Genomic DNA, 60,948 nt, shown 5'->3' on the forward strand with positions numbered 1-60,948 from the left:
CCCCCCCAGCTTTTTATTTTGGAAGTGGGGAAGGGAGTGATGGACTTAAATTAGTAACAAGGATTCTCAGATTGTTCTCGTCAAAGCTCATTGTTCTATGTCCACACATACCAATGTTCTATTTCCACACATAGCCACTGTACAGTATTCACTTCACTACCACTGCTTTGGTTTTCATGAGCCAAAAAAAAAGTGTGTCTTTAGCTCTAAGTTAATTTCAAAACATAATTCTTAGTGGAGAATATCTTAATGAGAGGAGAAAGGATTATCAATGTACGATAGCATAGAGCCTTCAGATTGAGAGTTTATAACTTTCGAACTGCAAGCATTCTATACGGAGTTCGAGTCGGTGCTTCCCAAACTTTTTCTTTATCGAAACACTTCTCACATTCTGAGTATTTAGCGGAACACTTCGCACATTCGGAGTATTTAGCGGAACACTTTGCTTATTTATTTTAGAGACATTAATTTACATGATGGCCTACTAGTTGATTATTCCAGTAGTTCGTGGAACACCTATTCAGGCCTCGCGGAACACTTGAGTTCCGGGGAACACAGTTTGGGAACTGCTCTAGATATATAAACACGTCTTCTTCTCAAGCACTATTAGTTTATGACATAGACTGACATAATAGACTGACATAATAGACTGACATAATAGACTGACATAATAGACTGAGATAGACTGACATAATAGACTGACATAATAGACTGACATAATAGACTGACATAGACTGACATAGTAGACTGACATAATAGACTGACATAATAGACTGACATAATAGACTGGCATAGACTGACATAATAGACTGACATAATAGACTGACATAATAGACTGACATAATAGACTGACATAGACTGACATCATAGATGACATAGACGGACATACTAGACTGACATAGACTGACACAATAGACTGACACAGACTGACATAGACTGTATTGCATTGTATAGTCAATGGTTTATGAGTACAAAGTGAAGACGCAAACACAGAAAGGACAATGTTCTAGAAAAAGTTATAAATAGCAGTGATGGAAAATTCTTGAGCTATTCTAGTAGATCGGTGACGTCACTTGTAATAGTAATACTCATTTAAATTGTCCACTGTGAACAAAATATTAATGTTTCCAAGTATTTGGGTCACTCCCCTGCTCATTGAATTTAATCTACTGCCTTTATCGTCTTCTGCTTAAAAAAAAAGGGGGGGGGGAGAGCTTGTTACATTGAAGAAATACAGTGGACCCTGAACTAAAACGAATATAAAAATGTCCCTAAAATCTTCTGTACCCCCATCTCATTTGTTAAGTGCTGATACGCCGTGTGAGTGGTACGGTGGTAAGCCGACCAGTTTTAGAATCCCTGCTCGCATCAACAATCAACCGAAGTAGCTTCCCTTTGTTGCTTTGTGGAGACTTGCCAATAAAGGATATTGTTGGACTAGCAAACAGGAGCTCAGGCAGGGATTTCGGCTTTGCACCGGATTGAGCCGACACGTGAAATCAAACTGCCGAGATGACTAGTGAGATCATGTGTTCACTTCCGGTCACTCGTTTTCCCCTCAGTCTTTTCTGATGCGACAATATGGTGTTGGTACTTGACTAAGGCTTTATTTAGAATATGATTGTTAAAGATGCTATTTATGTGACATCTCTACATTTTATAACATATAGAGTTAGGACATCTGTATATTTTGTTGCATATTGAATAGCGACATTTGTCAATACTTGCGACATTTGAATTCGTAACTGGGGTATACCATATGTAAGCTGTAATAACATAACCTGCAACATAAAAGAAAAACAAAATTACGATCTATAGGGCAGATGATGTTAAGGTTATCTGTTTCTATAGCCAACGGTTAACGAGCAGGGTGTCATGTGGCCAGCACAACGACCAACCGCCTTTACTTTTCCCAACTATAGTTGGGTAGACTCAGTGACGCCCTAAGAATCCCGAAATTCAAAATCTCAGCCTTCAACGAGATTCGAACCCAGTACTTCAGGTTCAGAAGCAGAGTGCTTAACCACTCAGCCACCGCGCCCACTGCAACATACTTTGGTAGAGACATTCTACCGTTTACAATACGTGGCTCTGGCAGGTACAAAGTGTAAAGTAGTACCATCTTACGAGGCCAGCAACTACACCGTGAGTACTAGTACTATCAATGTTTCCTACAGCCCTCTGCTTATTTCCTATAGTCCAATTACAATCAAGACACAGTCTCACTAGAGGAGAAGCTCAAGGCGTTTGTCCCCGGGGTTGGGGGGGGGGGGGGAGGCACGCGATGCCAACTTCAACTCAAGATATAATCCACCTAAAAAAAAAAGTTACAAAAACACCCGAGAATGTTAAGTATTAGTACAGTCCTGGGGTATGTCTGGTAGCCACGTGGGGGGATTCGCGAGGTGCTTAAGTAGAATGACCTTGAAATTTAACTGATGGTTTGTTTCGTTTCTCCTGGAGGTATTTCAAATTAGAGTTCAAGTTTTGTAGTAGCTCGCTAGCTCCGTTTAGTTGAAACGACTTAAAGTACTTAGCAGTTCAATGCACTGCTTTCTAGCCTCTCTGGCACAAAAGGCTACTTAAAGATTAAGGGGCGGTCGGTTAGAGCACCAGTCACTAATAGTTGGGCAAGACACTATAAACATCGCTAATAGTTGGGTAAAGGAACTATAAACACCGACTCGACAAAAAAAGAAACACAAATGTATATAATTGAGCTGAACGGAACATAAAACTTTATCCTGAAGTCTTATCTTGTCATTTTTATCACTCTACGTTACTGAACTTCAGACCATTGGTTCGGTTTCCGAAAAGCTCTGCTTGGGAAGATCATACCATTTTATATTAGATATATATTCCGATATATAAATATTAATTATTATTAATGGTACACATTCTTTTCTCTTTCTGCTTGTTTCCATGATGGGCTTTTCAGTGCATTGCAAATTAGCCAAAGAACGAATTGAGCCTCGTTGTTACGAAACATATTGATTAACCATTATTGTATTCTTATCTTGTAAATATAACAAGCACAATAAGAAAGACAATCACACAATATAATAATCAATGTTTTTCCATTACTCCACCCTTTCCTTTCACATCGGGAAAAAGAGCAGAGTTTAGAGATTTATACATGAGATCCGCTTATAGCAATATAAACTGGAGAGAATTATTTCTTTTTTATTTTCTCCTTTTTAAAATCTTAAATGACATGATCAATAAAACTATAAACAATTACGACTGACCGAAGTTAGTGAACCCATATCTAGAGCAGCGGCTCTCAGTCTAGGATAAATAGTACCCAAAACCCACCCCCCTTTTTCCATAAGTGAAGCATTGACACCTCCGTTGCCCATGTTGAAAGGGTAACAGCTGAAGAAACGGACTGAGATCCACGGGTGATACTTGAAAGTTATCTGGGCAATTAAATACAACAATCAATTGACCTGGTGAGGAAAAAGGAGTCGATGGACGGTGGTCTAATGAAGACATTACATTGAAACGAAATTTATGACATTTAGGGCGCAACTGCGACCACATCCAAGATCTGAAGGACAATGAATGAATCAGACTCAATGAGTAGGACTTAGAAAGAGGGGGAGGAGGCTACAGACACACCCTGCACCTTCCTCTAACGCTTATACCATTATTGTGTTCTTATACTGTAATATTAGTAGACAGTATAAACGTTCACGAAGGCGAAGAGGAGGCAAGCAAAACGGGAGAGAAATTCAAATATTTCGACACAATCTACCAGCATCTCTTAAGGGGAAGTCAGAGGAGATCTGTAAAGCTGTTTACTTCCCCCTGAATAAGTTCACCAGACTCTCAATAAATTCACCAGACTCTTAATAAGTTCACCAGACTCTCAATCAGTTCACCAGACTCTCAATCAGTTCACCAGACTCTCAAGAAGTTCATCAGACTCTCAATCAGTTCATCAGACTCTCAATCAGTTCATCAGACTAAATATCTGAAGTTGGTTTTCCCATTATTTCATTTCTTTCTCATGGACATTTCCAGTCAGGCACCACGTCAGTGTCTAGAGACTTGAAGACCGGAAGTATCAGAAGAAGAGAGGGTCAAGTTCGTTAACAAAACGGCTAAAGCTTATGTCGACATAGGTGACCAATGAGTGGACATCAGAACTGGGGACCAGAAGCAAGCGGATATTACAAAAGCTTCTAGCACCTGAAGGAATGATCCAGTCTTAAATGGCTTACTAGATTTGAACACGTGCGGGAATGGAATAAACCACTTGGCTACCCGGTGGGGTTTGAGTTCCAATCCCAACGTAGACTATAAATTTTTAATTTTGAGATTTGACTCGAGGCTAGTTGTGTGTGCTGAGCGCCCAAAGGCAGCACTGGAACAAACCAGATACACACACACACACATACACACACACACACAAGAGATTTCACCAAAGCGCCCTCAGCATGCTAAAGAAACATGGAAGACGCGATATACAGAATCAACAATAATAATAATAGAATTGCTGAGAGCTATTACAGATAAATGATAACTTTACCCCTTGATACAGAGTTATGGCAGTTTCCCAATAGATCAGCCTGTGTTAGACTGATATACTAGAAGAATTTAACTAGAAATTTACATTACGAATGAGATTAATATGAAGAAACTGTAGCAATAAAAAATCAAGAAAGTTAGTCAACAAGATGGTAAAGTCCATTAAGTTTGACTGTGACCTATTGATTACTTTTTTTAAAAAAAAGATTCGCTGGGTTTAAAAAAAAGTAAAAGCTTCCTACGGGGAATAAAACCAGACAAAAATGAAAGAAGACTGGTAAATATACTCAAAAATAGAGGACAGGTCTCTGACCTGGTTTATGCCTTGAGCACGGGCGAATAACAAAGAGGAAGGGAGGGAACTGGCCAATGTCACGCTTCATTGATATCTGAGGCTTGATAGGTATAGAGAGACGATCTTTTCCCTCTGTAGATGGGGGCGACTTCTTTGCTGGGAGAAATTCATCTCATCCATCCCAGTGGCGCTACAGTCCATGGAGGGCTCTGGCCTGCTTCAACACATCCCTCAATTCAGATCTCTCCTGGGCCTTTCGTCTCCACGCCCTAACCCCAAAATGTCGCAGATCTGCTTCCACATCATCAATCCATCGCATTCGGGGTCTGCCTTTGGGTCGCCTGCCTTTTTGTTTTTACCTGTATACAATTTTCGCTCCTGCTGGGAGAAAGCCTGGACTATAAATTTACAAGTGTTGGGCTAACAATTCGTCAGAACTCGCATCTCTTCCATGCTGATCGAATTCAAAGGGATGGAGAAACATCGCATTTTGGGGACTGTGGCTAAGCAGTGTCCGTCTTTCTCAGTAATCTAGCAAGGAAAGTGACTCGATGAGAAGCATATTTAATAATAATTTAATTTACATAGTGAAGATACTAAAGATAATCTAGGCTTCGTGCGCTTTAAAAAAAATAAAAGCAGACAGAAAGCAGCTAAAAATACAAACTAATCTTATATACATTTTAAACAGTTAGGTCTTGATGTTCTGCATGAATGTAGTGAAGCATGCGGCCCAAACAGGAGCGAGTTCCAAACCTTTAGTTTTAATCAGAAGTAGGTGATCTAATGGACTTAACAAAAAAAAAAATGCACAATAAAAATATATACATTTAAAACATATTCATAATTTAGTCAAACTGTTTTACAAAATAAATTTTAAAAAATCCTTCGATTCTTTTCCCCCAGACCTCAGCCCGACAGATTAATTCAGACAAGTATTTTTTTTTATGTTATTTATTTGTGTTTAATTGAATCCATACAACATAAAGCCCAGGTTTAATTCACTTCAAGCTAATGTCGTTGAAATAAAAAAGGAAGTGGATTTTTTTTTCTTTGGCTGTAAAGATGACATTTCTGATAAATAATGCCATTTTATTGTCTCCATCGATGTTCGAGTTGAACTCAAAACGAGGGCTGACAAAGCCATCAAGGGATGAAGTTGATCCTTGAGCCCGGGGGGCGAATGAAATGTTCAATCACCTGAGACACACACACACATACACACAAAGCTGCGCGCGCACACACGTGACAGGAGCACTTGGTGCATTCATCTACTTTAAGTTAGTAACACGTGATCTGCCATGTGATCGTTGTAGTGAACTTAACCTGTGAACCTTGATGTCAGCTAGTGGAGGATCTTTTGCTATACACGTTTGTAATCCACGTCACTAACCCTAGCAAAGTCTGGGCTGTGTACGTCCCGGCATCCTTTGCGAAGTTAGGGTGAAGCCACAAGAGATTCCTGTACAAAGCCTTACCCGCTCCAGGTGCATGGATGCAAGCCACCCCCCCCCTCTTAAAGATTCCTAGAAAGTGCTTTAAGGTCTCTGTACAGAGCCAGAGACGGCCTTAAGGAATAAGCAAAATAGGCAGCGGGGCAGGGCGTCCTATTGGTGATAATAAATTGCGATCAAATGTCAAACATAGCAAAACTCTGTGACTCTGTGTCTACTAACTTAGCTCTAGGTTTCTACTAGGACAAAATTTATTCACTAATGTTTAGAATTATTTGCTAGATTTTGGATTTTGTCAACAAATTACAAATATGCTAATTTGCGAGAGGAAGTCATGCACGAAGCTACAAGTTCAAGCACTGCAGACGAAATCCAGCATATTGGCTTCGGTTAGAAAGATTATTGTCATCTTCAACTAGAACTAACAAGAAAGAACGTGTTGACTTGGTTAAAAAAAAAACAAGTTTCGTGATTCTGGAACAAAGTTTCCGCAAGAAGTTCTGAGAACCAGTTTTTTTCTCTGTGGGATTTTTTTGAGAAAGATATGAAGTGCTGAATGCGCTAATTGCGTAATTTTGCGTTCACTTTTGCCAATGGCCTCCAATAACCTGAGTCATGATAAATACAATTAAGTTGCATCCTAGTCAGCATCCGACACGGATAAGTAACTGTGAAGAGTCGAAAGTGACAAAATAGTGAAGAAGCAACTAAATGACCGCTACAGGAAAAAAATTACAAATTTCGTCAAAAAAAACATATTTCTTAGATGACATTACAGCTTCCGGAAGTCCTGTATTGTAGCAGATTTGTGTTTTGGAAGGAAACAGTCCAATTGTGTTCACTACTTGGGTATTTTATCACATTTCTGGGTTCTTTTGCAAATAAAGATTTGAGTCACTCAAGCTCTCACAGGTAGTTTGAAGACGATGTGGTCTGCATGTCTTGGTTATGTTGGTATTGCCGGCTTACAAAATGAAATATAAATATTATAATAGTTTAAAAAGAAACAAAAAAGAGACATTTATTTTGTTATAGCAGTGTTTAATTTTGTGTTTAATTTTGTGATGCTTGCTAAAGAATATTATAAACAATAACTTAGCTGTTGAAATATTTATTTAAAATTTTGAGTAGCCATTTTTTTTCACTGTAATTCATTGTTTTATTGATCAGAAGTATTCATTACAATCGAGGCGTTTAAAAACGACTTATCGCTGGATATTTATTTTTAGCTACAGAAATTCATTCTACTGCACATTTTTATTTTTAACAAAAAGTTATGAAGGTTACTTCATGTTAAAATCTTGATCAAAGCCAACACAAAAAAAAAAAATCTGGGAAGATGATGATTCATAGCCGCCCCGCCCCACTCAAATATTCTTCTTCAATAATTTCAAATAAATCAAGTCATTTTGAGACCTAGTTGAGTATACGTAAAGGGTTTAAACACTTTCAATACTTTGGCTACTTTTCCTCGTGTAAATAAAGGATAAGTTAGTGCCGAGCTTTACAAACGGCACCGCCTGGGTGACAGGTGGAGAGAATCACCCGTCACTTACACACTGTTTGCACACGGTCACTGAACCGACCTTTTTTTTTTTTTTTTCGCGTGCCAAGTTTTGGGATTTGACCTCAGCTAACATTTGAGGTGTACCAGGTCGCTTAGTGGCGCGTGGCTACCTCAAGAGATCAAAATTAATGAAGGGGGGAGGGAGGGTTCTTGAAAACCGGGATCGGGAACAAGAAACGGAGCATGGTCATAACTGCCCCTCAACGAGTCTTCATTGTTTATATCTCATAAAATGTCTACTCCTTTTAATAAAGCGAAAGTAGAGGAAATTAAATGTGAACAAATAAAGTATGGGGGGGGGGGGAGGAAACAAAAGTATGACTCGAACTTTTTAATCCGAAGTATTATGCAATAGTTCGTTCTTGAGACGAGCGAATACAACATGGCGCCCAGCCTTCGTCTCGCCACGTAATTGATCGTAAAATAACACACGTTTCTTGGTACGATTAGAAAAGTGATTTCCTGTCACCTTTGCCTCGTTTCGGTTCCCGGTGTCCATCAGACTATCTTACAAAATATTCTCCGAATAATCCAACCATAGGTCGTCAGCTTTGTCAGACCAGTAACAATATCGTTCACGTCTGCCATTTAATGTCTTGTCTTGTTACATTCTTAGAACAGACAAAATGGTGGCCGCAAATCCCCTCGTTTAAAAACAGACTCGCTGTAATGTCTCGTAATGAAGTTCTTCTGTTGTTTCTATGCACTGGTGTACAGTGAATGCACTTTTACATTCTAAATAATAACAAAACAAGCAAAAAAAGGTTTTACGGTAATTGCTTTCAATAAACTTTCGAATGAGTTTTGTTGTCCTCACGCTCTTGGATAGTGAACTCCCCATGCTGTGATACTTTCACCACATCTCTAGTGAACTACCCCATGCTGTGATGCTTTCGCCACATCTCTAGTGAACTACCCCATGCTGTGATACTTTCACCACATCTCTAGTGAACTACCCCATGCTGTGATGCTTTCGCCACATCTCTAGTGAACGACCCCATGCTGTGATACTTTCACCACATCTCTAGTGAACTACCCCATGCTGTGATACTTTCACCACATCTCTAGTGAACGACCCCATGCTGTGATACTTTCACCACATCTCTAGTGAACTCCCCATGCTGTGATACTTTCACCACATCTCTAGTGAACTACCCCATGCTGTGATGCTTTCACCACATCTCTAGTGAACTCCCCATGCTGTGATACTTTCACCACATCTCTAGTGAACTACCCCATGCTGTGATACTTTCACCACATCTCTAGTGAACGACCCCATGCTGTGATACTTTCACCACATCTCTAGTGAACTACCCCATGCTGTGATACTTTCACCACATCTCTAGTGAACGACCCCATGCTGTGATACTTTCACCACATCTCTAGTGAACTACCCCATGCTGTGATACTTGCACTACATCGCCCCGCTTCACTGGCCCGTGCTACTCGGATCCCAAAGTAGGCCTACACCCATGTAGCCTGTTAACATCATTTGGAGGACAGACAAAGTACATCCATGTATTCAAATAAATATTAATGACGTCCTTCTCAATATGCCTCTATGAGTCACGTCTCGACATGGGCAATACAAACTTGGGAAAAGGGGGTGGGGGGTGATGATCTAGGGAATCTCAAAATGGTGGCCTGCGGGGCCACTTTCTGTCTAGGTTCAACGGTCACTGGTAAGCAACGTTTTTATGTGTCCACTAAAATTGTACGTAGAGACTTTGAATCAGAAGGCTTTTAAAAAATATAGTCGACTGATAATAGAATCTATTGCAGGTTTTATTACAAAATCTCTTCAAGCGATATCACTCAATTAACATCCACAATAAATTAGCTGTCTAATAAAAACATTACAAAAACCAAAGGAGTACTATGAATAAAAACAATTGTTATCATTCCATATAACTTTGAATAGAACATCTATCTACTTGTTATTCTATACTTTCATATGACACTTTTCGTTGTTAAGTCTGAATTAAAATAAATAAATATAAAAAACTAGTTATCGTGATAATCCTTGATTTAAAACAGGTTTTGTCATATAGATCTGGGCCAACGTCTGTCGGACATCTGAAAATTGGAAATCTGAAAATGAGACGATGGGCTCCCGGGTTTCTAATCCAGTGTCCGGATCTGTTAGGTTCTTGTCTCTGTTAGCGTCACTCCCACTTCTCGGCTGCTGTCACACAAACTCGACAAATATGGCACCAGACAGAGACAATAGTGACAGGGGCGTGTCGTAACTAGTCAAGTTGGTGGGACTAGATAATTGAGACCAAGCGCTACGTTAATATGGAGGATTTGTCTCTCTTTTCTTTCATATTTTTTTTTTCAAATTAAATCCTAACAGAAAGAATGGAAACACGTGTCAATATCCGGGAGGGGGGGGGCGGGTCACGAACTGGGAGACTAGAAAACAACGTCAGGGCCGGCTTTAGATGATTAGAGGCCCTAGGAGAAGTGAATTAGGTGTCCCAAAATGAAACAGAAACATAAAAAATAAACATGGATAAAATAGAATGAAACAATTTATTAAAACGTGTGTATTTACACAGTAACATTGTGCACACATTTCGCTATTTCTTCTCTAAAAATTGTTTTAAATCCTGATCGTGGCCCCCACCAATCAGAGGCCCTTGGCGGCTTAGTTTGCCTATGTCTAAGACGGGCCCTGACCACGTGGTCTTCGGGAGAAGGTAATGTTAATGAAGCTCCTATTAGGCTTACGTGGAAATGTATTATAGATTACTGTTACATTACGTAGTTGAGTGTCAGACCCACATGAACATGTTATCTTTCCTAAGTTCGTCGCATTTAATTGCCATTGTGTTTTCATAGTTCCCTGTCAGGTGAAAGAAACGTCCTGGTTTCAAAGAGTGAAGGTCATTGCTTCATTCTAATACTTTTTGAGTTCAAGAGCCAACTTCGAATATCTGCATGTATTGATCGTAATTGTCCGTCTAACTGGTCTCTTGTTTTATAGAGCCGGTCATTGAAAGTAGGTCACATCTTTTATTAAATCTTTTTTTGTTTCTGGTGTAGATCTTGTCAACACAGAGGCACAGACATCACCGAGTAACAGACATCCCTGAGTTGCAGACATCACCGAGTAACAGACATCACTCAGTTACAGACATCACAGAGTAACAGACATCACTCAGTTACAGACATTACTGAGTTTAAGTTATCACTCAGTTACAGGCATCACAGAGTTACAGTTATCACTCAGTTACAGACATCACAGAATTACAGTTATCACAAAGTTACAGACATCACAGAGTTACAGTTTTCACAAAGTTACAGACATCACAAAGTTTCAGAAAGGGCCAGCCTTAGCCGAATGCAACCTACGCGGCCACAGTGGACCCAGCACTTTCATAGGCTCCGCGCTAATTCTAAGTGTAAATTGTTAATAAAACCATTGTAACTTTAAACAGAGTTTCCGCGGCCTCATGATACTCTAGGAACTAATGGAAATCTCATGAAATTATTAAAATCTGAAAAATAGAGGGAAAAAAATCTTATTGGGCTGTCATTCAATTACTTGAGGTCAAGAATTCACGATGATAGATTGAACAATTTGGCAATTCTTGCTATTGAGCGTGATCTATGATGGAAACAGAATTTTGATGATATACTGTATGACTTCACTACACTCAATGCTCGTAAAGTTAATTTGATCGTGATTTTGTCCTTAGTTAAGAATAAATAAAATGCAAGACGAGCTTATTTTCAAATATAAAATCCTTATTTTCACTTATTATCCTTATCCTTAACCAGACTGCGCTCCGCGCATTCCATTTCGCATAGGGCCCCGCAATGGTTAAGGCCCGCCCTGGTTAGAAATCTTCCAGATTTACTACTAAATGGAAGCACAAAAATATTACACTTTTGCAAACAATTGAAGCTGACTAGAGATATGCCGAGAGGATCATGGAAGGCCAGATGATGAATGTAGCGTCTACAAAACGATATAACCAGGGCTGTGTTTTGGATTTCTTGGGACACTTAGACATAGTACTTTCAACTGCCACAGCCAACTTATACATTTTAGGTTCTTCTAAGGGAAAGCTAACTAACTAACACCGCAGACACGTCAGAAGCAGCAGCATGCACACGTGTGGAGTGGCACATGAGGTTGCTCATCACGTCTTTCAAACATGTATATTTTATCGAGAAGCTGGCTCGTGACACTAACCCATGATATCCCCCATCAAAGACAATCTCCCCCCTCAAAGACAATCTCCCCCCTCAAAGACAATCCCCCCCTCAAAGACAATCTCTGTAAAGAACTCTCTAAACTGAAAACTACTGCGTAATTGATCTCAGCTAGGAAACTAGTTATATGAACCGTCCTTTCAACAGATGACAACGAAGATAATGAAATTTTTCAGTGTAGAAAATCGGTCCACGGGTTATTTCTGCTAGAAGACTGCAAAGGGGATCACGAACAAACACAATTTTAATTACTTCAAAAAATAATCAGGTCATCTTTGAGCTAGATCACGTGTTCAATCGATTCTTTTATCTCGTGAATCGAATGATTTGACTTGGCTGTGTTTTATTGTACGTGACATATCGATAGAAATTTGGCCAAATGACAATTTTACCTGCATTAACCGACTAACATATACTATGTATTATAAGAAAACACATTTCTAATGCTTTATTTGTATGATTCGAAATTTCATATCATTATATATATAAATATATATAATTATTATTTTATTTATATATATAATTGATTTTCTATATTGATTTTTAAGACTAAGTAACCAAATTAAACCAACATAAACAAATCAACTAATTTAGCATACGCCAGGTCGCCAAGTGATCTACACAGTACTTTGAAGCAGCAATATCTACCATAATTGTGTATAAATAACCTTTGTATATGAATGTATTTTTTTTATTAAACTTTTAAAGTATAGTTGTAAGACTAACTTGCCACATTTTGCTATAAATGTTTTATCTAAACTTTTATTATTTATAAAGGCCTCTGTGATTTAACAAACACTCTCCACATTTTCAATGTTTTAAATGCACTAAAAAGGAACGAAGACACCAGGAGATTTAAATCTAAATAATAACGATAATGCAGATCCAGATCCTACTCAGTTTGGGAAACCTCTAGTCTACAACCTACGCATGGCAAATTCCGTAGTATTTTAATAGGTCACAGTTTGTGTCAAGGGGCCATGTGTGACGAAGGCTTTGTTAGTCCTACATGGAAATTGACGCGTTGCAGTATGGGTAAGGCAGACGTCATAAGTGAAATGTCTTATGGCGGAAGGTGAAGGTTGTTTATTATGTCGGGGTAGAGGTGGGAATCTTAAAGGTTTGTTGTTGAACTCGGAGTGGAGGTAACACACAAAGATATGATCTTGATTGCCATGCTTAAAACTTTGTTATGAGGGGGGAAGATTAACATTTATTGGTTCATGAGTGGCCTTTAATTTGCATATTAATTGGGGAAGCCTTTGAGTTGCTAGCTAGGCAGGTGTAGACAAAAAGTTGCTTGTTTCGTGTTTTGTTTTCTATATGTTGCTTCTTGCGTGGGTGGTCCTTAGACTGTTTCTTGAAAGATAAACATTCTAATTTTTAATTTTTCAATGGATTGCCTAAAGATAATTTGTTGGCTTGGGGGGTACCCATTACTATGATAGTTCCTTTAGCCCCAGGGGTCCTTTAAATTTTCTTGCGTGGGTGGTCTTTAGACTGTTTATTGAAAGATAAACATTCTAATTTTTATTTTTCAATGGATTGCCTAAAGATAATTTGTTGGCTTGGGGGGTACTCATTACTATGATAGTTACTTTAACCCCTGGGTCCTTTAAATTTTCATTTTGTCATATACAAAAGCTAATGGTTTATAACGAGAACAGTATATGTAATCCTGTTTTTCTCAACATTCTAAGCGCGCCAAGCCATAATACACACAATTCGGTCTTAAAGAACTGTCTTTCATTATCCACACCACCTTCTATTCGCCCTAACTAGGACATATATATATATATATAATTATATATATATATACTCCAGATCTACGCATTGGGTTTCAAAGGTTTGTTGTAAATGATGAGGTGAACACGGTCCTATTTATAAACTCACTTGTTAAAGAAGATGCATACATGTATTTATATTGATAACGTCATTTACTGCAGTCATGTTCTGACCTGTCCTGGACAGGGCTACTTGTGTCAGCAATAGAAATAGCGCGAGCTTCCTGAGTCATATATTTTTAGACTGTTCTCTTTCCAATACAAAAATCTGTACCGGTATTTAAACGAAAAGAAATTATTGTAAGTCTACGAGATTTTGACTCGTGGTTCACGAAAAGGACACACACACACACACACACACACAAAAAGGGAAGCGGGTAGCAGAACATGTGGGCTTCATAGATGTGGGATTAACAGATATGGGGCTTGTCATGTTTGGGATGGATAGATCTGGGCTTGACAGACGTGGGATTGTCATGTGAAGGTTGGTCATTTGTAGGCTTGCTAATGTGAGATTGACAGATATGGGCTTGTGTTAGATTGATAGATGTGGGTTTGTCATGTGTGGGATTGACAGTTGTGGGCTTTTCATGCGTGGGCTTGTCACATGAGGGCCTACGTATTAAAGACAGAGCCGCTTTTTTTTTTTACAGTATAAGATTTAGTGCGACTCAAGGATAGAATAGACACATAGTATGATGTTGGGCCAGGGACGAGTCCTTGTCTGTCGTTTTTGGGTTTTGGATTGGAATTGACAGAACCACATTTTAGTCCCTCGACATCCACTACTCCAAGCATTGAATAGATAGTTAACAAAGACTGGGGAGAAAAAAACTTAAATGCTGGGTTGTTTTTGTTTCTGTCGAAACCTTCAGCAATCTGTCATTTCCAAAATCATGTCTTGGAACTACGTACAGCGACTTTGTGGGTGAGCTTCAGCTTCTAGTGCACAGTCAACTATTCAATGGAAAACTGTTGTCTTGTATCAGTTAATTAGTTTATCTCCACGCAACCCCGGATAGCAACGCCCAGGATACAAACTCAGAGCATTCAGACTTATAGATGAGCGTCTAACGGTCTTTACGGTGTATTATGTTCCGCGTGTTCGTTATTTATTTAGAAATGATTTAACACAGAAAATGAGGTATAAAAAAAGCTTCTACAATTTTAGTTATTTACTTAGAAGTAATTAAACGAGCAATGTTTCCATTGTGAACACCTTTATATTTTGTTTGAGGTTGTCAACAGTGTGGGGAGGGATACGTATTACAGACAGGCGTTAAAGATAAGCATGGAATAAAGATAAGTCTGGACATAAAAATAAGCCTGGATTGTGTAAATAAAGTTTAGACATAAAGATAAGCCTGGATTGTATAAATAAAGTTAACATAAAGATAAGCCTGGACATAAGGATAAGTTTCGTCGTAAAGATACATTTGGTCGTAAAGATAAGTCTGGACATAAAGATAATCTTGGGGTCACGATACGCCTTGGTGTGAAGAGCTTGTATTTAATTTTTTTAAAGAAAATTTTAATATTAAACAGCGCAATTAAATGATATGAATATTTAGGCAGATCAATTTAATTGGCAGGACTTCCGCGTCGCCTAACGAGATCAAATACTGATTAGGTATTCTTCATATATTAAGATTTTATAGTTCTCTCTCTCTTTCTCTCTCTCACTCACACACACATAGAGAGGCAGTGAGAAAGAGAAAGACAAAATGAGCGTGTTGGATACCTGTATTCTCGAGGACAAGATTATCGCGTCTATCTGTGCTCCTAATTGACCTTATCTGACTCCGGGCCCTTTGCCTTGATGTTAGGCCAGACCAGAGGCAGACGTTGTGTGACGTCATAGCGCGAGCTGTCGGCGATAACAGGTTCGTCCCTGGTCAAAACCAGCCTGTGAACGCAGACCCAGACCTCGTATTCGAGGTAAAAGGAGGGTACTCGCTTGATTAGGGTGTAAAGGCTGGAGGAAAAAACAAGGCTAAGGTCAAGGCCATATAATGAAGATTGGTTACATTTGGAGGGTTTGTAACCGGATGATGACATTCTTTCGATCGCCATCATTACCACGCTTCACGTCTCTGTAAAGAGGGACATATAGATACCTACTTTAACGTTATTACTAAGACGGCACAAAGGTAGAGCTTCCGGGGAGGAAGAGGGAGGATGGAGAAAAAAAAGTCACAAGGTCAAGTTTGAATTGTTTTGAAGGAAACATTGTTTCGTTTTATTTCATTGTAATATCGAATCCTGCTATTTGGCAGGCAGTGCTTGCACATCAACTAACACGGATCGCTTTGGAGTTTATGCGAAAACATGATCTCCCTTTGTTGACGTCATGTTGTTGTTTTCTTTTAGCACGAGTGAAACAAAACTTTTGAATTTAATGCGGCCAAATGGAATTTAAAACACAGATATAATGGGGGAAATCCTAGCAGTTGAAACCCTGAGCATAAAAGGTGTCACATTGCGCCGACCATCACACATCAATGTTTCAATTCCTTGACCTCAATGAGAAGACATTCTAATGCGATTCTGAAGTTAAAAAAGTTAAAAGGGCGATAACTCTGTTGGTGACTAATCTACTTTACATCGACAGGGGACACACAAAGAAGTTCGTTTGAAAAAAAAAAAAAAAGATTTGACGCCAGGCGCCTACTGCAAAAGGGGCTGGGGGGGGGGGCACTCGTTTTGTAGTTCGGAGTGTACAGTCTAAGGTGACGCCCAGGTGGGAATGTATCTGTGCATGTTCTGTGGAGGAGCGAGTTTGTGTCTACGTAAACGATTGTGAGATCCACTTTGAGAAATGGAGGTCAGTATCGTGCCCGAGGAAGTAGAAACAATCGTCTGTAGGAGCTTACAAATCTGTAACTCTACGCCCAGGTGCACAACTCAACTCAGAAAACTTAACACCACTGACACCACAGATATACCTCAATGCAGTCGGAACTTAGGCTTTTAACTAGGACACCTAGCAGCTGAACTTTACAATTAACGTGAAATCTTTTAAAAAGATCTGAGATGTGGCTTAACAGTAGGGGCCATTGTAAACACATCTAGACAAAATAATGTAAACATCCTGAAAAAAAAAAAAAAAAAAAAAAAAAAAGGCTTATATAAGGGAAAGAACTGCACATTTAAAGCCACCAATCTCAATACGGAACAATATATTTTCCTTTCTCTAGGTTAAACAAAATTAATTAATTACTACTAATTAATTTATTAATTTGTTAGTTGTTTTTTGTAAATTTTTTAAATCTATTCATGTTTTGTTATGGACAGACGTAGTTGATAGAAGCTTTGTAAAAAAAAACAAAAAAAACATAGAAGTTAATCTTGAATTTAGTAGTTAGTCAGCTATGTCACTGACCTAGATACTCGTGTGAATTTAGTAGTTAGTCAGCTATGTCACTGACCTAGATACTCGTGTGCTATTATCCTTGACACTACTAGATGCACATGATTGGTGGACAAACCAATCATTAACTTTTATTCCTTTCTTTGCCAAACAAACAAACGATTGGTGCCAACAGGGACGATGAAAGTTTTTCATCAGAGAACTTAATGAATGATTTCCCCCCTCTCCCCCCCCCCCCCCCATGTGATGTGCAGCGATTTATTATTGACTAATTCATTTCTCTCTGTGAAGAGGACTTTGACATTGACCACTTTTCAAACGAAATCCCAGATTTATTCTTCAGAATGGCACATTGGCTTTTTTTTTTTTTCTTCACTTAGCCTATGTGTATGTGAGGAGGGCATTGGTGTCCCCTGATGATAGGAACATTGATCTAGACTAGATATTCAACTTGATGTGAGCACTAAAAAGTGGCACAATTTTTTAATGGAAAATTTTTAATTTTTAAATTCCATTTGTCAATTGTCATTGACATCTGCAAAGAGATTTTAACGCCCCCCCCCCCCCGAAAGGGGAATATCGCTATTAGCTCTATGTGGTCTGTCTGTCAGTTAAGATCGCAAAAAAATATAAATGACATTGAAAATACGACATCAGGATATTTTACATCTTGCAAGGTTCTGGTGCAACGGTGCCGGAGGATTTCCAGCTAACCGTCGCCTCAGCGTGGCGCCTCCGGTGGAAACGTGTAGTAGTGGAACTAGATAGGCTAAGTACGAGTAGCGAACCAGGCCCGGCCGGGCTTACCTGGGTGAGCTTTTTTTTTTTTCTCTCACTCGGGGTTGGGATGGAAAGAACGTCCGGAACCCAGTCCAAAATGTTCGCCACGCCGTTCCACTAAGGGGATCGTCATCAGAACCAGGAGCCTGGAGTGGCGACCCTCGCAAGGAATAGTGGCGGTAACAGTATAGGAATATGAGACAAGCTCCCCGCAGTTAGCACTGTTCTCGGCCACTTATAGCGAGTGGGTCTAAGGAACGGGGACGGTGCGCTGTGTACGCGGCACGGCCCGGTTGTGCCCATTCAACCAATATGACTGTCTACCGCTGGGAGTCCTCAGACAGGACTCGGGAGGACCCCCTTTTATTGGTTTCCAAATGTAAACTAGCTTGAATAGAAAAAAATTCCATTTTTAATTAGCTCCCTTACATTCTCCGATCTTTATTACGCAACATAAATGTTTGTCACACCAATCATGGTATAAGTAAACTTCCTGTTTACACATCTCTTGACGCGTGCATCTATTGGCTACATCTTCTAAAATATATTCGAATTAACTTTTTACCTTCTTAATCAGACCTGTTCAAATTTAGGGGGAGCGACGGCCCCATTTTGCACTTTTTCCCGTCTACGCTGGTGAGTCATAAGCATTTTCAGAGTTGTAAGCTGGTTAGATGAACGATTGTGTAGACAGTGGCGTAGCTAGGGTGGAAGAGAGAGAGGGGGGGGGGTCCAAATCTAAAAAAAAAAAACATTAAATATTACGCCATTATCTCATGTCATGATGTCGATTGTCAAAATGCAGGTGCCCCTAAAGAGGTCAAGCCCCCAAGGCCCCGAAAACCCTTAGGTACGCCACTGTGTGTAGATCTTATATAATGTTAAGATGGAGATGGCACTGGGTGAGACCAAATACAAATGATTGAGTTCCCATTCCTTCATTGAGTCAATATATTTACAAGCTGTTAAAATGTCAGATGAAAGGCACGTGTCACACATTGCGTGCCGCATGTCTCAACTGCTTTATTATCGCAATTAAAAGAGTCCAGCGCCTGGTAACGATCCAACAGCCTAACACACACACACACAATTTTGTTATCAATCGACTGATACACACAATCAGATACGATGTCTCCTTTGTTTTGAAATACCGAACTTGTCCATTTGGAAAGCGGGGAACAGCGGGCATTTATTAGTAAAATTATTTTTTTTTTCAATTCAGATGTGTTAATTTCACATTGTTTAAGGAATCCCGTCAATTTTATTTTTATTTACTTTTATTATCCTGTCCATCTTTTTAAATGTCTGACTTCCTGGTCACGTGTCTTTCAATTCTAGTTTCAGCAGACATTGGGTCCATCCCACCTTAGTTCTCAAAGTATCATGTTGGTGGTAGTGGGAAATGGATTTTGTTCTATAGCAAAAAGATACTAAAAGTTTGATCAGCGGTTCTAGAGTTCCCACTAAATGCATCCTAAGAAAATTTGAGGAAGATTTGGATGGTGAATAAAGTGCAAGATATTGCATTGACAATTTGGATGTTGAATAAAGTGCAAGATAGTGAATTGACAATTTGGATGGTGAATAAAGTGCAAGATATTGCATTGACAATTTGGATGTTGAATAAAGTGCAAGATAGTGCATTGACAATTTGGATGTTGAATAAAGTGCAAGATAGTGAATTGACAATTGGGATGGTGAATAAGGTGCAAGATAGTGCATTGACAATTGGGATGGTGAATAAGGTGCAAGATAGTGCATTGACAATTTGGATGTTGAATAAAGTGCAAGATAGTGCATTGACAATTTGGATGTTGAATAAAGTGCAAGATAGTGCATTGACAATTTGGATGTTGAATAAAGTGCAAGATAGTGCATTGACAATTGGGATGGTGAATAAGGTGCAAGATTGACAATTGGGATGGTGAATATGGTGCAAGATAGTGCATTGAAAATTAGGATGGTGAATAAGGTGCAAGATAGTGCATTGACAATTGGGATGGTGAATAAAGTGCAAGACAGTGCATTGACAATTGGGATGGTGAATAAAGTGCAAGACAGTGCATTGACAATTGGGATGGTGAATAAAGTGCAAGACAGTGCATTGACAATTGGGATGATGAATAAAGTGCAAGACAAGGCCTTGGGATAGCGTCACGTTTCGTTCATATTATTTGTAACGAAGACAAAATGACTGTTCAAAGATTCGTCCATCATACTAGGCCCAGGAATCGCTGGGTTTAAAATCAATTTGAGTTTTTAAATTTGTGCCTCAATGCACCTTTATGTTTGTCTGTCTGTGCAGGTGTGTGCAGGTGTGTGTGTGTGAATTAGGTTTGTCTCTACCTGCTATAGCTGACGGTGTGTATGGCTATATCTGTGGCTGACGGTATGTGTGGTTATATCTGTGGCTGACGGTATGTGTGGTTACTGTATATATCTTTCTGACGGTGAGTGTAAATATATAAGTAGATATTTATTGGGTTCTGTCTGAAGGTGACAATTGCGACCTTGGGCATGCGCAAACTGTGCAACTGCAGAGGACCGCCAAGTCTGTGAGCAGAGACAACCAACGAATTCTCGTGTGTCAGCAGTCTTCCCTCTCGCTCCCTCTCTCTTTCTCATTTTACCTCTTCTGTTACTACCTATCTCTTTCTCTCTCTCTTGACTCATTCTCTTTATCTCTCTTCTTCTTCTCTTTATCCTCTACTGAAATTCTCCGCCGTGGACGACAGCGGCTCTACGTGGCCCACGATAAAAAGTCCGCATGTGAAATTATTTTTATAAGGGAATCTAGCTCCGGTAAATTGATGTAGAGCTCACTACTAAATATGGAATATGTTGTTGTTTTTGTAGAGTAGTCGAGATAGATCAACAGGTGCTAGAAGTTTCATTTTGACATTCACTGCCATTGTGACATTGTCAGTAAGCTCATATGTCATTGAAGGTGTTCAACAGATGGCCATGTCATTAATTTGAAATTAAAAAAAATATGCCACTGACACTGCAAGTGAATAGAACAACACTCGCGTTATAGTCCAAAGTGCACTTAAAGTAGACTTTTTATGTCAAGGACGTTAGGCGTGTCGTCATATCCGGTCATACCACCAGCCTCTCAACACACTAACACTGTACCAGGTCTGCCAACTCTAGAACTAAAAACAAGAAACTTAAAACAAAAAAAAAGAACAAAGCTTATCTAAGAAGAAGAACATCACACTTACAACTATATCTCTGAAGAATTTAGAAGTTATGTTAGGGTTATTAAACAAAATAATGAATTACCAATAATTAATTCACTAATTGGTACATTTTTTATTGATTCATGTCTTGTCTATGCCAATGAATAATTGTGCAAAGTTTCAGCTAAATCCGAGATAGGGTGTGGGAGAAATAACCTGGGGGGCCTACAAACGTTTCACGACATTGACAAGAGGGATTTCAAATACGTTTTGTAAAAATGGTACATGTGACATTAAGTTGCCAGGTAGAATTACAGACCAAACGTGTTGCAGTATTAAATATTTGAGTTGTTGTTTGTATGACAGTCTGTCTATATTTAAGGAAACATCAAGAAAAACTGTCAAATAATTTTACTTAATTAGTAATTATCAATCAGGTGATAGTTCCATGAGGCTCCGTCACGAATGAAGATAATAAGTTATGTCCTCACCCAAACATACAGGACAACAGAAGAGGACAGCTAGGTTATGTCCTCACCCAAACATACAGGACAACAGAAGAGGACAGCTAGGTTATGTCCTCACCCAAACATACAGGACAGAAGACGGCTAGGTTATGTCCTCACCCAAACATACAGGACAGAGGACGGCTAGGTTATGTCCTCACCCAAACATACAGGACAACAGTTCGAGGCGTAGGCCAATATCACTCAGTCAGTCAAACGTAATAAACTCCAAAGTTTTGTAGAAATTAGTTTAGAATGAAATCAGCTCTAGGAGCTAAGCCAGTGGTTAACCTGAGCAGCAGCAGAAAAAACATTTTGCGTTTTTTTCTTTTTTTTTTAATGCCATTATTTCTAAACTACTTTCTTTTCTCGAGAAGCCAAAAAAATTGGAAATCTAAAATGTTTTAGTGGCGTTGATTGTATTTGTATACTAGACCATACAATACATGGGTAGTATAGCTTGTTTCTTTACCTAACCCAATAGTGCTCTTTCATAAAAGAAGCTTATCAGATTGGGACACTTATTAATAAAATGGCTTCTAGGGGCTGGGTAGGTTACTTCCCTTGCGACCAGCAGTGTCGTTACCAATAAGTAGTTCCAGGAAGGTAATTAAACGACTCGGTCTTTCTTTTGTTCCGCAGTTGTCATCCAGCTACATTCTTGCAGCACACAATTGGGTTGAATCGTTGTGGACCTAACTATCAGTTGAATACCCGTTGACAGACCTAACTATCAGTTGAATACCCGAGGACAGACCTAACTATCAGTTGAATACCCGAGGACAGACCTAACTATCAGTTGAATACCCGAGGACAGACCTAACTATCAGTTGAATACCCGTTGACAGACCTAACTATCAGTTGAATACCCGAGGACAGACCTAACTATCAGTTGAATACCCGTTGACAGACCTAACTATCAGTTGAATACCCGAGGACAGACCTAACTATCAGTTGAATACCCGAGGACAGACCTAACTATCAGTTGAATACCCGTTGACAGACCTAACTATCAGTTGAATACCCGTTGACAGACCTAACTATCAGTTGAATACCCGAGGACAGACCTAACTATCAGTTGAATACCCGTTGACAGACCTAACTATCAGTTGAATACCCGTTGACAGACCTAACTATCAGTTGAATACCCGTTGACAGACCTAACTATCAGTTGAATACCCGTTGACAGACCTAACTATCAGTTGAATACCCGAGGACAGACCTAACTATCAGTTGAATACCCGAGGACAGACCTAACTATCAGTTGAATACCCGAGGACAGACCTAACTATCAGTTGAATACCCGAGGACAGACCTAACTATCAGTTGAATACCCGAGGACAGACCTAACTATCAGTTGAATACCCGAGGACAGACCTAACTATCAGTTGAATACCCGAGGACAGACCTAACTATCAGTTGAATACCCGTTGACAGACCTAACTATCAGTTGAATACCCGTTGACAGAACTATATGGTCGTGTGATATGGCTCTGAACTGTCATCTGGATGGTCCCGAATTCGAACCTCCCTCTCCTTTCATCCCCGCCGTCACGTAAGAGGTTTGGGCGAGAATGTTGTAACATTCAATTCTGAAGAAATATTCCGAACATGTAAAAAAAAAACAAAAAGGTTGAAATGTAGAGATGAACCGTTCTCCGTAGTAGCGTATAGGCTATTGTGTTTTCAGAAATGTAGCCTTGTTATAATGTCTGCTGTTCTGTGTGTGAGAGTCTGTGTAGTTGTGTGCTTGAGATATAGTGTGTGTGACGTGTACGAGCGTGTGTGTTGTAGTGATATCAGCTATTGAAACTGGGGCCTGGGATTGAATTATGTCAAAGGTCAGTGTAATCTTCTAGGCTATATTTAACGTCGACGTCAAGCTAGGACCCTGGTGTGTTATCGATGTGTGCCAGGAGAGATCACCGCGTTCGATCTCGGGCTTTATAGTGAACGTGTCTAATCGATACTTTGCGTAGTCAGAGCATTCCAATAAATGGAAAGATACCAAAAACCTGAGACTGACTTGAGTTTCAATCGCACTGAACTCTATAAAAAGGTGACAACAAAACAAGCAACACTTTTGAAAAGAAAGATCTTATATTGGTTGCGTTCGTTGAATTGATAGAGTTGCAGAATAAATTAATAACCAGCTACAGCTTTGATTGAGACGCTGCTCTTCAGTGTCCTTTTTTCACTGTCTCATTGCCAAGAGATGTCCATGAATGAGCACGATACCTACACTCTTAACGACTCGGTTTTTTTCGATTCCGAAATATCCTGTTTAGTAACTTCTTGCACTATACGGTTACTTAGCCGTTTACATCAACCTCAGGTTAAGTCTTAGCTATTTTGATTGCACTAATGTTTACAATTATGAAAAGGCGGTTAGTAGCTCAATTATAAATACGGCCAGATATGACTTAAAACGAGAACTCAACTCGAAGCATTCCAACTTACACAAACAGAAAAAAAAAATTCATTTAGAAAAATGGATACAGATGGATAAATAGTCTAGAAACTAGATCTATAATTAAATACATTGTTTTTAATGTCTTCTAAAAGCTTGAATGGTTTCGTACAGAAACCTTAAAATGGCTATGTCAGCGGCCAGCCAGATAAGAGTTGCCAACTAAAATCATCCAATATTAAACACCTGGGAGCAGAAGCGTAGTTAGGTTCCCCCCCCCCCTTCCCTCTTTTGCAAATAAATTAGTAGAAGGCAAAGTAAATAAATCCATTTGTTCTAAATCTGCCCATGTTTGCTACCAACATTTTTGCATTTCCAAAAATGAAACTTTCGTTTAAAAGTCATCTGATTTAGGTCATGTGGTGCCAACAACAGCCAGAAAGGAGGAAGTGGAAACGCCCTGACCCATGGACCCTCCATTATCCACCTTTGCCACTGCTTGCACGCGTTCGTCTTGGCTTGGCTCAGTAATGTCTAGAATGTCAGAGGTTTGTTTTAAAAGGTGGAAAAGAACGAGGGGGAAAAAAGATGCAGAGTTGGCATGAAATTGGAGACCACGAGATGGCGTTAGGTGTCATGTCCAAGTGACCTCATTAACTGTTGTGATTTTCTTTCCCCGCTGTCATAAGAATTCCACTTCATTGAAAATATCACTGTGTTGTCAACGTAAAATGCTGATTAATGCATATTAGCTGATTGATGGTTGATGACATGGACGGAAACCCGTAGCAGAGGGAGACACAGGGAGAAACTTACATTTACCACAGTGGCGTGGCGAAAGGAGGGCGGGTAGGGCGTTGCCTCGGACGCCAGAGCGTCAGGGGCGGCTACGTGGGTATGAAAACACTACAGAAGTATTAATTTCCTGTCACTGTGTTCGTTAGCGTCGTTCGCCTTCTACCGATATGTAAGTTTGGTATTGTTAACTGGTGATTGATCTTATGTCATGTTATCTGACACTGTCGGGAGATGTAGGGGGTGCCTTGCTTCACCAGGCTCCTGGCACCCTCGGTACGCGATTAACTAAATTATATGCAAGCCTAAGCCCAGTTTTCGTTTTAGATGGTTCAATGTGGCCAATGAAGTTACTTTTAAGAGACGATTTACATCGAAACGATTACATACACGTAAGAAGCATGACTCTGGCGACGGAAAACAACACGCACTACACGACGGACTTCTCACAATCGCAATAGCGTCACTGAATGGCGATTCATAGTGTCATACGCGCTGGACTGTCGCTCGGTCATCTCGATTGTCCAGGGTTCATACCCTGCCCGCTACCATCCCCCGTCGCCCAGCGGGAGGTTTGGGCTAGGATGTAGATTATCATTAACTCTGAAAGAACGTCTAAAAGAAGGAACATCCGAAACAGGTTTTAGAATTTTACAAACGTTTAAACCTTGTTCAAGGCAGTTTCTATCATCAGGCCAAACAGTGCTGAATGTGCTGACTATCTTGTGCATTTTTCTAGACGGGATAAAGATAAAATGTTTTAGAGCTAACGGAGTTCTGCGCAAGTCTGGAAGTTGGCAAGTAATGGAACTTCGAACATTCTGCGTGTTTGTCTAATCATCCTTTCATAATCATTTTCTAGTTAAACATATACCGCCATTTTGTGTAGGTACTTTACACCAATACATCAAACATTTAACCATCGCCTACAAAAAAAAAGACATTTTTATTCTATATGCTAGGACGATTTCGTTTAAGTTATTTCTTCTCTAGTGCTATTAGAGCATGGAACGGTTTGCCTGAATGATTAGGAAATCCAATGACTTGGCAGGGTTTAACCTCATAATTAACTTGCACAACTGGATTCACAACACATGATGGTTCAATGAGATGTTCAATAGACGATATTGCTTTATTTTGGGGATCTAAACTTTACAGGCTACCGGACAAATAGAAGAAGCAGATCAAAAAGCGCCTCATCACAACATGGACGCTAATAAAAAAAAATAATAATACAGCGGTTTATCGCAACTAACATTTTGATTGACCTTACAGAGGTCATAGTTGAATGCAGCCATCACCCCCCCCCCTTTTTTTAACCCCTGCATATAGTTCTACGAAGGGGAGAGAATAGTCGCTGACGCCCAGCTTACCGCTAAGCTCCCTTTGTAAAGTCGGTCATTTACACCCTCGCGTGCCATTCATTTCGTTGCCGTATCGGGCTGACCAGCGTCCACACAGATCCCGTTATTTTGATACGCTGTCTTTTGGCCGTAGACAGGTCAGTGACCGAGTGACTGTTATGCACTCCCCCCCCCCCCCGTATTGCACGGCCAGTGATCAGGTGCCTGGGGGGGGGGGGGGGGGCAACAAAGAAAAAAGGATGGGGGGGGGGTGAAGAGGAGAACGTGGAAGGTAAAATGGAAGTCGGTCAGTGGCTGGTCGTCTTGCATTCCCCCTGAGGTCAACATTTGCGTCATGTGACTCGCGAGATATTGACCCGATTTTAATAAATGAACTGTCAGCAATAAAGTTTTTGACAACAACAAAAAAAAGTGAGGTGGGGAGGGGGGTGTAGGGAGTGGTGTTCATTGTCGTGATCAAAACTTGGACTTAGCTGACTTTACAAAACTGTATATTTAGTAACCCCCAGCGCAAATATAAAATGATAGAGCTCCATTTTATTTTAGACAAAGTCTAGCCACTCTGCTATCTGATGGTTTTAACTTTTGTTACGGCATTAAAAGAGCTCCTCCATCAGCTATGTGTGTACATAAACTCTTATTGCAGCTAACTTGTGTTCCATTGTCAAGCTAAGTAGGTCCACTTCCTACAGGGAGTTCTATTCCTCATTGATGAAATATCCAAATTATAAGAAATTATAAGTCCTGGTGCAACATGAACATTGCCCCTCCTCCCTCCACGAATGGAGAGATAGTGAGATCTATGCATTGGTGGCCATGGTGGCTGGCTGGTACAGCGCTTTGCTTCCGAAACGAGTGTCATTTATTAATATATATATATATATATATATATATATATATATATATATATATATATATAGAGAGAGAGAGAGAGAGAGAGAGAGAGAGAGAGAGAGTCGTACCTAGACAAATATATTTTTTAGAAGTATAACATTTGCTTAGTCTGCGAAATCAATGCTCCAAATTTTCATTTGTACAAATTAAGCTTTGTCGTCGACAAAATAATTATACTCAATTATCAGTTCATTAGTTACACGTTTTGTTGATCAACAGTTTCATTAAGGGGGATGCACAATGAAATTTCAATTTTTGTAATTTACAGATAAATAGAAAAGCTTTATGCATGACTTGATAGAACATATAGAGACATGAGTAACCATACACATTTTATGAGTGTAGCCTTTTGGGTTGCTATGGAAATGGCGGCCATCTTGAAAATAAACAATGTTTACAAAATTCTTAAAATATTCTAAAGTACTCAAAATTTTTTTAATTTTTTGATTGCACCTGATAGATATTTGAATCCCATAGGTAACTGGCTAATTTTGTTTTGAAAATTATTACTGGTTTAATTTTTATGAATTTTTAAAATTTTTATTTTTTTCCGACCCCATTTTTCATCTGAGGTCACATCATTATTTTTATTTTTTTATGAAATTTATTATACATATTGAAAATTTTTGCAGCCTATTACCTATGATATACTATCAATAAACTACATGTGAAAAATTATTAGTCTAACTTATACAGAACTAAAGATTTTGAGATTCTTGTGGACAACATGCACCTAAAAATACATTTTGAGAAAAACGCATTTAAAGTTTTTAAAATGATATAAAATATTTATTGTAACCATAAAAATGAAAAAAAAGGGAATATTTACATAAAACAACATAATAGATAATAAAAAAAACAAAAAACTATTCATTAAAATGGCCTGATTGATAGGTTGGACCTTCTAGAACCTCTGCCCGGTGCTCATGCTCAATTCTTCGTTTTTTCAAGTTTTTTCTCCTGGACACTAATGCGATTGATTTTCTTTTTCTAACAAGCTGTAGTTTGACATTTTGCTTTTTCTCACTAGAAGAAATGTTCTTTAGTGTCCAGGGAATGCCTAATATGTCAAAAACTGATCTGATGCCAACAGGTCCATTATTGAAGGCTAAAACAGCAAGGTATGTCGCAGCCCTTACCGTTTTTAATGTTGCGAATTCTGTTTTGGGGCATCTTTGCCAAATGAGGGAATGAAAAGATTCATTGGCGTTTTGTGTTCCCATTCTAGAACATCTTTTTAACAGATCTGTGTCTGTTAGTCTTTTCATTATAGGAAATAACAGTTTACCTATTTCTGATGTGATGGTCTGGTTGTGTTTTTTATATGGCTGTTTTAGTGCCTCTGATCTCTTAAAGTGACACCAAGATGTAGCGCCATCAGGACACAACCTGTGGTTATGATCTAGGTCTGAGCTCATCATATGAAAAAATGAGCCCATAACAGCCAGCTTCATTTTTTGAATGTCGGGAGCATTTTGGCGCAGAGCTTTGGAATAGTAATTTGTAATTTTTTCAATTTTTGGCTTTGTAAGCCTATAATTTAGTTCTTTTTTGTTAGACATTTTTAAATTGTTCAAAGCATTAAACATTCTTTTTGAGATGTGGTTAATGCAGTCCTCTTTTAAGATTTCTACATCATATCCTGAGTTGGTAATGGCAGATGAATGCGATTTACTATCGCCATCACACAGCATCGTGCCATAAACAAGTTTTCTGGATGCCACAGAGCGCGAAAAGATTTTGGATGCTGCTGCGGCCTCCATTGCATTTGCTGAGCCACTGAAGTTTTTTTGACACATATGCTTAGAGGCATCAAAGTTTAGTTCTGCAGAGTTTGAATCACAAACATGGCAATAATTTGATAGGACTTCGGTGTCGATGACGAGTCCAGTATCAAAATCAATAACTGTGCCAATTCCTGAATGAGATGAGTGGCCCCTTTTATGCCAAGTCCCATCGAAAGAAACTGTAATAACAGGACAGCCTGTTAAACTTATTCTTTCATCTGTAGTTAGAGGTTGTGAAATGTTTCTTCCATGCACAACAGCAGATGCCCTAATCATACATTCTTCACCAGCTTCAATTATAGCGGTATTGACTATGTTAGCTAGATTGTTATAAGTATTTCTGTGCATGCAGGGCATACTCATAAGTCCACAAAACCTATCAAATTTAGAATGCGAGATTCCAGATTCTTTTAATGCAGCGACAGCGCGGACATTAATATCCAGATGAACATCATTACTTTTTTTTGAGGTCCAGTCGGACCACAAATATGTTTCACAATTTAGGCATTTGATTTTAATCAAATGAGCCATGCCTTTTGATTGTGTGATGCACATAGTTAATTTGTTGTCAAAGCAATGTGGACAGCACAACAAGGAGACCATTGTGGTCAATTGCATTGAATTCATCATGACGTATATGAAATCTTCAGGCAGCCTCTTATTGGTGTTATCAGCGTTAGTAACTGCAGTTAGGGATATTTTTCGCTCAGCTGCACTTGCAGGCTGTGTTGTTGCTGCTTCAGATCCAGCTGTATCCAAAACAGAGCTGCAAACAAATAAAAAATAAATTAGAGGGTCTTTAAAAAAAAATTCAATAGTATGAAAGTATACGTCACATCTATCACAACATGAAGATTATTTTAAATTTTATAATGCATTTTAGAAATCATATATTGTATTAATCATAAAAAGTAAAGAATGTATAGAGACATGTTACATGTAATATAGATCTATATATGACAATATGTACTAGATCTAAAAAAAAACAACTAAGACCAAGACTTGAGTTGAAGTTGAAGTCCTACAATACTGTTCAATACATCATCATACACGATAATCAGATAATCTAATCTCTAGAGATTATCTAGTTCTAATGTGATCTATGCTCCTAATATAGACTAGATCTATAAAAGGATAGATCTCTATGTTTGCAATCATTTTCATGATATTTATTTAATGTCTATAGAATCTAGATTCTAGATCTAGATCTAGATGTGATTCATTGGATAAACACGTTGTCGAACTCAAAGAGCCAAGGTTTCATAGTCATTATTTTATGTGTCAGCACACGCTTGTCTAGTAAATTAAAAAAAAAGCAAACTCTAGATCTAGACTTACCTTTGTAATTGTGCATTTGTCTTTGAAGCATGTCGTCCTCTGGGCTTACAGTAACGTTTTTTCTTTCCAAACATATAACCTTTTGTTGGCATTTCTGAGTTTCAATAATGAATCGATTGTTGATGTGATGGAAGTTTACAGAAGAAGGACCGGTTCACGTCATGTGCGCATGCGTGCATACTTTGTAGTTACGGAAGCTTTTTCAGTGCGCATGCGTGTAATTACAGTAACTATAGAAGCTTTGATGGTGCGCATGCGTAAATATGGCTTTGTGGGTGTGTATATGAGGATATAGGGGAAAAAAAGAGGTAGTGACGTATTTTGAAAGTTCATTGCAGTACTATTTATTTATAGAATGAGAAACCATGCACATAATCGGAACTAGAAAAGTAGACCTTTGTATCGATACCATCTGTTAGGGATGAGAGCGTACATTAGCTTATCAACTATAGCTTACAAAATGTTGATTTTTCACCAAAACATCAAAATTTTGCTTATATATCTACATTTAAAATACAAAATTGATGTATAAAACGTATTTTTTTTAGTATTCTGATAGGGAATTCGTATTCTAGACATTTTAAACTATTAAAATCAATTAATTTTAAAATATCGATATTTTTGACCTAAATCTATGTTTTCTCACTGTGCATCCCCCTTAATTAGCAAATGATAACAAATACATTCCTTCGTCATAGCCCAGTACTTAATAAGCTCATCAAAAAGAAAATCCTTCCACGGGATTACTTTTTTGTCCACATTCTTCCTGACTTTCTTATTCACAATCTTCTGCTGATGATATAAGTCTATCTATAAAGTTCCCACTTTCAGACCTTCAGATCTATAGGGCAGATAATGTAAAGGTCTTCTGTTTCTATGGACCTCGGTAAGCGACGGTGTCGTAAGGCCAGAACAACGGCAAACCGCCTTTACTTTTCCCCAACTAATGTCGGGTGCCGATTAGAGCTGGGTGTACTAATGGGCGCCCAAAGAGCTCCCCGTACCTTTTTGTTCTCAATGGATTGTTGGTGGATTTATTATTTTTTCAAAATTAAATTTAAGCTAATTGTTGAGTTTTTCCCTGTGTGTGTGTGTGTGTGCTAAATATAAGGAAATAAACTGGTGTACAAAAATTCAATAAATATAAAAATAGATCAACACTAGAAATATTCGATTACTGAATAGTCCTCTCTTAGCACTTCATGAACAAGTTATCTTTTCCTAACATTTCCTCCTTGCCAGGGTTGTCTTCCCATAGAGCCTTTTTTTTTTCTCTCTCTCTCTCTCTCCCATTTGGTCCTGTTCAAGATTTGGCCTAGAGAAAAGCATCTCGCAAATTGAAAGACGTTAATTATAAATCACGATTGCCGAACCCTGCTAGCATCCAAAAAAATAAGGAGGGGGGGGGGGGTAACAAGACACATTTTAAGAATATGCTTTAGAATATACTTTGGAATTAGTTTCAGTGTACGTATTTGAAAGAAAATAAAAGGGGGGGGGAAGCTGCTTGAGATGTAAGTCATACACCGATTAAGGTTAGCAGTGAATAATTTCATTCCCAATAAATGTATAGGCCTACAGTGGCTATTGTTTCCCGTACCAGTCACTGACCTAGGTAAGTAGTCCGATTAATTTATTGTGACATTCCAAAATACAAGAACATTGCTGAATGTGCCTGTGGTGAAGTCCCCATCCCCTTCCATACCTTCCTTTATTATAATATTTTGCCCTTTATATCCAAACCTGGAGATTAATTTATCTCTAATCTGTGCCCTTTGTATCGAGATCTGGAGCTTTCTTTTTAGTGCTCTATTTTTTTTTTCCATATCTGGAGCTTCTTTTATTCATAGTGTTCCCTTTATATCCAGGATCTGTGATTTCTTTTATTTATGATGTCCTTTATACCGGTAGGCCTATATTCATCTATGGAGCTTCCATTATTTAGGCCTATAATGTTTCATTTATATCCAGATCAGGAGATTACTTTATTCACATAATCACCCTTCATTTCAATCCAACCGTTTTTGTTGTTTTTTTTAAATTTAAATAGCAGTCTACATTCAGAAAGAATGTGCATTAATGAGCCTTGTCGTGGACATATCCATTGTTTTCCATTACTATGTATAATATATTAAGTAGCATTAATCAGTTAAAATAAATAATTATACAATACGAACGATAAGAGGTAACATACATAATACATGAAGTAACTTAGTAAGCCCATACATCACTGTACTCGCATAGGTAAATTAACAGATTTTCAGACTTCAGAGAGTAGCTTGGCCATAGGGTGGCGTTATAGGATAGGCATCCTCATAAATTAATAGTATTGTAAAGGAGTCTTTATAAAGAGTTTTGCAAAGGCGTTGTTATAGAGAGATAGTATTGCATGGGCTTTGTCATAGAGTGGTAGAATTGCCTAAGCGTTGACTTGAGAGTGACAATATTGCATATATAAGCTTCGTAAATGTCATGTAGCGGGTATACAAATGAGTGTTACAGTACAATAATTTGACAAACCCTAGATCTTCTGTTCGCACTAGTGTTACTTTCGCTATTCACTGGCCAATGAACTTACAGGTCGTCGGCAGTTCAGAGGCGAATCTTTCTTTTTTTCTCTACAGGTATTGGGGCGTGACGCAGGTGCAGAATATCTGTCCTGCGGCTGCTCTTTGTGTGGATATTCCTTCGCAGTGGCGGCCCGTCTAAGATTAGAGGCGTGGCGAGGGAAGGGTTAAGGCTGGTGATTAGCACATCTATTTTTTGTTACCTTGAATCTAACATAGACAGGTATGAACACTTCGACAGCTACCACTCATGTAGATAACACGCAGGCTTATCAATTATAAGCTCTTTAAAGAAAAACTATGTTTATAAAAAGTTAAATCCACTACAGCGGTTCTCAACCTTTTATGCTCGGCGACCCCTTTTTACAATCCACCACTCTGCCGCGATCCCCCCCCCCGCCACACACACACATACAGCAATAGATGCACAAACAATAACAATCCATTTTTTCGATGGTCTTTGGCGACCACTGGCAAATCGTCAATCGACCCACCAAGGGGGTCGCGACCCACAGGTTGAGAACCCCTGAGTCTACCGGGTGCAATGAAGGGCTGAAACTAGATTCTAGCTTTCATGTACTAGCGAATGCTAAACAATAAAACCTTTTTTTTTTTTTAATCCCCATTCTTTACTTTAATCCATAAGTGTACATGTAAGTGAGTAGTCTCTATTACGATCTAGAGCCGGCACTTTTTAATGTTGGCACATAATGAGACTATTATTAGATGAATATGTAGATCTACAAACTAACATGTTAATATCAACAAATGAAAACGCCTTCCAAAACACAAATTTGTCAGCTTGCAAAAGTTAAAAGTGCATGTGACCTATTTATAACTGAATCGGTGATCGGGGGAAAAGGTAGCTTCAGTTTTATCTCCCAACAAGGTTCTGTAGGTTATAAATCGTCATGTAATTCGTTACTTCTCTCGTATTTTTATTTGGCGATAATGGATGCATGCTGGTGAATGTTTACCGTGACGTCATGTCATTAACATAAATAGCGCCCAGTGATTAATTGTAATGGGCGTAAAATAACACACCAGCACCGGTCGATCGACAAATGTTCACAAGCTATTTTGCGAACTGAGGAAGTGTAAGTGCCTTGTGTCACAGCACGGGAAGAGTGTGTAGCGAACGGTGTGTAAGCCAATCACGCGCATGCACTTTAACGTATGAACACGCTCTTATGTAATCATGGGAATGGATTTCAAAATAACAACTCAATTTACACTTGTCATGTAAAGTTTACACTGCAGTCATTATTTACAAGAAAAGTTATTTGATCTAAACAAAATCGTAATTACTTATATTAGTTAAAATAAATCTTGAGTAACACGTGATTACGGATTAGAAGGAAGGACAAGTGTTTTGATACCGTATTTCACAACCCCCCCTCTCTCTCTCATGCGTCACACCCAACCCCACGTTAATAGCTGGGTTTATCAGTCCACTGGTGTTCAAACACATTCAGGGGACTATGTGGCCAACCCAATGCCTTTTCACCATCAACGGATGCTGAGCTCTCATGAATCAAGTTATAACATCATAATTATTTTACAAAGAGGGTTCGATCCTGGAGACGTTTCATTCACCAATCAAGCTCTACCTCACTCAACCATCACTTTATATAAGACGTTGAAAGTGTTAACGACAGGAAAAGGACTAGTTTGAATTTTGTTTCTATCTGAATTAACAAATGCTGGTGTGTTTTGAATTAGAGAGAAAAAGAAGTTTTAAAAATACTATTAATCCAGGCCCAATGTTGAAAAATTAGCTGAACTGTTAAATTTTAGATTTGTAAAAATACTGTATTCCTAAAGTTAATTCTGATTTTTTACTTAAGTTAAATCATCCTATAGAATTTTATATTTTCACTTTAATATACAACTTCATTACGTTATAATGATTATTATTTTTCTCGAGTTATGTATAGCTGTGTTGATGGCTTTGAAGTTCAGTTAGGTTCTAGATAACCATATCAATGGGTGTGAATAGTGTGATCTGAGAGTTGCGATGTCGTTGTTTATTATTATATACAAAATAATACGATACTATACAACACAATATAATACAATACAATAATTACATTACAATAGGCCTACATCATAATGAGATTATAAGTTTGCATATGTATTGATCGGAATGGAACACGCGTTGTACAATGAATGCACCCGTCAAACATGTTCACATTAGTTGAAGTGAATGTAGGCTATTCATAGAAGCAATGAAAATATTGACAATGAAAGCACTGCCACAGAAGAGGACAATTATAACAAAAGCATGAAAGGCACACTAGCGGAAGAAGTAGCTTCTAATGGTTTTATTTAGAACAACAGGTAAAAGTTCTATTTTTAGACCCCCCACTTGTCTCCGTGTAGTCAGCCATATGACACAACACACACAATAGACATTCAACTAACTAGAAACCTTTCGAGGATTTGCTTTTGAGCTCATATATCATGTATGCATTTCAACGCCTTTTCCCATATCAAAGTTAAGATTACACGTATATAAATATATATATATATATATATATATATATATATATATATATATATATATATACACACACACAAGGGAAAAAATTGACTCAGGTTGTAGAATCTATATCCTGACAAGGAATCACTAGATTAAAATAAGAATCAATTAAAGCTACTTTTAGGAAACTGTTTTCCTTTGTTTGAAACTATAAACCCTAGAAGCAATCGAAAATATTAATCGAACTCTCTTTATTGATCCCATAGGGCCTCACTCATTGTTCCTATTGAATCAAGGCTGAGAGTCGTGAAAGCGAAAGGCAAACGCCTGTATCGAATTCCCGATAGATTCGATCCATATCGCGAAAAAGATCATCAGCTGGTGTTTTTTACGAGCTTCGCGAGTACAAAAATAGAGATCTATTCGTTCTTCTTATAACATCTTTACTGTCTTGACATGCGTGTTGGAACAGGATTGTTCATTTTTAAGAGAGAAATTAACGGCATGCTTCATTGATTAACTTTTTAAATTATTTTTTTTTAAATAAATACGTATTATTGATTATTGCAGTGTTCATCTCCAAACACAAACTCCTTAGCGCCCCATTCCGCTAGATACTATAAGGTGGTTTCAGGCATGGACCAAAATAAAAATCACTATGTCAATCGATATTGGACTTGTCAGCAAATTTGGAAGAGAGAGGAAGAAATGAGAGGGAGAGAGAGAGAGAGAAAGATAGCGAAAAAAAAAAGAGAGAGAGAGGCGGTATCAGATGCAGATTAAGCAGAGAGGGGGACAAAATCGCTAGAGACATCTCTCAGCCATGGCCTCTTCGGTGTGTTGTGAGTCCAGATGTTTGTAAACAAACCAACGTGGAAATATCGCTGAAAGGAAATCTCCACCTAAATCCTCGGAATAAACTGCTAGTAGAGAGAGAAAAAAAAAACAATATATAATCCAAGCATGCGGTGTATCATAAATAATAAATGCTTTATCAAAGACTTCTTTACAGACACTACGTATTGGAAAAGTTTGCCTATATCCCATTCCGAATTCCCGATGTTTGGCGAGCGACCACAAACGTGGCTACGCCATCATCCAGGCCGCATTTTCTCGTAGTCCACAGCCCCAAAATAAAAACCTCTCCCTTCGCTGGTTGAAACGAGCTCGCCGATTGGCTGCGAGGCACCAATGAACTGCGAGCCCAGCTTGTAAACAATTCAGCTAGCTAGTTTCCTTCTCAGTTGGCCTCGTATCGTGAGTTGGCTTCGGATCAGACGACGGTAAAGGACGAGCTTGGATTTCGTTTATATCTGAAAAAAAAAAACATTAAAAAACTTGTTCATTTGTTATAAAACTATTTTTTTTTAGGATTTTACAATTATAATTTGTTTTAAGTATACAATGCACAGTATAGAACAACTTCTTCAGGCAGCTGATTTCATTGAAAGACGAGATCGAGGTAAAATGTTTGCGTGTGTCCTTATTGTTTACATTTCAAAATGACAACATTGAAAACTAGTTACGAGATCTTTTTTTCCAGCGTGTAGCCTAGTATTTGAGATTTGCAATAATTCTGCATAATAGAAACTAGATCTAGTTGTTTGTTTTTTTTAATGAACGATTAGATAAAACACAATGAAAATAAAATACCTTATTTTGCAATAAAATCTACATCTAGACATGAGATTTACTGGATCAGTGGATCTACAATCTATCTAGTTAGATCTATATAAATCTAGTATTCTAGTCTCAATTTTATCATTAAAAGTCAAGATATTCATGTAGATTAAATTGTAAAAATTCTCCTATGAGTTATAATATCAATTATTTTTATTTTGTGACAGAAGCCGAGCATGGCTATGCATCTACGTTACCTATGCCTGATGAATATAATTACAATTCACCCAAAAGGAGGTCGAAATCCAAAAAGTCTCAAAGTAACAGGTAGGATAGCCCTCGATGTACTGCTCAGTGTGTTAGAGACGTTAACACGTTCCCAATTGTTCAACTCGTGTGTTGATCTCCTTTATACATTATTGTAAACACTGACTTCAACTTTAGATGATGTCATAACCTGTTAGGATCATTTAGATCAAGATTATGTATTGGATAGTAAGACTAAAACACTGACTAAATGTAGATACAGATTTTTAGTTTTTTTGTTGTTGTTTTTAAATCATAAAAATGAGTCTTTGAAATACAGATCTTAAAAAAAAATCATTTATACTCTTGTGTCTAGTTATAGTGCTTTAGCTTTTAAAAACAATTAATACCAAATATATGCACGTCAGTGCTGTAAGCAACAAACATATAAACTTATACCTTCGCCTAAGCTTTATCGTATATTTTCTTGATAATAGACATGAGAGAGTGTAAACAGGTAGTTTCAGCCTACGAAATGTAATATTTTACTTGTTTTTATAGGCCCCTAGATCTAGAGTCTAGTTGCTGTGTAGCCTAAGTGTATTCTATTATACCACATTTAAACCGAGTTTTTTGTTGTGTTGCAGGTCTACACACAACGAGCTTGAAAAGAACAGGTACGTTATTTGTGTTTTTAAAATCGATTTCCTAAATTGTGACCTGTGATTCTTTCTGGATATATTCACAAGTACAAAGTTTTTTTCTTGGGATTAATAATTTCGCTTTATAGTGTTCTTAAAAAAAAGAAGTTCGGAATACAAATTGTGTTTTCAAGATTGTCTGGATACGTTCTGTTGTTGTGTTTTTCTCTAGCTGAAAGGAATTATGGGAAGAAGGCGGTAACCATTTAAACACATCAAATACTATGCTAGTTTTTTTTTCCCCTTTAACTGAGTCACCGAGCTAGCGGTTAAACAGGTCTGGAGGACAAAGCGAGAGCCGCGCGCCTTATGCCTAGCGTAGTTGCCCTCGTCTCTCAGGACAAACAAACCCCGCTTTGAAACAGATAATAGTTACGGCATAGCCTGACCTCAACTTTCCCCCCTTTTTTTGCCTCCTAGCGGGACGGGAAAGGAGGGAATGGGCTGACCTCAAAGGTAAACAGTTTTCAGCTAATGAAAATTTAGCCAGGCCCCACTAACTTAGCAGTCTACAAGAGACCTAGCTTGTGGCAGATTTAGCAAACCGATTGCACGCGGAACGGCCTATCTATTTATAACGCTGACTTGTAGTTTATAATATTTGCAGAGGGCTGATAGGGCTAAGTCTCCAGTAGGCCTACATTAAATACGAACTGAAACCGCCTAGAGCGAAGTGCTTACATTTAGAGTAACATATCAGACTGGGATTTTAGTTTTTATTTTATAGCTAGAATCGGATCAATAAGACGTAACCAGCCATATTAGGGTTAGTTAATATAATCACCACCACTATGCCAGTTTCAATGTAAATTCATTTTAGTGCAAGTTTTTAAAAACAAAACAAAACACGTACCTCTATAAATAACATAGGGTTTCAATCTATTTAGATCTACGTTTTACGAATACAAATAATAACAGAACACGGCCCTGTGTTGAATGAAAATATAGGAAATTCTAATTAAGATTTTAAAAAATTATTTTATAATTACCCTTCCCTTCTTTTATTTAAATTTTCTACCTATACAAATTGAACTGTTATTTTTTTTATTATTATTTATTTTTTTTGGCTCGTCATATCCCTGGACTCGTGAGCAATTAGTGACTTTTTTTTTCTACACAAAACAATCCTGTACGTTTGATGTAACAGAGAGTTAGATGTAAATCAAGTTTAGAATTTAAACAAAAATATTGGCTGTCCTACTTGAAAAACAGATCGCAAGCTTTGAGTCTTTGTTGGAAAGGTCAGGACACACAGTCTAAAGGACAACAATTAGCTTATTATGCAAAAAACTATTAATAGCTTTATCCTAACATAAAATGAGACATGCGTGATTTCATTTTGAAGAGATAGTGTTTGCTTTCGGGGAGGACGGAGAGGGGGGCGTGTTTTTAATGCTAAATTTAGGACTATTTGATTTGAGTCATGTGACGTATACAAGAAAAAACGTTGACGTCGTCGGGCTCGCGGGCCGGGGGGGGGGGGAGTGTCAGATGTGGAATATTTTAGAGCAGAAGCGAGGTTACACATATCCAACGGTAGATCTGCCAGTTCCTTCCCCCACACACACCGCTCCGGCGCTAGTGGTGGCAGGTCGGTTAGCTGGGTTGTTGTTGAGCTTGAATGACGACAGCCTTGACCTGAAGTGCATGCACAGCCCGTGTTGGTGATATGGGACAACGGAGGTTCTTGGATTAAATTGAGCTACATGGAGTTAAAGTTTGCTGAGTTTGGGATCATTTCGGCGATATATGATATTTTTTTTATACTCCCGATAGCAAGAGTTCTCAACTGTCTATCTCTATATTACGTCCTAAAAATAGGCTTACATATTGATTGAGCTTTGCCCCACCTAGGAGACCGAATTTAACGATCGAGATCTAGATCTATATTGTTATGTTTACAAACAAAGAAAAGAAAATAGACGAGAAAAGAGGGGGGGGGGGGGTTGCGCAATCCGGTAGTGACATAAGCGTTTCTATTTACATATTGCAATTAGTTTTGAAAAACATCAAAGCGCATTGAAGGACATCGGTTTTATAATAGCCAGTATTCAAAAGACGTGGAAAACAACAACACGTAAATCTGTATCAAACTGTGTTTTGTTCTGGTTTTATCTACTAAGCAAACATTTAGATGTATCGTACGGCACACATACACACACACACTGTTGGCAGCTTGCCTGGCCGGTGTGGTATACAAATTAGAGCAGTTTTGATAAAGTCTGCTTACATCTGAACAGATGCATATTTTTGAACTTGTGTGCAGTTTTTTTTTTTTTTTTTTTTTTGGTACATAGAGCTTACAGTATTATGTGTGGATACATAGGCCTATATGTAAAGGCATGTAATAATATAAGGAAATAAAGTTAGTATGCTTGCATACTTATTAACTGAAACATATGTATTCATATTTAGAAAACAAATATTGAACACACAAGATGTATGTATCTCAGTTTTTTTTAATGGTGTGAACTACAGAGTTTCTATCAGCAGGGACTTAGCTGGTCTGGGAGAGTTGTCAGGGTGACCTGACCCCATTGTGCTGGCATGGAAAGAAATTTCAGTGACCCAAATCCAATTTTATTAAAAGGGGGGGGGGGTAATAAGTTAAGCTAACCCCCCTTCATTATTTAACCATTAGCCTTTTTTTTTAAAACAAAGCTTCTATCAACTCACTCTGTCTGGTAACAAGTTGGTACACATTTCTTCTATTTCTCTCACACCCTATCTCGAATCAAGCTGAAGATTTACACATTTCTTTTACATACCAACACAAGAATCAATTAAAAAAAACAACCAATTAGTAAATTAACTGTTGGTAATTAATTATTTAGTTTTGTATCGAACAAGGGAAAGAAATTTCCTTGACCGATAAAGTGGTGTAAGTTGAATTAGTCCCTTTATTGTTTGTAGAAAAAAAATTATAAATAACTCTAGAACCTACTTTCATAAGCAGCTCCCTGGCACTGTGGTTACCTTGAGGAGGCCTTAACCCTTCACTTTGAATTCAGGACTCTCACTTTTTCATTTTTATAAATACATTTAAAAAGCGATGACCCAGATACCTTCTTCTTTCTCGCCTCTACCCCTCTCCAACTGGTCAAGACAAAGGATAGGATCATAGAGTATTGAGAAAGCTAAAAGCATGAAATTATGCTAAACAAAAACAATTGGTAAAAAAATTTCTACTTGCCCAGATTTATTATTGTTAGTCTAGATCTATTACAAATTTAATTACATGACTGATCCAAACTAATTGATACAACTCATTTAATATATTATTTGCATTGAAAAGGAATAATTGAAACCCTTTAGCCCTGAAACTATGTCTTTTACAATCCATACACAAAGAAAGCTCAGACAAGAGAAACAAAAGTCAAAGCAGTTCATAGATGATACCTGCTAGAGAGATCAGCCTTCTAGATTTTTATTTCCATTTTTCATAACTTGTGCTGATTTCTGTCTGGAATGTAAGGGGTTTTTTTATGAAGGGGTGGGAGGTCAACTCAAACAACCAGTGTAGCAAGCACATTGACTGTTAAATGGGTCGCTCCCTGGTTGAATGGTATGAGATTTTGTTGCCAGGAAGGTCTGCTTGCTGCCATCCTGCAGTAAATTTGGCTAGGACATGATAATGTTCATTTCTGAAGGTGTGTCCGAGATAAACAAACAGATCTTACTTGTTTCTTTAGATAGTGTGGAACTTGCTTATAAGACAAAGAAAGGCCCTATACTTGCAGACATGCTCAAACACCATTGTATACAATATATTTAAACTTTAAAGAACATTACTTCCTTAGTTTTATACTGAATTGTTTGGGCGGGTGGGTGGGGAGGGCAGACGTTTATTCTTACTTGCCTATACTTTTACCTTTTTTTTTTGGTTAATAGTTCTTTCCTACTTTCTTGACATCAAGTCAACATCTCCCCAAACCTCCGCAAACTGCTTAGTACAAAAACTCAGTGGAAGCCCATAATCTTTCTAATACTGGTATGCTAAATGCTATGCTTATACTTTTTCATCATGTTTTATCTTATAAACAAATATTTCTCCTGAAAAAAAATTTGCTTTTTACCTTAAATATTTAAATAGAAATTAATATAATGCCCTACTAATTTAATGGGAAAGTAACTTTAATCTGTGAGATTAATTGGTACCATATCTTTTTTTTTCTTTTTTTTTTATTGTTGCTATTAGACATAAAGCCATTCCTAAAAGACACTCTACCCTTGTGACTTAGTTAAGGGGGAGGACTAGCACACATAAAAATGACAAAATTCATGATGCCAAAGACAGAGAGATATACTAGGTTAGCCAACATTTTGTTTTACTTTTTTTATTTCTTTTTGTAACTTGATGGCAAGATTTCAGTGACATTTGGTTGTTCTCTCGTTCACAGACGAGCTCACCTCCGACACTGCTTAGAAAGATTAAAAGATCTTGTACCTCTTGGTGTTGATTCCTCTCGACACACTACGTTAGGTCTTCTAACAAAAGCCAGGACATTTATCAAGGCAAGTTTCTCTGGATGCCTTTTCTTTTTCATTGCCTTTTGGTCTAAAATGGGTTGCCTTAAAAAGATAAATGAATGAACACAATAAATATTTCTTAAATCGTATGAGTGACTAGGTATAACACATGAATGCCAAGGATGGTTTAATAAGGTTGATATTGCTGGAATGGTAATGGATATAAGCATATAGTTTCTGACAACCAGTACAACTCCTAGCCTTCACGTGTGGCTCAGTTATTGGGTCCAGAGGAACTGTATCAGTGACAGGAGAAGGGACAAAAGTCCTGGAACCTAAACCAGTAAGTTTTTGCCTTACTCGCCTTTCCTGGCTACCCACCTAGGAGAATCCAAACCTCTGCTGTCTTGTAGCTATACCCAAACATGAAAAAGGCTCACGGAAACAGGCCTAAGAAAAAAAGAAAGGAGCTGGTGTCCCTTAGCTTGCAGCACTAAGTGCTACACTATGTAATGCCACTGATCCTAAACTTGCCTCAACCTGCCATTCCATTGGATACAATGGAAGGGACGATGTTTAGGACATGTTATACTTAAAGTCATTCAGTGTATATTGTTTTAAATTAATTTTATACTTAGTTCCCATCTCCAATAAAAAAAAAATCTTATTTCTTACCTTTCCCATCTCCAATAAAAAAAAAATTCTTATTTCTTACCTTTCCCATCTCCAATAAAAAAAAATCTTATTTCTTACCTTTTCTCTTTTTTTTTTAGAATCTAGAAGAAAAAGAAAGGAAAGCAATTTTATTGAGAGATCAGCTAGAAAGAGAAAATCGTCACCTTCGCCGCAGACTGGATTTACTGCTACAACAAAGTAACCACAATCACAACCTTTTCCGATTGCGCCAGGAGCGCAGTATTAGTGAATGCAGCACATCAACAAATTCATCATCACCTACCTCATCCATCAATCAAGAAGAATCTGGTTAGTATATTATTGACATATTGTACTCTAACTAGTCTGGTTGAACATAAATTCCTGTTTTTTTTTTGCATTATGATTTCTTCAGACATTTTGTGGAATTTAAAAGAAACATATTTGTCATGTGCCGCTGGTCAGTAAAATTAAGACAACACTTTATGAGGAGTAAATAATAAGTAATGTTAGCAATGTATGCCATCTTATACATTTTTTATTTATGCAAAGACGGTTTTGTTGAAATTCAAATCTTATAAATAGTATGTTTGTATTGTTTTTAGTGATGGTAAAAGTATTGACATAGTCAGGCAGAGAGGAATGACATAGCATAATAGGCGTAGAGGAAGAACAATTTGGCAATAGTTTAGGTTGAACAACGCATAAGTAGATGAGACAAGTATCCAATTTGTGAATAAATGCTTCATATAAAGTAGTATGAAGGATTAACTTCGTTTATCTTGTTAATTGTAATGTTCTTTGGCTTGGTTAGACTGTTGATGAAATACTAATGAATTTGAACAGCACACAAGATACTAGCCAGAACATAACTCATGAAATTTTTGTATCCCATTAGTTCAATCTCAATTTTACATGCTATAGAGTCTGTAACCATTAGGACTAATTTTTGTACATATCATCATGCTTAATTTTTTTTTAGAAATAATTAAAAATAATAATCAAATAGTATTTAGCATATTTTTGAAAAGAAACTTTTCTTTTGTCTTTGCAGATGAAATAGATATAGTTGGCGACTTCCAAAGTGACAGTGATGATCGCTGCAGTATTGAAAGTCTTGGAAGCGATGGTGGAAGTGCTGATTGTCGACATTACAGGAGCAATTTTTTAGAAGATTCTGGAGTTTCCCTTTGATCCTGTGCTCCATTTTTTTTTTCCTTCTTCTCTTGCTCAGTTTGCTTGCTCGCAGCTGCATGAGCAATTTAAAAAAAAGAAAATTGAGCATATTTGTTGTTCAGAAATGTCATCTCTTTGTTACTATAATTACAGTACATAGTGACTAAATGTTGTCTGGAGAAAATTGTAGTCACATTTGGATTGGATTATAACTGAAAATAAAAACTTTGATCCGGATTACTACCAGCTTTTTAACGCTCATCCATTCATTTATGTTCCATGAGGACTACGTTCTTAACTGGTGTACGACTACTAGGATTATCACTACAGGAAAGAAGATTCATTTGAATGCCATGTTTATGTTGTACATGTTATTATATCTTGAATATATATATAGTTTCTATGTCAGGTTTGTGAACAATTGCAAATTAACTCAAACACAACAACAAGAAAATTGTTACCATTGACTTGAAATGTGACTGAGCTGAGTGACTGTTTATGCATACATGTGAATTTTTATCTAATGTTATATAAAGATGATGGTAGAAGAATTGCCGTCTTTTAAAATCACATTTGGCTGGCCAAGTTAGTGGGAATCAACATGAACTTTTTAAAGCACAAGTTTTTAATGGCATAAACATATTGGTCTGGGCAGTGTAACTAATGGAATATATATTTATAGTCCATGTTTATTCTGTTTGTGTTTTTTTTTTTTAAAAGGATAAACATATTTTCATGATGCTTTTACAGCCAATACACATTTTTATAGATGGGGAAAATGGAAGACTGTTACATACCCAGGTGTTTATATTTACAGAATCTATAACATACTTTCCAAGGTGATTGTATAATTTAGAAAGCCAACTTCAACTCAGCATTTTAAATGCCTTCAAGCATTTATCACATCATAAATCAGTATTGATATTACCATTTAAAGGACATATTGCTGACTGCTAGATAATGAAAGCTGAGAACCCAATACCTGTGGTATCACTCCGTGACTTTCCGAATCTGATTATTCCTTTTTTTTTTGTAACTTCAAGAAAGCTGTGATTTTTTTCCCAAATGGCTGTAGGTTCTTCCGCCTCCCATCATTTAGCGTCCCACAGTCCGTGCTAGCGCGGCAGTGACGTAGGCAGCATGAGGCGGTTAGGCCATGTCATGCCTTTAGGATGAGTGGTGCTTAGACTAACTTTTGCCAACAGACTTGCAAATTTAAGTTTTCGTTTCAATATTTTAAACTTATCAAATTGCATTGGTCTGTATGGTCTCTAAATTTGACCAAGTTTCTACACCATTTTCTTCTCTACTACTTACTGATTAATGTCAAAGATTAGTAAGATCTAGTTGGAAGTTGTCCAATCAAGTATGCTAAGGTAAATTTGTGAATGTTTTGAAAGAAATGAAAAAAAAAAAAAGATTGTAGCTAATTTGGCAAAACAATGACATTGAGTTATAAGTTCATTCCGAAAGTATTTAGAAGTGAATGTTCGCTAGTCATAACAAATTCAAAAATGCTGCTCTGTTTGAGATGTATATGTAGTGTTTATTACATTGTGCAAAAAATTTATATATGGATGAGGACATTTTTATATTTTTTTAATTTATTTTTTTTGATAGGCGGGTGATAACAAGATAGAATTAAAAGTGAGCTGCTTATCTCAAAGATTAAGGCCATTCTAAAAATAACTATCTAGCTAATATAGAGTGAATGTGTTGGGTATGTAGCATAAGTGTGGCACACAATGTGCCAGTGTTGACTTGTCCTCCGCAGAGAAAAAAAAAGATGCTTTTTTTGTTTTCAACCGAACTCATCTCAAAATCTCCCACCATCCCTCATCTCATTGTTTGAATGGGCTCTGTAAAACTGTGTACAGTTACTACAATTTGTACAATGACATAATCCAGGTGACACTTTGTTAGTAGTTTTAACAAATATCACTTAGCATATGTATGCTTTTCAATTGTTAACCTTACTTTCCTTATTTCTAGTTATGGTATATTTAAATTGTTTGAGGCTAAATCTTTCTAACTGAAGTTTCGGAAGTCGAAGTTTAAATGCTTGAGGAGTGAACTGATATTTTAAATACTGTACAGAGAGAGGCTTGTGATTTTCATTCATTCATACAATATTTGTATCGTTTTTTTTTTTTGTTGTTACTATTTCTAGAGCATGGTTGTCAAGCGGCCACAGCAATCATGGCGGCTGCTTGGGTTGTCATCTGTGGTGTTCTCATGATCAATTTTTATATCTGTGATAATATAATAAAAAAATATGAAAAGATTTGACTTTTTTATGCTGGATATTTTTTCATATGTTAGACTCTAGGAAAAAAACTAGATTTAACATTCGTAGTTCCAAATGAGAGTTGGCAAGACAAATAGGCACTTAGTCTCATTAATTGCTTATTAAATTCTCCCTATTCAACAAAGTGTGCCTTCTCAAACAGCTGCAATATAGCCGATGGCTTTTCATCTACTTACAAAATGTGCAATGTCTTTTGTCCTGTAATACCTCTCTGTGCGCAAACTGTAATAGGAATAATGTTGAATTAGGAAACAGATTCATTTTCAGCGTTTTTTTCTTATTTTGTAGTTGGTCTTAGGGAAGTACTAGAAAACAAGTCTTTCTGTTCCATGTTTAACTAAGTGGTACTTATGGTATTCTATGGCAATAAAGACAAACAATGAAGAAAACTTTTTTTAATCTCTTTTTCCTTAATATATTTTTTTTTAAAGTAAAATTTGACAAGCTAATAAGTTTTTTTTTTATTAGTATAAATCTGGTTGGTAAATTTATATTAATATTTACAGAATTTGATTTATAGAATAATACTTTTTTCTTCAGTTTAATATTATTAATATAATTAATATTCTTTTAAAGTAATCTAATTACGCTGTCCGAGAAACTGAGGCTGATTGATTTGACAAAAACATTTTGCCTTTTTTTTGTTTTTTTTTACTGATGCAATATAAAATGCCTGTCTCACCATTATTTCATATGATGATATTGAGAATTTTAGAGATTGAGAAAATATCTAAAATTTGTGTTAAAAGATGTATTACTGATAAAGAAAATAATGCAGGAATTTAAAATATTTAAAAATAATGTGTTAAGTAAGCAAAACTTAAAATCTCACCCAAAAATAACTCTTCGTCAGATGTATATCTATAAATGATCTTATTTCTATAACATTGACTTCGAAATAATTTTAACTGAATTCAGCAAAGTTGAAATCTTGACAAGTTAGGAAAAAATGTAAAACTATGAAAAAATTTTTTTAGCTAAAATTGTTTAAGATCCATTGAAGTATCAATAAATCATGCAACAGAAGTTGACTTGACATAATGGTGAGTCTGGCTTAATTCTGCTCTTAGTTAAGCTCTAATGGTTAAAGAATTTTAAAAAGTTCAGTTCTAAACAAATACTAAAATATTTGAATTTCTTTAGATCAAATGATCAAAATAGATCTGATAGCTTTGTCAATATAAATAAATAAATAATATGAAAATATATGTTAATAGTCAGTACTTAAAAAGTCGACTAAAATCATGTTTCAAGTCTTTCAACTATTCATTTTGTTGATGTAAGTGGTATGAGCAAGTTATGTGCAGTAGCAAGGCTGTTTTCAAAAGCTGTTTTTATGTTGACTGTATCCAGTTTGAAATAATACCAAGATTTGTAGCATTCAATAAACAAATCCAGCAGATGTTTATATGTCACATCTCCCTTCCCCTTTTCCAGATTGCCCTCCCCCCAACAGATTAGACTCTGATTAGAGTAAGCAAATAATATGAAAAACAAATCCTGGAGAACATATTTAGTTAAGAGCATTTTCAATATAAAACTACTATCATTGATTGGATAACATTCTATGAGGTTATATTCCACTCAGCCATTTATTGTCACCAATCTTTTACTGTATGAATTGAATTACAAAACTGCATGATTGGAATCTGTTTCTTCTGAATTAGGGAAAAATTTAAAGATAAAATTCTATTAATCCAAGAAAATCCTAAATATCAAATGCTAGTAGTCAGTAAAGGATTTAAGATTCAATGATTATATACATTAGATTTCTAGGTAACTTAGTATGTCAAAGCGTTCCTTTTTTTTTAAATAGATCTATTAGATTTAGTGGGTTTTTTTTCGTTAAGTAGGGGGCCTATTACAAAAAAAATAAATGTTTAAGTAGTTAATTTCTAATCGGATCTAGATTTAAGAACAAAACTATTTCCATCTATTTACTGTCAGCTGATCTCACCTTTGTACATGTTTTTTTTTTCTTGTTTTGGTTTGTGTATGTTCCAGTTGGTTGTTTCAAACACTTCCTTGATAGGGAAATAATTAATGGCTTGGTCATTAAGAAGGCAGCTAGTTTAAATAATGAATGCTCATGGTGTGTGGCACGAAATAATATAGGCTAGTGATAGCAACCGACACAAAACATAAAATATTATTGTTTATTGTAAACAATTTTTTTTTGTTGGGGAAAACAGAAAAGAAAAACTTAACTTGAAGTAGAGAACCAAATATATAGCCTACCTATTAAACAAACACTCTTTGTGATCAATATAATTTAGACCTATATGTAATTGATTTCATAAGTTTCATCATTCTATAATGTAAGCATTTAAAAGTGGCCATTGTCAAACTTAATCAGTTCTGTTTAGTGTATTGCATTCATTGAATCTAGTAGACAGAAAAATAGTGGGTTTTCTTTAAAAACAAATTAATAGTATTTCAGCTTATTATATAATAAAGTTCACTAGACTTGACTAGACCTAGACTAAGTAGACTCTATATATCGAAGTATAAATGGATCTTTTTTTTTAATATTTAAAAAAAAAAGTTCAGTTATTTTAAAATGGCATTCACGTAAGATCTATCTTATAAAATGGCAAATGTTACAGATATTTATACCATAACATTATGTGATGTGTGCATTGACCACTTCTGTACAAAACGCAGGATCTTTAATCAATTTAATGTATACAAATACCTACTACTACATCTAGAAGCCTACTGTAAATATATATATTTGGCAAAGGCAAAAGGATTCAAATAAAATAAAGTTAGCCCTTAAATGACGTGTGATAGTTTAGATCTCAGTTTATCATAGTAAAACACTTGTAGGTACTTGATACATAAGTTAACTTTGTGAACGGTGTGCTCGTATGATTAGAAGCTTCTATTTCCCATTCTTCTTTGGGGTCAGCAACCGTCACATCCTGAACCAATAGAAATTTTATTATTTTTAGAAAGCTGGCAAATAACGGAGGATTTTGTGAGCCGGTACAGCTTTTCCATTTACCATGTCACAGAAACATAACCAACATACAAACTGAAATGCCAAGGGGCTGTTTGTACATTCAACTTTTTTATCTGCATTCTTGTTTTTGTTGTACCACTAATACAAACAAATGAATGTTGACTCGATGTTTTTCTATGGTGTTTTCATTTGACTTGTACTAAACACTGCGACATCTGAAACTTCAGTTCCCAGACAATATGTGTGTATATTCTAATGTTATATGCTTGCTTAGTGTTGACTTGTATTCATTGGAAGTTTGGAAGTCGGTATGTTGAGAACAATTGGAGAGATTATTAGATTTTAATGAATTAAAAAATGTAAATAGACATTTTGTGATGTTCACAACATTAAACGAATAAATGTTGCTGGACTATTTCAATTTGAGTTTCGTTGCTGTCCCTTGACTGTTTTTATATTGGCTTTTTGCTTAATTTATTTTAACTAGTGCCGGATTTTAGTACTCGGAGCCCCTGTCCTCTTCAAGCTTAGATATAAATGCACTTCATAATATTAATGAATCTAAAAGCATGTAAATTTGTGAAGAAAGAAGAGTAAGGCATATGGACAAATCGCTTATCTTTTCCCATATTTTCTTATATTTAATATGCATATTTTTATTTTTAAATATGAAGACCCCCTTTTAAATTAAGGCCCTGGGCAGCAGCTGATTTTAACACTTAACTCTGTATGTCTTAGTGTGGTTGATGTGAGGATTTGACGAGTGGGTGGAAAACATCACTGACCTAGTTAATGACTGACGCTATGATAACCTGGAGTAACAGAAACATATGGCACCAATTGGACCTAATTCTTTGCTATCAGTGGACATTTTTTTTTTGCTATAATCATCAAAAATTAAAGACGTTCTAATTCTAACCAGCCTTTTCCTTGGCTGCGCCCGGTATTTCTAGCCAGAAACATCTTAAATCTGGGACAAAAAGAATGATAATCAATGTCTTTTTTTTTCACCTGTAGTGTTTTCCTCACAATCCAGTCTCCAATGTTACAGGACGTTAACTTTTATTATATATCATGAGTTCAATTATTGCGGAGTTGTAGAAAAAAAAATCATGTTATTTCAAATTTCCGAAGCCAATAAAGAGACAACTATTAGGGGAGAAGTTTAATGTTTGTCTCAAACACTGTGCTCTATAATCTATTGTTGGGAAATTAGCGCCTTCCTCTCAAGCTTGAAAAAGTTCTTGCACATTTAGCTTTTTCTAAGAATGTTTCAGTTTGTGTAACTGGCAAATGTAAGACCGGACACGCTTCCCTGCCTCAAGGAGGAGGCCCGTGGACATGCTCTTCAACAAGAAATGAATAGGAAAATAGAGAGTGAGGCTCCCTGTGGGGTGCCATAAGGAAGCGAGTTCATTGCACTACGCGCAGAGATGAAAGAAATGTCATCCATCTGTCACGATCCACTCAACATGTCACGATCCACTCAACATGTCACGATCCACTCAACATGTCACGATCCACTCAACATGTCACGATCCACTCTACCTGTCACGATCCACTCAACATGTCACGATCCACTCAACATGTCACGATCCACTCAACATGTCACGATCCACTCAACATGTCACGATCCACTCAACATGTCACGATCCACTCAACATGTCACGATCCACTCAACATGTCACGATCCACTCAACATGTCACGATCCACTCAACATGTCACGATCCACTCAACCTGTCACGATCCACTCAACCTGTCACGATCCACTCAACATGTCACGATCCACTCAACATGTCACGATCCACTCAACATGTCACGATCCACTCAACCTGTCACGATCCACTCAACCTGTCACGATCCACTCAACATGTCACGATCCACTCAACCTGTCACGATCCACTCAACATGTCACGATCCACTCAACCGGCTACAAAGGGGCCGTTTTGCCAATAGCTGAAGCCTCCCTTTTGTTTTTCCACCAGCTCAGACAAAAAGATTATTGTCATCTAGACCATTGGCCAAGAGATGTGGTGTCAACTCTCATGACAATTGATAATCCGGTCAGTTACAAGCAAAATTGTGCAAAATTTCAGCTAGATCCAAGATTGGGTGTGGGGAAAATCCCGTGTACAAACTTTTACCAAACAAACAGAGTGGATATAAGTTTTGTAAAAAGATGGAGGATGTAAATCACGGCTACTAACCGATAAGCCAGTACTCACTATTTTAAAAGTTGACTAATTTTTGGCCTCCAAGTTGGCAAGCACAACGAAATCAGTCCAAGACCCTCGCAAGTATATTAATAAAACCAGAACTCCATCTTATCTGTGCCGAGAATAGGATAAGTATGAGTTGTTTTTTTTTTATTGTCATATTTTATTTACTGTTTTTGTTTGCCGTGTTTTTTTTTTAATAGACTTTAAACGACTTTACAAAATTTAAGGGGGGTCTATCATATTGTTTTTTTCTTTAAACAAATGTACAAATTCATGTGATTCGTACAATTTTGTAACATGAGCTTGAACTTATAGCTAATGTGTTCAGTACACAGATTTAATAAGATGAAGTATTTATAAACAACAGCTACGTGTGCTATTTATGAAATATAAAGAGGTGCATAAAGCATATAACTTGAACAGGGATGACTTTAATTCAAAGATACGCTAAGGACAGACACTCACTTCACTTTGTAACTCTTCTTTTACTCTCTGGCTGCCTGGTCATGCGGTTTGCGCGCTGGACTGTCGTTTTGGATTTATCGATGGTCTCGAGTTCAAACCCTGCCCGCTCCCATCCCCCGTCTTGCTGGAGGTTTGGACTAGGAAGTAAACTATAATCAACTCTGAAGGAACATCCGAAACATGTAAAACATTTTACAAACACTATAACACACACACACATATATATATAGGCCTACATATATATAGCCTATATATATATATATATATATATGTGTGTGTGTGAGTGTGTGTGATTTTCAGGCTATAACATATCTATCATCTAGGAGGCTACTGTCGCTCTTCCTGTTCCATTTTGGACATTAACTAGCTAATTGAATATTTTGACTAATTGTTAAACGGAAAATAACACTAGAAATTATCTTTTTTTTTACATTTTATTTTCAAATTCTCCATTAGAAAACCTTCAATGTTCTTAGCCTCAAAATCAAATGTCGTTTTTCTTCATCGTCTGCAGCCTACATTTTATTGTTGTCATTGAGCCCATTTCCTCTTTCTACGGGCAGTTGAGAAAAATGGAACCAAACAGGATTTTGTTCCCATAGTGTTGACATTATTGATTGAGTACTTTGTCATGTTTTGAAACACGCGCCATTTTTTGCCTCCTTTTATCGATTTTTTAAAAAGTTTTGGTAGTTAACTGAATGAGATTCTACATTTGAAATTCGCGCCATACATATTAGCCAACTCTCTTCCATCTCTAGCGCCATTAGCACAGCTAGGTGGCGCTCATTGCCTTTATGACTCATCCTCAAGGTTTATTAGCATCATTTCCCATGATATCGATCTAGATCGCTATCAAGCCCTTCCTCGTTTTGGTTTTGCCAAGAAATGGTTTGATCTCACATTTACAGTTCAATTCATTAGTTTAAATTAAAAACAATAACATTTTGAATATGTCAAAGTTGGTGCAGTATTCTTGTTTGCATTTTTTATTTTTAATTTCTACTTCGTTTTTCTATTATCTAACAGTTTTCATTTCGTTTCATTCTCCTGGTGCAGTTTTTGTTAAGGCTTTATGAAGACTGCGTTATCTTTTTTGTTATGCCAGAGTTTCTCAAACTGGTCATCTTACGATGATCAGGCTCATTAAAGTTGTAAGTGCTCAATACTGACCTCGAATGTCCATGCAAAGTAGTATTGACCAATGCCTCCTTCATTCTGCGTATTTACAGGTTTCAGCCCTTTTTATTGCCACTTAAAAAAAAAAATACTATAAGAAAAAGTGCGACAGGCTGATGAATTTCTGAAGCTCAGAAGGCAGTTGGGGGGGGGGGATCTTTCGGCGCTCCTCCCAGACCCCTCTGCTGGATGAAGAGGGAGTTTGTGCTTATTGAAAACTATCTCCAAAAAGAATTTACAAAAAAAAAATGTTTTTAAGGAAGCCTTTTTTTCTGATTTAAAAAAAAATGAATAAAAGGTCTAGTTTCAGTGAAAATTGATTACGTCAATTCCAAACATATTGTAAATATATGCATGCGAAGAAAAACTGGAAAATTGTGTTAAAATAGTTTGTTTTGGGAAGGGTCCAGTGGTAAATAAAGGTTTGAGAAACACTGCATTAAGCATTCATATAGTTTTTCTTTTATGTTTGACTAGTGATGAGAGAAGAAACAACCTTCATGCATTGCAAGAACCAATTTAAAAAAATGATAGTGGGCTGGGGTGGGATAAAGGGAGCAGTGGTTCATTATTGAGCGGCAATAAAAACGCTGAAGATGAGATCCCACAATGCATCGGAAGATTTAAACATTATCGAAATCTATAATCTTGATCAGTATCATTGTGACTTGAGCAGATGTTGTCAGCTCTTTATAATAGACACAAAGTTAATACACAGGCCTACGGAAGTAACCATTACACGCTAATCATAAGACGACATTCTGTGTCAAGCCTCATTATGAACAGCGAACCTGAAAAGATGGGCTGGAAAGGATAACGGCTTCGCTCGTTTGGATACGAGTAGCGATGGCAGAAAGTGGGGAGGGGGGAGAAAGGGGACTGCGATGAGAACACGTTGAGACCCTTAATGAAAAATACCGTCATGTGGTTCTGCTCGATTCGAGCGTGTGCTTGTGTGTGTGTGTGTGTGTGCAAGAATCAATAGTTCACCGAATTTCCAGAGAATCAGAGGCGCATTTAGACATACACACACGCGCTTAGAGGAAGCAACAGTAATCACACCGGTGTTTGTACGCTTCTGTCTTGGCGCTCTTCTGGTTCTTACATATCCCACAAACCCAGAACACACATATACACTTACATTGACGGTTCCACCATTGACATATAAACACGAGACACACACATAGTCATACACACACACACGCGGCTTCTATAGCTAGAATGGCATAGTTTTGATTCCAGGGAGATGCCAAGAAACCCCACACAGGAATCCCTAATCAATAATTTTTTTTCAAAAAAAGGCGGGAAGCTGCGTTTCTAGGCTACTTATGTTGAACGTGAATACAACTTACAGCCTACACCTCGAACAGAAGAAGATCTCAATTTTAGATTAATGGCCGCTAAACTATTCTGACAAGACTATTAAAAAATGTAGACCTATCCTATGAAATACAGACGTTACTTCAAAAAAAAAGAAGATGATTACGTTTTATGCGTGCTCCTAGGTCAATCTAGTCATGTATGTTAGTTAACCAATGACTTAAATTCCGCTAAGTTATTGGTTTTCCTGGCTGACTCTAATAGCACTAGGAAAGAATGTTCATTTGTACAAATTTGTCCTAACATATGGAACAAGGAATGTGCCTTTATCTAGACCTAATTGGTGTAGGCCTATGTGACAGTAAGATCCGGTCAATGACTACAAGAGACAAAAACAAACAACTGAATGCATATAAACCGTGCAGCCGGAAAACGTAAATGATTTAGCTCTAGTGCAGACTACGAGGGATCATGGTTGAGCCTTTCTGGTCCACAGCCATACGCCCAGCCAAATATCCGGGCATCAAATTGCTTCAAAGCATAAGATGACCATATTGTCCTTCAAATTTCTATTGTCTGAAATATTTTTTGAGATTTAATTTCTTAAAGTTTCAACTTGATACGAGACTGGGTCTGGGAGAAGTAACGTGTACTATTATCTACTAAGGAGACAAAATACTGAAGAGTTTCCCTTGTCGGTATCAAACAAAAGGATTAATTATTATTTTTGTTGTTGTTTTTAACTCTTTCTCTCCGTAATTATTTTCCTTATTCCGATATAATTATTCATTTTGCTCATTTGTATTTCCCTATCCTGTTAGGATTAAACTTCAATAACTTTTTTGTTTGTTGTCAGAAATGTTATATTTGGCATCGAATTATAGGAGAATGCATGCTCTTTTTACACGACACAAATTAAATTTTATAAATTCAAAATCAATTTAGTTTAATGGGGTCAAATAAACGTTTTGCACCGTCAATTAAGAGAGAAAGAGTTAATGATTCATGTATTGTTTTCGGCAATGAATAATTGTGTGAAACTTTAACTTGATCCGAGAATGGGTGTGGGAGAAATAAGGAGTTAAAACTTGTTACTAGACAGACAGAGTGAGTTGTATAAGCTTTGTAAAAACGACACACATTCCCTACAATGAAACACTGGCTGAACTGATCGTCAAAAATACGTTTTCCTAAATCCTGGATTGCATCATAATGTCCGTCCAATCCAAGATCGACAACTTAGATGTGTTGCCGGAACTAAGGAAACTACAGAAATGATGATGCAATCCCAGAGAAAGGGGCGGGGCATAGTGGGTGCATTGTCAACAAATGTTTCATCATTTCTGTGACGTTGGACTTGAACAACAACAACAACGCACACCATCTCGCGCAACACACACACACACACAGATATCTAGGCCCTACTGAGCCGACATTGACACATTTCTAGTGGTGTGTTTACAAGTACAGCGAAATAGATCGATCAATATTTAAAACAGAAAGAACCCCTTAGCACATTCCACTAAAAATAGAAAAATGTAATATATGAGGAGGGTACTCCCCCCCCCCTCACCTTTTTGAGATCTCGCTATCCAAGGGTCAGATGGTGTAACGCTCTCTCCATGGCTGACTTAACTAGAGTGTCATGTGGCCAGCACAACGACCCACCGCCCTGACTTCCCCGACGTATGTCATGTACCCGTTACAGTTGGCTGAACTCCACAACGGGATTGCAACTCAAGACCCCCTCGGCTCTAAAGAGGCGCTATACCCACTCGGCCAACACGCCAATGCATGGGGAGCGGTGGGGTTTAATGTGTAAAAAGACACTCTTGAAACACGTCCAGAAAATGAATGTACAGAAACTGTGGGGCAGCAAACAAGAATGTTGACGCAGGGGAAGTAACCCATTAAAGCAATAAACATAAACATAATTTAAATATTTTTTTTTATTAAACTAATTACATCTAGATCATACTCAACGTACACGAGACCTTACAAATGACCTGGATCGATTTGCTGGACACTAGTGGGGTCGACATAATGTTGTCAATATAAAGATTCCACAATTTCTCTGAATCATTGTATCAGGGGTCAAAAGAGGGGTGTGGTTATATTGTGTTGAGTGGATTGGTATCCCCCCCCCCCCTCTCTCCTCCCCTCTTATGAAGCACTTGTTTACTTATAACAGCTGAGTGTGACTTTTTTTTTTTAAATACCAGAGGTCACAATACGGTCCCATAGCCCAGTTTTGGACCAATCGCCTGCTTCGTTGTATAATACGCCAATGCCACAGCGCCGGTATAACCAAAACAATGAGGTCGTGCTATTTTTAGCGCACACCAGCATCTGGTAGCACATAGCTTCTTCTTGCTACGCCTGCGGGACGCAGTGACCCAAACACAAGACACGAGATCTAGATACCAAGTAAGAAAACAGTTCGAAGTGGGTGTGAAAAGATAATACAACGTTACATCGTATCACAGACAACATAGTGTAGAGAAATATGTAGAGAAAGCAGAGAAAACTTTCATTTTAAAATAATCACAACCTATTCATTAAATTAACCATGCGAACATGTCACCTCGTCTAATTATTGTTTGTATTTCAACACGCTGAAATATTTGTTTTTAAAAAAGGTAAAAAAAAAAAAAACTCTCAGTTTGTCATCCTCATATTTTTTTTATACATATAATTTTTCGTTTCCTTCGAGTGTCTAAGGAGCCTACTATTTCACCGTAGACCACTGACATCCACTTGTTCCCGAGATTGCATATGTGACTATCTTCACGTGGTGCAGTATTTGACGAGCTGTCGGTCGGGTTAGTACTCCGTCCTATGCAGGCCACAGTTTGCAATGAAATGTCACTTTGGCTGTTTCTTTATTCGCCATGTGAAGTTTTATGCATAGGAACACTCTATGGTAGGGTAGGACTAGTTGGCTGGCTGCAAGTTCGTCTGTTTAGTTCGACAGGCTCCATGTTGGTCTGTTTAGTTCGACAGGCCCCATGTTCGTTTGTTTAGTTCGACAGGCTCCATGTTCGTCTGTTTAGTTCGACAGGCCCCATGTTGGTCTGTTTAGTTCGACAGGCTCCATGTTCGTTTGTTTAGTTCGACAGGCTCCATGTTCGTCTGTTTAGTTCGACAGGCCCCATGTTCGTTTGTTTAGTTCGACAGGCTCCATGTTCGTTTGTTTAGTTCGACAGGCTCCATGTTCGTCTGTTTAGTTCGACAGGCTCCATGTTCGTTTGTTTAGTTCGACAGGCTTCATGTTGGTCTGTTTAGTTCGACAGGCTCCATGTTCGTTTGTTTAGTTCGACAGGCTCCATGTTCGTTTGTTTAGTTCGACAGGCTCCATGTTCGTCTGTTTAGTTCGACAGGCCCCATGTTCGTCTGTTTAGTTCGACAGGCCCAATGTTCGTCTGTTTAGTTCGACAGGCCCCATGTTCGTCTGTTTAGTTCGACAGGCCCCATGTTCGTCTGTTTAGTTCGACAGGCCCCATGTTCGTCTGTTTAGTTCGACAGGCCCCATGTTCGTCTGTTTAGTTCGACAGGCCCCATGTTCGTCTGTTTAGTTCGACAGGCCCCATGTTCGTCTGTTTAGTTCGACAGGCCCCATGTTGGTTTGTTTAGTTTGACAGGCTCCATGTTGGTTTGTTTAGTTTGACAGGCTCCATGTTGGTCTGTTTAGTTTGACAGGCTCCATGTTCGTTTGTTTAGTTTGACAGGCTCCATGTTGGTTTGTTTAGTTTGACAGGCTCCATGTTGGTTTGTTTAGTTTGACAGGCTCCATGTTGGTTTGTTTAGTTTGACAGGCTCCATGTTGGTTTGTTTAGTTTGACAGGCTCCATGTTGGTTTGTTTAGTTTGACAGGCTCCATGTTGGTTTGTTTAGTTTGACAGGCTCCATGTTGGTTTGTTTAGTTTGACAGGCTCCATGTTGGTTTGTTTAGTTTGACAGGCTCCATGTTGGTTTGTTTAGTTTGACAGGCTCCATGTTGGTTTGTTTAGTTCGACAGGCTCCATGTTGGTTTGTTTAGTTCGACAGGCTCCATGTTGGTTTGTTTAGTTTGACAGGCTCCATGTTGGTTTGTTTAGTTTGACAGGCTCCATGTTGGTTTGTTTAGTTTGACAGGCTCCATGTTGGTTTGTTTAGTTCGACAGGCTCCATGTTGGTTTGTTTAGTTTGACAGGCTCCATGTTGGTTTGTTTAGTTTGACAGGCTCCATGTTGGTTTGTTTAGTTCGACAGGCTCCATGTTGGTTTGTTTAGTTTGACAGGCTCCATGTTGGTTTGTTTAGTTTGACAGGCTCCATGTTGGTTTGTTTAGTTTGACAGGCTCCATGTTGGTTTGTTTAGTTTGACAGGCTCCATGTTGGTTTGTTTAGTTTGACAGGCTCCATGTTCGTCTGTTTAGTTCGACAGGCTCCATGTTGGTTTGTTTAGTTTGACAGGCTCCATGTTGGTTTGTTTAGTTTGACAGGCTCCATGTTCGTCTGTTTAGTTCGACAGGCTCCATGTTGGTTTGTTTAGTTTGACAGGCTCCATGTTGGTTTGTTTAGTTTGACAGGCTCCATGTTGGTTTGTTTAGTTTGACAGGCTCCATGTTGGTTTGTTTAGTTCGACAGGCTCCATGTTGGTTTGTTTAGTTTGACAGGCTCCATGTTCGTCTGTTTAGTTCGACAGGCTCCATGTTGGTTTGTTTAGTTTGACAGGCTCCATGTTGGTTTGTTTAGTTTGACAGGCTCCATGTTGGTCTGTTTAGTTTGACAGGCTCCATGTTCGTCTGTTTAGTTCGACAGGCTCCATGTTGGTTTGTTTAGTTTGACAGGCTCCATGTTGGTTTGTTTAGTTTGACAGGCTCCATGTTGGTTTGTTTAGTTCGACAGGCTCCATGTTCGTCTGTTTAGTTCGACAGGCTCCATGTTGGTTTGTTTAGTTTGACAGGCTCCATGTTGGTTTGTTTAGTTTGACAGGCTCCATGTTGGTTTGTTTAGTTTGACAGGCTCCATGTTGGTTTGTTTAGTTCGACAGGCTCCATGTTGGTTTGTTTAGTTTGACAGGCTCCATGTTGGTCTGTTTAGTTCGACAGGCTCCATGTTGGTCTGTTTAGTTCGACAGGCTCCATGTTGGTTTGTTTAGTTCGACAGGCTCCATGTTGGTCTGTTTAGTTCGACAGGCTCCATGTTGGTTTGTTTAGTTTGACAGGCTCCATGTTGGTTTGTTTAGTTTGACAGGCTCCATGTTGGTTTGTTTAGTTTGACAGGCTCCATGTTGGTTTGTTTAGTTCGACAGGCTCCATGTTGGTTTGTTTAGTTTGACAGGCTCCATGTTGGTCTGTTTAGTTCGACAGGCTCCATGTTGGTTTGTTTAGTTTGACAGGCTCCATGTTGGTTGGTTTAGTTTGACAGGCTCCATGTTCGTCTGTTTAGTTCGACAGGCTCCATGTTGGTTTGTTTAGTTCGACAGGCTCCATGTTGGTCTGTTTAGTTCGACAGGCTCCATGTTGGTTTGTTTAGTTTGACAGGCTCCATGTTGGTTTGTTTAGTTTGACAGGCTCCATGTTGGTTTGTTTAGTTCGACAGGCTCCATGTTGGTTTGTTTAGTTTGACAGGCTCCATGTTGGTCTGTTTAGTTCGACAGGCTCCATGTTGGTTTGTTTAGTTTGACAGGCTCCATGTTGGTTTGTTTAGTTTGACAGGCTCCATGTTGGTTTGTTTAGTTCGACAGGCTCCATGTTGGTCTGTTTAGTTCGACAGGCTCCATGTTGGTCTGTTTAGTTCGACAGGCTCCATGTTGGTTTGTTTAGTTTGACAGGCTCCATGTTGGTTTGTTTAGTTCGACAGGCTCCATGTTGGTTTGTTTAGTTCGACAGGCTCCATGTTGGTTTGTTTAGTTCGACAGGCTCCATGTTGGTCTGTTTAGTTCGACAGGCTCCATGTTCGTCTGTTTAGTTTGACAGGCTCCATGTTGGTTTGTTTAGTTCGACAGGCTCCATGTTGGTTTGTTTAGTTTGACAGGCTCCATGTGGGTTTGTTTAGTTCGACAGGCTCCAGTCTTAGATAGGACAAGTTGTTTGGTAGATAAAAAAAAAACGGACTGGGAGAGCTGCATGATTTCAATTCAATAATTTATAGAGTGCATATATTTATTTGAACGATGAACTTCATCAAGTGGCCCATGAGTAGAGCAAGTGTATGGTTCTGTACTGTGATTAGTATTGGCTTTATAACACTGTTGCCGTGTACATTTTCCTTGAATTTGTTATATCAGTGACGTGGGTACTGGATAAA

At 37.8% G+C, this 60,948-nt stretch overlaps 2 protein-coding genes across 2 annotated transcripts; one reads left to right on the forward strand and one right to left on the reverse strand.

Annotated features, from left to right (window-relative positions):
- Nucleotides 1-27,918: 27,918 nt before the first annotated feature.
- On the reverse strand, nt 27,919-30,960 carry LOC129923719 (uncharacterized). The gene is made up of 2 exons (XM_056016184.1): nt 30,284-30,960; nt 27,919-29,711 (listed from the first exon to the last, which is right to left on the reverse strand). Exons 1-2 carry the CDS (start codon nt 30,373-30,375, stop codon nt 28,025-28,027), a joined length of 1,779 nt encoding a protein of 592 aa, XP_055872159.1. The 5' UTR covers nt 30,376-30,960; the 3' UTR covers nt 27,919-28,024.
- A 5,600-nt stretch (nt 30,961-36,560) lies between these two features.
- Nucleotides 36,561-49,893, forward strand: LOC106069665 (max dimerization protein 1-like). The gene is made up of 6 exons (XM_013229368.2): nt 36,561-36,794; nt 37,180-37,279; nt 37,846-37,875; nt 42,300-42,414; nt 43,143-43,353; nt 44,078-49,893. The coding sequence occupies exons 1-6, from the start codon at nt 36,737-36,739 to the stop codon at nt 44,215-44,217; spliced, it is 654 nt and encodes a 217-aa protein (XP_013084822.1). The 5' UTR covers nt 36,561-36,736; the 3' UTR covers nt 44,218-49,893.
- Nucleotides 49,894-60,948: the final 11,055 nt, after the last annotated feature.

The sequence above is a fragment of the Biomphalaria glabrata genome, chromosome 1 (genome assembly GCF_947242115.1).
Source record: "Biomphalaria glabrata chromosome 1, xgBioGlab47.1, whole genome shotgun sequence".
Taxonomy (NCBI): domain Eukaryota; kingdom Metazoa; phylum Mollusca; class Gastropoda; family Planorbidae; genus Biomphalaria; species Biomphalaria glabrata.

Bases quoted from the DNA above. Each gene is read 5' to 3' on its own strand.
- LOC129923719 (XM_056016184.1), bottom strand. From the start codon at position 30,375: ATGCCAACAAAAGGTTATATGTTTGGAAAGAAAAAACGTTACTGTAAG. The intron at 29,712-30,283 runs GTAAGTCTAGAT...ATTTGTTTGCAG, and splicing joins ACAAATGCACAATTACAAAG to CTCTGTTTTGGATACAGCTG.
- LOC106069665 (XM_013229368.2), top strand. From the start codon at position 36,737: ATGCACAGTATAGAACAACTTCTTCAGGCAGCTGATTTCATTGAAAGA. The intron at 37,876-42,299 runs GTACGTTATTTG...TCTCGTTCACAG, and splicing joins AACGAGCTTGAAAAGAACAG to ACGAGCTCACCTCCGACACT. The intron at 43,354-44,077 runs GTTAGTATATTA...TTGTCTTTGCAG, and splicing joins CATCAATCAAGAAGAATCTG to ATGAAATAGATATAGTTGGC.